The following is a 72,089-nucleotide window of genomic DNA, read 5'->3' as shown; positions in this document are numbered from 1 at the left end:
CAAACGGAGTAGCCTTTACGCTTGTATGATAACTATTGTTGTATGAAAATTCGACAAGGGGTAAACGGATATCCCATGCCTTTCCAAAGTCAATCACACAGGTTCTCAGCATATCTTCCGATGTTTGTATCGTTCTCTCACTTTGCTCGTCTGTTTGTGGGTGGTAGGCTGTACTCATATCTAGCCTAGTTCCCAGGGAACTTTGTAGCGACTACCAGAATCTCGAAGTGAATCTACTATCTCTATCGGAGATAATGGATATCGGAACACCGTGCAGTCGCACTACTTCCCTTATGTAAGTTCTTGTAAGCTTTTCCATTTTGTCAGTCTCTTTGATTGGTAAGAAATGCGCGGATTTGGTCAATCTGTCGACGATGACCCATATGGTATCAAGTCCACCCGTCGTCTTGGGCAACTTGGTTATGAAGTCCATAGTAATCCGTTCCTATTTCCATTCTGGTATCTCCGGTTGTTGTAGTAGTCCTGACGGTTTTTGATACTCGACCTTAACCTTTGCGCAAGTAAGGCATTTACTTACGAAGGTAGCAATTTCTGCTTTCATGTTAGGCCACCAGTACAGTTTCTTAAGATCCAGATACATTTTATCTGAACCTGGGTGAATGGAATATCTTGTGTTGTGTGCTTCGGTCATGACTACGTCTCTGAAACCACCATGTTTCGGTGTCCAGATTCGTTCCATGAGATAATATGCTCCGCCACCCTTGATTTCTAGATTCTTTTCCATTCCTCGCAGGGATTCACCCGCCACATTTTCAGGTTGCAAAGCTTCCATTTGTGCCTCCTTAATTTGTGTGGATAAGTGGGAATGGATAGTCATAGTCAGAGATTTGACCCTCCGACCAGTGTATTCCTTTCGACTGAGGGCGTCAGCCACCACGTTGGCCTTGCCAGGATGATAACGAATTTCACATTCGTAGTCATTGAGTAACTCAACCCATCGTTGTTGTCGCATGTTGAGTTCCTTCTGATTAAAAATGTGTTGAAGGCTCTTGTGATCGGTGAAAATAATACTCTTTGTTCCGTATAAGTAGTGTCTCCAGATCTTCAGAGCAAATACTACTGCTCCTAAGTCAAGATCGTGGGTCGTATAGTTCACTTCGTGTGTCTTAAGCTGTCGGGAGGCATAAGCGATAACCTTCTCTCTCTGCATAAGAACACAACCAAGTCCTTGGTTTGATGCATCGCAATACACTACGAAATCTTCTATCCCTTCGGGGAGGGATAGTATCGGTGCGGTGCACAAGGCCTGTTTCAGCGTTTGGAATGCCTTCTCTTATTTCGCTTCCCAGTCAAAGGACACGCCTTTCTGGGTTAATGTAGTAAGAGGTTTCGCAATGCTAGAGAAGTTCTTTATGAACCTGCGATAGTAGCCGGCGAGACCTAGAAATTGACGAATCTCTGTAGGTGTCTTTGGTGCCGACCAGTTCTCAATGGCCTTAATTTTGGAGGGGTCCATGTGTATCCCTTTCTCGCTAACAACGTGGCCCAAAAATTCGACTCTTCGAATCCAAAATTCGCGTTTAGAGAACTTCGCATAGAGTTTCTCCGATCGCAGTGTTTCTAGGACTTTTCATAGGTGCTGACTATGCTCTTCCTTACTTCAGGAGTAGATAAGTATATCATCGATAAAGACGATGACGAACTGATCCAAGTAAGGATGGCATACCCTATTCATTAGGTCCATAAATACTGCTGGTACGTTGGTTAATCCGAACGGCATCACTACAAATTCCTAGTGTCCATAACGAGTTCGGAAAGCTGTCTTGGGAATATCCCCTGCTAGCTCTCGTAATTGGTGATATCCAGATCGCGGATCTATCTTTGAGAAGTAGTTTTCTCCTTGAAGTTGATCAAATAGGTCGTCAATACGGGTAGAGGATAACGGTTTTTGACAGTAAGTTTGTTCAGTTCTCTGTAGTCAATGCACATACGGAACGATCCGTCTTTCTTCTTTACGAACAAGACCGGTGCTCCCCAAGGTGAGAAACTTGGTTTTATGAATCCTTTTTGAAGGAGTTCATTAAGTTGACTGGAAAGTTCTTGCATCTCTGCTGGTGCTAGACGATAAGGCGATTTTGCTACTGGGGTAGCCCCTGGAACTAAGTCAATTCTGAACTCGACTTGGCGTTGTGGTGGTAATCTCGGTAGTTCTTCTGGAAAGATATCGGGAAAGTCGCGTACTTCTGGAATGTTCTTGATGTCCTTCAGTTCCTGACTTGTATCGACAACGTGCGCTAGGAATGCTCGACAATCCTTCCGCAAACACTTTCGAGCTTGGATGCATGAAATGATGCAAAGGTTTGTACTTGATTTGTCGCCGTAAATCACTAATGTTTCATTGTTAGGGAGATTAAGACGAACTGCTTTCTCAAAGCACATGATGTCGACGCGAAGAAGACTCAACCAATCCATGCCGACTATGACGTCGAAACTTTTAATTTGGACCGGCATGAGATTGATTGGGAAAGAATGACCGTCTAAAGTAAACGTACAGCCCATGTAAATGCAGTTAGTGTTTTCGGTTTTTCCATTGGCCATCTCTACAGTGAATGATTTTTCTAACTTGCTAGGTTTAGGTTTAAGTAAGTGAATAAAGTTTTGACTCACGAAGCTTCTCTCCGCTCCACTATCGAATAATATGCATGCATATGAATTATCTAGAAGGAACGTACCAGCAACCACAGTCGGATCAGCTACGGCTTCATCGTGGCCTATAGCTAAAACTCGTCCCACCCTGCCGGTATTTGCTGCCTTTGGGCAGTTCCTCCTGTAGTGGCCCACCTCGCCACAACCGTAGCAAGTTTGCCTATACCCGCGCTGGGAACTTGAGTGATCGGCTTTGCGGGATCCTTGCAGAAACGGACAGTGTGTCCCTTTCTGTTGCAGTTGGAGCACTGCATTTCCCGACAGGGTCCATGATGGTGGTAAGTGCATTTGGAAGATTACCCCCATAAGTCTTTGTTGGGTAGGGATTCGTAGGGACTATAGTAGGTACAGTGGCAGGATTCACTGAAACCAGTTGTTTCTTTGCTGATTCTTGGGAAGACCCACCCTTCCCTTTATTCCATACCCTCTTCTTGTTATTGTTGTTGTTGTTGTTGTTGTTGTTGTTGGTGTTGGTGTTGTTGTTGTTGTTGTTTCCCTTTTGTGGTTCTGGTGTAGCAAGCGTTGAGTTCTGATGACCTCCATAATCAACAAGAGATTGTGCCAGTTCCTTGGCACTTTCAAAAGTGTTAGGTTTTGAAGCTAACACGCTGGACCTAATTTGGGGCGACAGTCCCCAAATGTATCTCTCTATTTTCTTGCTCTCAGGAGCAGTCATATCTGGGCAAAGGATTGCCAGATCGAAGAACCTATTGGTATAAGTTGTGATGTCGTTACCAACCATTCCAAGAGTCCAGAGTTCGTGCTTGAGTTTTTGAATCTCTCCTTGTGGACAGTATTCTCTCATCAGCATGACCTTTAAGCTCTCCCAGCTTATGGAGTTTGCCACTATCAGGGTAAGTACCTTAACGTGGCCATTCCACCAAGTTAAAGCTCTATCAATAAGGGTGAAAGTTGCAAACTTGACTTTGTTGTGCTCGGGGCAGGAGCATATTTTAAAGACTGATTCCGTCCTTTCAATCCACTGCCTTAGAGCTATCACACCACCAGTTCCATAAAACATCTGGGGTTTGGCATTAGTAAAGTCCTTATAGGTGCATTCTCGGGGTTGCCCATGACTCTCGCCATGGTTGGATAGGTGTGTGCCAATTCCCGAGCCAGTAGTACTCGAGTTATTGATCTGTGACATGGCAGCCGCTACCGCTGCGGTGACTGCTACTTGGAACATGACAACATCAAATTGAGGTGGTGGAGGTGGTGGTTGTGGTATAGGTGCTTCCCCACCGTTGTTTCGCCTTGGGTTCCTACGCGGAGGCATCCTTCAACTATAGGTTGAAAAGATAACGATAAGAATTACTTAGTATAGAAACTGAATGTGTCTTATGAACCAAATTGCTATAGTTCGACAACAGATGATAGTATGAGTCTTAAAATAGAAGCATGAAAGTTATTTATAAGACTGACAATATGAATCAAGCATTTGGTTTCTCGATAACTTTTCAAGGATTTAAAGAAATACTCAACGTAGTAATAATAGTGCCACTTATGTTAATATAATAGTTGATACAATGATCACGAAAATTTGACCCCTATAAGCGTCTCCGGTTACAAAGTTTGAGAAATTTAAAGACTTTTAGCCGAGGTCCTAACTTATAACAAAATTTGAGATTTTTGCAAGCACTACTTGCGATGTAGGTTGCGCTTGGAGCTTAACCCCGCATCCGATTGTTTTGACTCCATTAGACGCCTATCAAAAGTGGCTTGTTGTTCCCTTAATTCGGCGAGGGCTGCAATCATTTGTGCTTGGAATGCCTCGGTTTGGAGTTAAGCATTGTCTTGCATTCTGTCCAGCCTACGGATGTCAGAAGTGTGAACCTGTACTTCCACGTTGACATCCCGAAGTCGGCTAGCTTGAACTCCGGATTGATAGGACTGATTGGCTAGCTTAACCACCATTACTGGGAGTGCCCGATCAGCTAAACCTCCGCCTCGGACATCGTAGAAGTCCTGGCACATGCCGTAGGGAGGGCGTAGGTTTTGTTGTTGGCTCCAATGGTGGAGGTGACTTCCCCAAACGGGAGTTGGTCCTTGAAAGTTCCTTACGAAGACGGGAGGTTGTATGGGTGGTGGGTTGATCACCTCCGACTCTAAGTCGGTACCGGAGTCATCATCCACCTCTATGGGTTCCTCGTCCTCTTCGGGATCATCTTCGACCCATCCTCCATTGCCTTGGTTTGGAAAGTAGGGGTCGCCAGGGTGGTGAAATCCAACCATTTGACTGTACGAGAAATAGGGTTATAAGAATTGAATAAAGTTGAAACATGCAAAACATGTAAGTTAAACTAGTTTATGTAGCAAATACTCCTATAGTATTTAAATTCTTGTGTTTGATTCTTGTGACGGTTTGGTAAGTTTTGACTTGTTGCTTACTACGAGAAATCCTCGATATATATATTGGTCCGATCTCGGGAAAATATAGTTGATCACGCTATATTTGTCCCAAATCTGATTATATATATCGAGTTTTAATCGTAGTGTCAACTTGTCTAAATACTTGTTGTATAGTTAAAATCATGAAAATAATTTGTTGTATGCATATATTTGTACTTAAATGAACTAACAATTTAAGTTAAACGTAACGCTGCTCAAGCGTAAAAACAAAAGAAAATGTTTTGTCAGAGAGTATTAGTCCCTTAAGCATTTATAGTTTGTATATCTTATGTGGTTCGATATACTTAGTTCACTATAAACATTGCTTTGATACCAATGTGTCACACCCCCAAACCTGAACGGTGGAAACGTTCGGGGGCGGATGACTTCATGTGGTAACGTAACAAATGAATACATAGTAAAGAAAGCAATACAACCATCATATATATAATTGAAAGTTTACATTTATCAAAAGTTACATGTTCAAAACCAATTACAATATGATGTCAAAATATGAGATTTAGCTGGCGCCGCAGCATCCCTTCTTCAAAAGCATATTAATACCCGAAATTACTGAATCCCTAGGACATACAAGAAATTTTGAAAGAGTAGATCAGCATTTAAGCTGGTGAGTTTCATAAGTATTAAATGACAATGTTTGTATGAAATGAAATGTTTTGTCCTTGTTTGTTTGTTTCTAGAAAATCCTATATTTTCTACTAGTATAAAAGTAGCCTTCTCTCAAGACCAATGTTTGTTTCTAAAAATGTATGTAAGTGTAAAATAACCAATATGTTTGAAAACCTCGTAAATCAATGCATTTTTAATACCCCATGTGAGTTTTATAACCATACTCTTGACTCAGAATGCCTATACACAACGTTCTTCAGGCGTTGGAATGTTATGACGTTTGTCACCCCAAATGATGGAATGTAGCTAACAGTCAAGGCGCGGGTTGTCAAGCCCGTATAGATCTATACACAAACACCATGCTCCCCCTCCAAGGGATTCTGGTATATAATACAGGACTTGAAATGTGTACTCGAACGTACGTGAAGTTAATGTCTCACAAACCGTGGTATAAAAACAGATTTACATGTTAAAATGTTCGTTTGTTCTTGTATATGAAAGTGACTTCTTGAAAATCGTGTTTCTAGTATGTAAAAGTTAGCAATATCCTCATAAAACTATACCTATTATAGCTTTCTAAAAGTGTGTCTCGTTTGTTTAGAAATATCTAGAAAAGGAATAACTTGTTATGAAAGTATAGATTTTTGTAGAGCCTAAGATAGACAAGTATACATATAATCTAAGAAAATGTTTAGTTTATACATGCATTACAACAATTTATATTTCAAAAGATGGAATGCTATTGTAACATGTTTTATATACGAGAGTACCCTATAAAGTTTATAAATCACATATGATTTGGTTAAATAAAAGCATATAATAATTCTTTATATAACACACGATGATACTCGTGTGTTTTACTTGTATTCCCTCCTCCCCCCCCCCCCCTTGAAAGCATATAAAAGCATTTATAGAACATTTAAAAGGTTAATTAAGGGGTATGAACTCACTTGAATGTTTGAGAAAGCGAGATGGAAACCGGGCAGAGTTTCGTCTCGGGAAACGAATTTTTCTCGGGATTCTCGGGAATCTCGGGAGTAAAAACGACCTTCGGGACTTGAGCAAAATGACCGGGGCTTCGGGTTAGAACGGGCACGGAAAACGAGGCAAGAACGCACAAGAAAGGGGAGAAATGGAGCCCTTTCTTTGGAACCCTCGCATCCCTTTTATAGGGGCTGGAACCGCCTCGGTACGCAGGGCGTACGAGGGTACGCGGGGCGTACTCGTACGTAATGCATGACCGAGTCCTCAACTTCCTCAGACTTCGGATGGGACAAGGCTACTTCGCATAGACCGGGATGTGGATGATCCGAGGCCTAGGCCTTGAGTACGCGGGGCGTACGAGGGTACGCAGGGCGTACCTCGGCCCTATCTGCTGACTCCCTGCGGATAATACCAAACATTTATAATTAAATTTATATTTAATTTAATTAATAAACTTCTAAAATTCATATCTTCTTTATACGAATTCCGTTTTGGATGGTCTTTATGTCCACGCGTAGGTGAGACTACGCTCTACAACTTTCGTCTAGACTCCGTCGGCAAATTTTGAAATTATTTTTATTATTTATTTTTAAAAGGGTCGTGTTTAAGGAATTTCTTTAGAAATTCATAACTTCTTTACCTGACGTCGGTTTTTGCCAGACTTTTTACCGCTGAATTACCATTGTTGAGATCTTCGATTCTCGTTTAGGTCATTCCGGCCAAAAGTCGCTCGATATCCGATTCGAGTTTTTAGCTGTCTGTCGCTATGCCGAACTTGGAAAAGTCATAACTTCAACATACAAAGTCGGATTTGGGCGTTCTTTTTACGTACGATCACGGTTTAATGACATTAAACATAGTAGGAATTTAAATAGAAACTTTTTGGACATTTTATTATCAAATTTAATTTCATTAACTCAAAGGTGGTTACAATACTTGACTTTTAAGGTCATTACAATGAGTTGAAATATTGGGTTGTCACACCATAGACCCCTTTCCTTAAGGCCTTGGACGATTTCCTCATGGGTTTCCCCATAGAATTTGTCCACTCCTTAATATAAGGCAATCCATGGCCCAAATTGCAATTATCTTATAATTACAATTCCAGTCCCTTAAGTTTAATTAATCTCTTTTAGTCACAAAACTAATTACCAATTAATTATTGACTAATATTAATCAAACAATATGATTTGTCCTTTAATATATTATTCTCATAATATATTAATAAATCATATTTAATCCTTTCTCTCCATAATTCATCCTATCAAGTTGCTTTGGTGAAGGCAACCCAAAAGGACCATGCATCATCGGGTCAAGTACATACCAAAATAGTTATGGACTTAGACACTAATCCAACAGTCTCCCACTTGGATAAGTCTAATAACTATTATGCGTATGACTTCAGATCCTGATCTGCAATCATAGTTTTCCAAAGTCGCTGTCAACTCTGATCCAATCAGATACGCATGTCCTTTAGATAAGGGATCATATATTCCTCCATTCTAGATATCATGAGACATGATTTCTAATCATTCTCCTTGTAGTATTTCTCGACTTCCGATTTATGACCACTGACTAATTGAACAAATCAAATTAGCCCTAGCCCGCCGAGCATTTACGTTTGTCATCACTAAATCATTGAGGGGCCCAAAGATATCGCTTTTATCCTACTTTGGATAAAAGGAACTGATAAACTTTGATTCAATGCTCGCTTTCACTCACGCACCGAATTACACACAACAATATGTTTTATAACACCAAGTTACTAGTGCGTTTACATATTATCAATGTGCAACCGATTTGCAAGATACAACTCACACATCTCGGTTTCAAGAATATTAGATGTTATCGTCTCACCAATCACTCATGATACAATTTATGGAGTGATCCAAGTGAGCGTGGGGTTAATCAAATGCTCAAATTCATATTCATAAGCACTCATGAACGTTGCAGTAAGCATTTGCTTATGTCTAATACTCTTTTAGACAATCCACACACCAATTCACGACAATCTTCATTCATACCTACTTCCAACATATGAACAACTGTGGCCCGTTCGAATAATTTTACTGTTCTAAACTAATTAAAATATTCAGGAAGTCAAAACATGCAAAGTGAAACACAAGAATAATACTAATCCCATATGGCCTCAACCCTTTGAGCATAAATAAAACACCTTTTATTTATCACCGTATCGATTACTCATTATTTGTCGTTTCGGGTAATCAACTTCTTACTTGAATTATTACACTTGTCCCATGCTCTTAGCATGCACACAATGTTTACCTATGGTTCTTACTTTGTGAAATAGATCAAATTGAACACACTTCCATTCATTCTCATTTCACAACTCCAAATTCTTTTTCATAAGTGAAAGAATATAAAATTCTTGCTACTTATAGAATATGCTAGATTCTAACATTTTATGCAATGATCCTTTCATAATGTCACTACACCAAAGTCACAAAGACTATTGCCCATGATATTACAAAGTCCTCTATCGGAAAGTGTTACAATACAATTCCTTAGATATGATGTCTCTCACTCAAAGTACATTCCTTTGAACATCCTTTTGCATAAAAGTTTCTAATCTAGACATAGATTTTCAATATTCAATTCCCAGTATGGACACGTTTCCATATTTTCCATATGACAACTCATTCTTAATAGAATCTTGTCTATTCATAATAATGTCGATATGGTCCATCCAATACGTAAACATTTCCATATTTTCCAATACTATACTTCCAACTACTCACAAGCGACCAATCCTCGTCGAACTTTGGATTGTCCTTTGATAGTTGTTTAATTATTTTAGTCAAAACCGATTCTAGTCCTTTTTCCCTCTCAATGCACTAGACATTTGGAAAATTTTAGAATGGTCAAATATTATAGCATTTGCAATCGATCCTATACCCGAAGCGTATGGGACACGATGCATAATGTCTTACATAAAGATTTGATACTATATCAATCTTCTGCCATAATATTTTATTTGCTATGTTCTCAAAATTCGAATTGTGAAGAGGAATGTCGTAATCATAATCGAAATTTTAAGAACACACTATGTTTCTTTGACTAAGTTATTAACATTCCACAACTTAAGCCTTTAGATTTGAAATGAAGCATAATATTCTCTCCCTTAATTATAGCAAAACAACTTTACAACTCTTATGACTTTGCAAGGTGCAACTCTTGTTTTTCTATAATTAATATTGCCAACTTGCAATACGTTCCTTAATAATCATACAATCATAACTTTTATGCTCCCACTATCATGATGATTATTATAAACATAACACTTATGCTCCCACTAGCTTTGACTTGTATTCAGAAACAGCTTAACTTTCATAAAAACAATGCTTATTGAATTTCTTAAGTTCATATTTCTAATACTTAGTGCTTTGATAATCTTTTATCAAGACTTCTTGAACTTATACACCTTTGCCTTAGATAGTTCATATGTATGTCCAAACAATTAAGACTAATTGCCAAACCTCACAATTCAAATTATGGAAAGGGATACCGTAACCATAATCGAATTCGAGAATGCAATTTTATAATCACTATCTTCTTAAAATCTTTCTTAGTGAAAGCGTTTCCTCACAATCATTTTCATGAAGGAGGAAATCTTATGAGACTTAGATTTAAACGGTGTATGTGTTCCTATCCAAGTGAATTTGTCAAAACCAAAGTTTACGACAAACTCATTTAGACCAAACTTTCTTAATCTTGATTTCTTGCCTTATGGTAGCACAGCTGCCCACCATGTCTTCCAAGTAGTTAAGCAACTCACCTTTTCCTATCAATGTACTTTTCATTGACCAAGGTCCTTGCCTTCTATACATTCAAATGAGAACTCATAGGACTCACATGCATAACTAACTCGATTGGATTGGCACAGAAACAAAATAGTGTCAACACGATAGGTTGCAAACCTCAACCCGTGTGCTAGTGATGATCGATAAGGTTTATTTTGATTTGTTCTTGAACCTTTTCAAGACCATTAAGACACCCACTGACTTCTTGACATATAAGATTCTCTTGTCAATAAACATTTCTTGAGAAACAAATATTCAAGAGTTAGTGTAGCTTTTATCAAAACACTTCATAAATTGGTCCTAGTTGGTCTTTGTCTTATCCAAGACATCACAGCTTACCAATTTCAAATGTGCGAGAATAAGAAAACCTTTTTATATTCTACATTTGACGAATGTTATAAACCTTCTTAATTCTTGTCACTTAATATCACAATCTTAACTTTAAGACTTGTTTTGGAACAAAGTATGATTGACCTATTGATTTAACCATTTCTTCACTCCTTGATTCCTCTTCTTAAACATACAATTATACTAAGACTCACTTAGAGGATCAATTGAGATATGGTTCTTAATCATTAAGACCTATCATAAAGCATAAAAGCTACTCTCCCTTCTTCTTAGAATGGAGAAACTTTTATCTTTCTGCCTACTTGATTCTTCTTATTCGTTTTGCTATTGATTTAAACCTTTTTTAATCAATTCGAATTACACTTAATCTTATAAGTATAATCATATTTATTAAACTTTTAGTAATCATGACGAATATCTTGTTACTCTTATGGTGGACTTGATCAACACACAACTTTGTGTACTCGATCTCCTAGTCCTTCACTTGACACTTTGTCAATGAATTAGTCCAGTTTCCAAATATGAAATTTCTCATTCATCATGCAACCAAGTTGCATGATTTCAAGTTTCTGTCCAATTGAACCTTGGGCGATGAGAAACTCTCCCTATTTGGTAAAATCTTGACTTTTTCCATAAACACCATAAATAAGAATCATATCCATTTTGTTGTAGAAATACGCAAACATCAATTTTCATAACGATTTCATTGCAAGGAAATAAAAAAAATAAATAAATAAGTCAAACCAAAATTTATTTTATTTATAAAAGCAGCGGAAAACATTTGTCCTTAAAATGCAAAATCCATTGAAAACTATGTATATAAAAAAGAAAAATTTCTAACAACTCTATCATAACTATCTAAGCTCAAAATCTAATCTTCAAGTCCATGCGATCAAGATCCATTTCTTGTGATTAGATTCATCTTGCTCTTTCATCAAGCTTCCTTTCTTTTCACCGATCCTGCAAAACATTCAAATGCAATCTTATCACATCATGTATTGAGAATCAATGAATAGGAACTTAACGAAGATAAATAGTGGATTTTACCTGAAGCACAGCCATACTCTTTGACTCTCCCATCTTTTGGACTCTTCAGGCTCCTTGGGCTGACTTGTATCCAACGCCCTTTCTTTTGGCAGCAAACGCAAGTCGATTCTCCTAGAACGTCCTCGGAAGCATGGTCGGTTGACTTTCCCAAAAAATACGCTTCACTGCTTCACCAAATCATTTCTGATTCAGCAACAATGAGCATGTAAGTTAGGTCAATGAGGTTGTCGTCATGATCCATCATATAATACTTTCTTTTGAACTCATTATACGATTCAGGAAGTGACTGCAAAACCCAATTCACAGCCAACTCATCTGGGAATGACACACCCAACATTAATAACCTATCAATGTGTGATTTCATTCCTAGAATGTGGGCACACACGGGTTTACCATCTTCATGTTTCATTTCCAATGGGGCTTTAGTGATATTGAACCTTTCAATTCTTCGATCTTGTGGGTTAGGGAGAACAATTGGAGGAGGTGGAGGAAGTGAACCATGATTTCTTGTTCCTCGATCGAATTGTGGAATACCATCTTCATGTGGAATGCTTGTTCCACGGGATTTGGGAAGACCATAGTTGTTGAACTTTGACATCTACAAAATGGGAGAAAACGAATTCAAGTTAGTTGATTGATTGAGTCCTTAGCAAATCACCCAAATGAGATACTAAGGCTAGGACCCAACACAATATTCTACAACTCGGGAGAGGGATGCCGTAACCCAAATTGCAGAACATTTGAAGGTAAGTGAATGACGATTCACTAATTTCCACCATGAAAAACGAAAAAGAAATTTAAGTTTTAAATCGATGAAAACTCCTAGATCCTATGAGATTCATTGAACATTTCAATGGCATGTTAAAATCTCGATATGCCCCTCTTGTTTGTGACTGGGATGCCGAGGATCACAAAGCGGGTGTGAATAACCATGCAAACTACATGGTGCCCTCACATGTTACAGTCACCTATTCTATGTGCAGGTAAACCACACACGATCCACCGAACTATGACAAACATTGAGTCACCCTTTGCTACCTTTGCTTAGAACCATTTAGTGTGCCGGTAAACCACACACGCTCCACTAATGTCCTCGCAAGGGCACAAAGTGTAATTTCATGGAATTGCATCAATTCACTTTGCCTAAGTAACTAAGATTGGGAATTTGTAAAACATTTAGTTACTTTTGTAATTCATTATACTTATAATGGAAGGTTTCGTCCTATCCTACCCGTTCGGCTAACGACCCTCCACTAGTCAAGAGTGCGGTGGGTAAGAGTGGATACCCATTCAATCGGCATTTTATAGGCAATTTCCTTAAACACCCCTTATAGACCAGCTAATGGTAAGACTGACTTTTACTCATACATATATATAATGTTAGACTTTTAATGTTATATATAGTATAGGGTATATTTTACACTTTTAAAATACTAGGTGGTCAAATTTAATAATTATACTTTTAATTCAATTAAATTGTAAACCAAAATTTTATGGATTTATTAAACCTCTTTAAATTATAGACCTTAATTAATTAATAAAACCATAAGGGTGTGATTTGAATCTTTTTCAAAACAATACTAGCGTTTTAGAATTTAACATTCCTAATTAAACTTTTAATCAACTTTTAAATTCCAAAACTTGAGGGCAAGTTTTGAAACATTTCAAAATATTAGGGTTTAGAATTTAAATATACATCAAAATTAAACTATTAATCAAAATTTAAATTCCAAAACTTGAGGGCAAGTTTTGAACCATTTCAAAACATTAGGGTTTCAACTATTTAAATTTCAAAACAACAAAACTTTTGAGGTCAAATTTAAACTATAAAACCTAAAGGGAAAAATGTAAAACTTTTCATAACACAAGGATCAAATAATAAATAATCTTAATTAATCACATAATTATCCATATTTGATTTATTTAATGATTTCTTGCAAAACAATTTACCAATTTAATCAAAATAATTAATCAATTACCACATAAGGAAACAAATATTTTATTAATTGATAAATATCTTCAATTAGATCAAGAATATAGTCATATATATCAAAAAATCGGATTTATATTGATCTAATATGATAAGGCAAGTATCCTCAAGCAAAAACAGCAAGAAATCCCGGTTTTCCCTCATTCTGACCAGCCGACTCGTCGAGTCAGGCATGGACTCGTCGAGTCAGCATGGACTCGGCGAGTTCATATATGGACTCGGCGATTTCATATATGGACTCGGCGAGTTCAACCCCCAGAAGCCCAAAATTTCGATTTTCAGTTACATCAAGCATTAATACAATAGAAACCAATCAAGGCTCTGATACCACTGATGGGTTTTGGTCATAAGAACATCCTATGTGCTCATACAAACCCTAATGCTTGGATCTATGTTTCTCTATTGTACATGCAAGTTATCCAAGACTATAAACCCTAGATCTAGCATATGATAATCAAGGTAACATATAAATAAGGGTTTAGATCATACCTTGATTGTTATATAGCAATAACAATCCCAAATCCTTCTTGTATTGACTTTAGAAAGCTTAGAGTCACAAATGTCACTCCTCTAATGGTTCACAAACACCAAGAGCAAGAGGATGAAGAGGAGAGAGGATGGAAGCTGCCCAAAAACGTGTGAAACCCTAGAAGGATGCTTGTCCACGTTTTTGGGTCATAAGGGATGTATATATAGTTAGGGTATTAGGGTTATCTAACAAGGAAACCGTAATTTGGATGCTTAAGCCCTAAGCAACCCATGGACCCCTTTCCTTAAGGCCTTGGACGATTTCCTCATGGGTTTCCCCATAGAATTTGTCCACTCCTTAATATAAGGCAATCCATGGCCCAAATTGCAATTATCTTATAATTACAATTCCAGTCCCTTAAGTTTAATTAATCTCTTTTAGTCACAAAACTAATTACCAATTAATTATTGACTAATATTAATCAAACAATATGATTTCTCCTTTAATATATTATTCTCATAGTATATTAATAAATCATATTTAATCCTTTCTCTCCATAATTCATCCTATCAAGTTGCTTTGGTGAAGGCAACCCAAAAGGACCATGCACCATCGGGTCAAGTACGTACCAAAATAGTTATGGGCTTAGACACTAATTCAACAAAAAGTTCATTTGACTGAAAAGTGCTATAAGTTGATTGCTTAGCATAAGGATTTAAATCAAAGTCTGATTTTAATAATCAAAATAATAGGTCTTATTCTTTATTAATTCTTTCGTTAATTCTAATAATGCTCCTGTTGGTTCTTCTGATCCTTTTGGAGCTAATAACTCTCATTATCTTACAAGTGAGCAGTATAAAAAATTCCTTCATCTTATTAGTGAAAATGTTGTTGTTGATGAATCGCCTGCTAGTGCAAATATGGAAGGTACTTTCTTGTTTAACTCTTTTAATTCCACTTTAAATTTTCAGAGTGGGTTGTTGATTCAGGAGCTAATCAACACATGATTGCTAATGTATCTCTCCTCCATGATATTATTGATGTCACAAAGCTCAATCTTTCAATGGATCATCCCAATGGTTCCTCTGCTAAGATTGAGAAAATTAGGAATCTTCAATAGTTAAATACATTAACCTTGTTTGATGTCTTTGTTGTTCATGAATTTAATGTTAATCTCTTATCTGTTCATAAACATTGTAAAGACACTAAGTGTGAGGTTGTATTTAATGAACATGCGTGTAAAATTCAAGATTTACAAACAAAGTCGATGGTGGAGAATGGTAGGGAGTTTGGGGGTCTGTACTATCTTAGTTGTTTTCCCTTGTGTAATGACTAAATGTTTTATTTCAAAATTAGCATGGGATAATAGGTTAGGTCATCCTGCTAACCAGGCTTTAAATTCTTTAAATGGTTTGTTAAATTTTGACAGTGAACCATTACCTCCATGTGAAAATTGTCATAAGGCAAAGCAAACACATGACTCTTTTCCTTCTAGAGATCATATTACTAATAATCTTGGCGAATTGATTCATCTTGATCTCTGAGGACCTTATAGAGTGCCTACTATTGATGGGTTTCGATATTTTCTGACTATTGTGGAAGATTTCACTAGGGCTATGTGGTTTTTTTTGTTAAAACTCTAAAGATGAAGTTTTTGGTTGTTTTGTGTCTTTTCATAATATTCTTGTAAATCAATTTGAAAGTAAAATTAAAGTTGTACATTCTGGTAATGGAACTGAGTTTACTAATAATCATATGAATTTTTTTTGATAATATTGGTATTTTTCATCAAACCTCATGTGTTTATACTCCACAACAAAATGGTGTTGTTGAGAGAAAACATACACATATTCTTAATGTTGCCAGGTCTTTACTGTTTCAGTCTGGTGTTTCCTTGAAGTTTTTTTTGGGGGGGGGGGGGGTGCCATTCTTACATCTATATTTTTAATTAATACCATGCCCACATTTGTTCTTAATGATATGTCTCCATATGATTTTTTTTTTAAAAGAGTCTAAATGTTGAAAATCTTAGAGTATTTGGTAGTCTTTGTTTTGCTACTAGTTTTAGTAGTTCTGATAAATTTTCTGAAAGAGCTGAAAAATGTATCTTACTTGGTTATTCTTCTGATAAGAAAGGCTATAAGCTTCTGAGTCTTGATACAAACTCTATTTTTTGTTCTCGGGGACATAAAGTTTTACGAGTCTATTTTTCCTTTCAAGTTAAGATCAACTAACCCAATTGATCCTTCTTCTGTTGATTTCCTATGATGATATTGTCTTAAATGAGTATATTAGTGACTTAATTGATGTAGATGATTTGAGTGTAGTTTCTCAGTCTAATGGTGTTGGTGCAACTTTTCCTTTAGATGAGACCGATACTAGTCACGTCCACAACCATACTGGAGAGGCGCAGGTACCTCGTTCTGATGAGACTGTGTCGAGTTCATATATTTCTCATATGTCTAAGGAAATTAGTCAGTCAACGTCCTTACCTTATTTAGATCACTTATTAGGTTCCTCTAGATCTCGAAGAGAGCCACGTTTGCCAGCTAAATTCAATGACTATATAATTGAAGGTAAACACAAGTATGGAATTAAACATTATGTTAACTATTCTTTACTTAATACTGAAACTAGATGCTTTGTGTCTAATATGAATAAAATTGTTGAGCCTAAAAATTACTTTGAAGCTTCTACTGACCCAAATTGGAGAAAGGCTATGAATGATGAGAAGGAAGCCTTGTATCGTAATAATACTTGGATTATATCTGATCTTCCTAAACAAAGAAAGCCTATAGGTTGTAAGTGGGTGTAACATCCATAACATTTATGAAAATTTTAAACTTTTTAAAACCAATCCACAATCATCATTATTTACAATTTAGTTATCAAACATGTTTAATATCAGAGTTTTCCTAAAATCACAAACCAAAATATGAGGAGGTGCACGATCATCTGAGGTACATGAAACATAACCCAAAACTGTAAGCCCAAAGGTTGGTGATTTTACCCCTAAAATACCAACACACAAACAATCTACAATAACAACATACTATGTGTCCAGTCAACCATCGGGTTAGAATACCCCAGGCCCTCAACCATCGAGTTGGAATGCCAAAATACTATGGGTCTAATCAACAATTGGGTTGGAATACCCCAGGTCCTCAACCATCGAGTTGGAATACCAACATACTATGGGTCCAATCATCTTGGGTATGGAATACCCTCGGGCCCATTCAACCATCGGGTTGGTATGTCGTGGCCTGTTGGCTTACGCATAAAGCAGTGAAGCCTCAACCACCGACCAAACATGTGCACATATAACAGATAAACATATAGCAGTCTACAGCCAGTCAAATAGATCTATAGATTACTAACCATAAAATCATCATATATACCAGGATATGGATCTAACAGATCACTATAGTGCAATAGCATGCATAACAGGATGCCAATCTAATGGGTCGGCATTGGTGCCTTCGACCCGCAAGTACAATGAGGAAAACTTACCTCACAAACTAAAGAGAACTGATGAGGCCCGAATCTGAATCTCATCTCTCTAAATGATACCTATTTCCACCAAATTACCAATTCCATTAAAATCCCATAATACCAAAAATGCCCTCAAGGTCAAACTAGGTCAAAGTCAACTAGTCAAACCCACTAAGTCGACCGAGTCAACCTAATCGATTCAAATCAACATTAGTCAACTCAACAAGGCTTACCCATGTGAGTACATGGGGCGTACTTTGAACGTATTCTTAGCGTACACGATGCCTCCCAGAAGACAACCATCGGGGTGGTTGATTGAGTGCGCGGGGTGTACTCCCACTTACGCGGAGTGTAACCTTGCAAACCCCAAAACTTCATTAAGTGCTTAATAAATTAAGCACTTATGTCCATACTTCATATCTACAATCCAAATTCTCCCTAGAGTCATAAAGTTTCCAGCTTTATGACTTTACAGGTCAACAAAGTGCTTAACATAAGGTCTTAATCCATTAAGACCTTCTACAAGATGCATGGAACATTTCTAGTATATGGGACCTCATTTTTATGGCTTAGGATCCCTTTTAGGGTCTAGAAGGACAAACCAAATGACAATAACCAACCATGCATAACATTGGACCTTTGGGACAAGAAAAACAACATAAAACACCCAAAATTGGGATCTAACAAACAAGACATCAAGGTATAAACTTTATACCATCTGGAGCTTCTCTAGAAGGAAAAGATCCCATATCTACAAGCTTGCTTCCACTTTAAGTCTCCTTGATGCAACTTTTTCTTCTTTAACACACCAAAAACACACTCTTGAGCTTAAAACACACTAAGGGGGCTAGGGTTTGCAAAAACGCCTTAAAGGATGTGGAGGCTGAAAAGGTGGGGAAAAATGAGCCATAATGTTACTTAAATACAGCCCAAACCCAAAAAATTAGGGTTTCCTCCTGAAATTAGTACGCCCCGCGTATATAAATGTACGCCCATCGTACAAACATGTACGCTTGGCGTACTCCTCCTACCCAATTTACGAAATTGCCACTAGGGCTTCAAAGCATAATCCTTGGACTTAGGGACCAATTCGACATGAAATAGATATATAGGGATGAATTTAGAAGTACCTGAACATCAGGATATTATAGTGGGTATATAAGATTAAGTACAAACCTAACAGGGAGGTTGAAAGGTATAAGGCTAGACTGGTTGTTAAATTCTATAATCAGAGGGAATGTATAGATTATCAAGAGACTTTTTCTCCTGTGGCTAAGATCGTTATTGTTTGTATTGTTATTTTCTTGTTTATTAATAGGTCTTGATAATTATTTCAATTGGATCCTAATAATTCTTTACTATATGTGGACTTAACTGAAGATGTGCATATATATTTGCCTCAAGAGTATCATACAAAGGTTGATACTCATGTGTGTAAGCTTAATAAGTCTCTTTACATGTTGAAATAGGCTCCTGGGCTGTGGAATGAAAAGTTATGTTGTGCTCTCTTTTCTTATGGTTTTAGTCAAAGTATGAATAATTATTCTCTATTTGTTAAGTTTGAAAGTAATGTTATTATTGTTTTACTTGTTTACGTGGATGATATAATGTTACCTGGGAACAATAATGATGAACTGGAAAAGGTGAAATTGTTTCTTAAAACTAAATTTTAACTAAGGATTTAGGAAAATTGAAATATTTTCTAGGAATAAAAATGGTTGACATGGATCATGGAGTTTGTCTTAATCAAAGAAAATATTGTCTTGAATTGTTACCTGAGTTTGGAATGCTTGGTTGTAAACCAACTAAAACTCCTCTTGAAATTAATTTTTGTTCCTTCTCGTATCTTTGATAATCATAAAGATGATGTGTTAGAATTACAAAATTTCAAAAGTTAGTAGGTAAGTTGATCTATCTTACTGTTACTCGTCCTGTCTTACTCTGTTCAAATCCTTAGTCAGTTTATGCACAAACCTCGTAAGTCACATTTAGACATTGCTTTTAGAGTTCTATGGTATCTGAAAAGTAATCATGGCAAAGGAATTTCAATAACAAATTCGTCTAATTTTAGTCTTGTTGGGTATGTGGATGCTGGTCGGGCTAAATGCCTAGTCTCTAGAAGCTCTGTTACTGGATATTTTGTGAGTCTGGGTAATTGTTTGGTTTCTTGGAAGAGCAAAAAGCAATCCACTGTGTCTCGGTCCTCGGCCGAGTCTGAATATCGTGCTCTTGTGTCAATAACATGTGAGATTATGTGGATTTTAAAATTTTGTTTGATTTAAAGTTAAAAAAATTTCTTCCAGTTAATGTTTTTTGTGTTAATGATTCTGCAATCAAATTAGCTTAAAATACTATATTTCATGAAAAAACAAAACATTTTGAGGTTGATTTACATTTTGTTAGAGAAAAGGTTTCGAGTGGTATATTGAGAATTGTGAAAATTGACTCTTCAAACCAAAATGCATATATTTTGACTAAATCCTTGGTTAGTTAACCACATGATTTTTTTGGTTAATAAAATTGGCTTAATTGATCCTTTCTCAACTTAATTTTTTAAGTGTTAAGTTTGTGGGGGTAGGGGGTGTGGTGAAATATTCACTTGTTGTCTTCAAACTTAACACTTTTTGGATCTTGTGGGGTTGTTGTGTAAATATATTTGGAGTTGTTTTGTTGTTTTTTTATCTTTGCAAGGTATTTTCTGTAACAATGTTGGTTCTTATGGATTGCAGATTAAATTGGTGTGCTATAGTCGGGTCAACGCGTGGATCTTGCTAGTCGAGTCTACCTGATGTATGTATTCCTTGCATCTGGTTTGTGGAGCGTGTAAGATAGCTCATTTTTCATACACATTAGTTTTGAGAGTTGTTTTCTTTCTCGAGGAATAAGGGTTTTCTCCATTTTTTAGGGTTTCAGATAGATTGTTATGTTCAGAGCTTTTCTTTCTAATTTTCTGTATTGTTCATCCTTATTGTTCTCCATTTTTTAGGGTTTCAGATAGATTGTAGAAATTGTTGGTGTGACCTCAACTCGAAAAACATTCTCTGTAGGTTTTGACTTTATACATAGAGAAAAGGAGGCCAACTATACTTGGGTGTTAAACTGTGTAAAGTCAATACTCGATAAGTGTTTGCACCCACGTGTAATAATCACAAATAGAGAGTTGGCACTCATCAATGCATGTGAAACAGTGTTTCTAGATGCGACACGACAACTTTGTAGATGGCATATCGAGCAAAACATTTTAAAGATTTCCAGCAAAATTATCACGTTGGATGACGACCAAGACTCTTTTAGAATACTATGGAATTTACTAGTTGGGTCTCCGACATTGATGGCATACACGGAAAACTACCAACGACTTCAATCAATGTTGATAAAATATCCACGTAAGCTTGTTTATTAACTATATTTCTAAATCATAACTTTCATATTATTGTTTATGTACTTATTTGTTAATTTATTTTACTTCACAGGTGTTATGAGATACATAGATGATACATGGTTAAACAAGTATATGGAAATGTTTGTATCTGTCTGGGTTGATCAACATCTCAATTTTGGAAACCACACCACCAATAGAGCCGAGAGTCAACATTCAAAGTTAAAAAAAAAAAATTGAACTCTGCAAATTCTAATCTCGATAAGTTCGTGCAACGAATGAATCAAGTCGTTCAATCACAACTAACTTCGATCAAAGAAAGCTTTGAAAATAGCTTGACTGTTCGCTACAATCACCACAACTTGTTGTGTTTCCAATTGTTGCGGGGACATGTTTCAAACGAAGCTTTAGATATAATATTAGGAGAGATCCAAAGGTTGGGTGATTTAATGTTAGACTCCTCAAATTGTGGTTGCAAACTACGTAATAGTTGTGGGTTACCATGTGCTTGCATGATTTCTTTCTATTCGATTTCAGGTTAGTATGCTCAACTAAAACATACATATAGATATTTACATGTTAGATAAATAATTAATTTATATTTCAATGCAGGTGAAAATATACCTTTGAATTCAATATATATCTTTTGGAGGAAGCTTGATATTTCTGATACGACGCCTGTAGCAGACGACGATATTAATTACGATGATGTAGTGAATAAATTTAAAGAAAACTTCAACAAACAATCAAAAGTCGGGAAAATGTTTTATAGGAGAAAGCTAGAAGAGATATATGACCCGCAAAAACTGATGTTGGAGAACCTACGGTTCAAAAAAACATGCGTGGACGACCAAGTGTGAAGAAACAACAAAAAAAGAAAGTTAATCCTCTAAATCATGCTCCCCATAGATGCAGCTTCTCAACCACATCAGAGTTTAATGGGGTGAATTTAAATACAGAACCTGAAAGACATAGCTTTTCGTGTGGGATTAACTTAAATGATGAACCCCAAAGTCATAGCTTTTCGTGTGGGATTAGTTTAAATGATGAACCCCAAAGGCATTATCCATTCCAAATGAATGCTATTCCAGGTATATTTCATGATTACATCGACGATATACGTGATGTAGAAGGTGATGGAAATTGTGGGTTTCGAGCAATAGCTCTTTGTTTGGGGTATAATGAAGACCAGTGGCTTTATATTTGAAAACAATTGCTTGAAGAGTTAGAGAGTCAATATTACGCATACCAAAGAGTTTTTACTGACGGGTTCAATGAGGTATACCAGTCATTGCGTTGGTTTCAGTCACCGACACCTTTCCAGGAACATTGGTTGCATATGCCTTTGAGTGGTTACTTGATTGCCAACAAGTTTGGCGTGATTGTTCATTGTTTAAGCCACGAACAAAATACGACATGCTTCCCTCTTTGGAGAGGTCCTGAAGAGTTCCAACCCCACCGAGCCATTACGTTGGCACTTGTAAACGGTATCCATTATATGTCGGTGTTTTTGAAAGGAAATTACCCAATGCCTCCTACCACAGGGTATTGGAACGCCCATAAAAGTGCGTCTGCATCTACATGGCAAACTATGTATTGGCCACGTTTTGATTTACTCAATCAACTTAGGTCTCGTGCTTCTGAAACACCTTGGATACATATTGAAGATTAAGTGCGAATGTATTTGATTTTTTTATTATTTGTTGCATCAAAATATTGTTTTATTATTCATTCTTAAATTTTATGAAGACATCGAACAATTTAATGCATTAAATTAGACTATTGAAAATATAAAACAAAAAATATATGTTGGTTTTTAACATAATAAATTAATTAAAATTTGTTCAAATGCTATTGAAAATGGACGGTTAACAATCCAATTAATTTTACTAATGAGACTATTCACAATAATTACATTTTACTTTCTCATTTTAAAACAAGAAATACATGTACGTTTTTATGTTATTAATATTTATATTATTTTTTAAGCTAACTATTATTTTGGATGACGGATTGCAATGAGTTTATATGTTAAAAATTTACAAAATTTATTTACAAAATGATTTTAATATATGAAAACCGTAAATGATTATCAATCCAATTAGTTTTCCATAACTACCTATTATAACTTTGTAACTACATTTAATTCATCTTTTAATAACATAAAAAGATGTAAATAGCAATTAATATTAGATTTTAAGAAAGATTAATCATTACACACTTATAATTATAAATGCAATCATAAGCTAATTATTAAAAACAATGATTAAAGGGTATGGTTAACCAAAAAAAGGGTATGGATAAATGAAGCCTTTCCAGATCACAAAATGAATCATTAATTACTTGTCAAGTTGTCATTAAGAAACAATCCACAAGATATGGATTGAATTCTTCAACATAATTAGACCATCCGTTATACCCACCACATACCACATATGTGGTGGGTGCCACATCAGCACCACATTCCCCTACCACTGACATGGGATACTTACCACTAACACACCACTCCACCTCATTTTTTTAATTAAATTTAATTCAAAAATTCATATAATTGTTTTTTTAAATACTAATTTTCATTAATTTAAAATACTAAATTACATTAATTAAAAACTACATTAATTAAAACGAAAAGAAAACACAACGTTAAAACTAAAAATTACATTAAGTAAAATAAAAAAAACAATAAAAATAACATTAATAATTAAAAAGCTAAAAATACCAAACTTCTAATTTGTGTTTTTTTAAGAAAGGTTATTCCATTTTTGGGGAATTCTTCAATTTTTGTCAAGCTTTAACATGTCTAAAACGTTGATGATTTGTGTTTTCATATTGTTCCATGGCCACATTAACCGGATCGATATCGGCTTCATGAACGTTGTTTATAACAAAGTTGTAAATTCCATTGAACTCAGAACATTTGACCTTCATATCGTGCCACTTCAAGCATATTTCATCAACATTTCGAATTGCACAACCCATTAAACCATGGAAAACACTTTCAACATTTCTCCAAAAAGAACCGGAAGTTTGACCAATGTCTTCTTCCGAAACTGTCACCTATGCTTGTGCTAGTTTCTCTTCTTCCTCTTCTGACCATTTCTTATTTTTAGGAGGCATGGTTTTTAAAGGATCAAATAACAAAAATATATCTAAAGGGAGAAGAATTGGATGAAAAATAAGAAGATGAGTGGTAATATTTATAGGTAAATATTGAAGAATTGCAAAATAGCCGTTAGAAGGGGAAGAAAGGTAAAAGGATATTTAATGCAAGAAATGAAGGCTATTGGGCATTTAGGATCGTTGTCCAGAGCACGGAAGGCCACGACCACGAGCCACCACGAACCACCAGGGTGGTGTGCACGGTCGTGGTTCGTGGCCACCTAGACCATCTCGTGCAATGTATACCATTCGGTCTTAATGATAAGCAACCCACAAGATACGGATTGATTTCCTAATAACATAAAACAAACAACCTAATTTAATCCGAACTAGTCTTCTACGCCAATGTTCTTTCGGTATACAATTGTATAATCATAAATCTTCTGTGGATCCGGAAGACTCTTGGAAACACTCTCCCTTTTCATGCATCTTGTAGCCCAAGCAAACAACTTTGGACTGTTGATCTTAAGACTGAAGCCCCCAAGAGTCTCATATGTAAAGAAATGGTTGTAGTAAGACATCAGTGCAATATCAACATAACCAAAGGCATCACCCATAAAATATGGTTTCTCCCCAAGCTCCCCTTCTAACACATTGAGGTACCCCAAGCATTCATGCCTTGCTTTTTGCATCTCTTCGCCTTTTGGGCCCGAATTGAATTTCATCGCAACGGTATATATAACCTATCAAATATTAATGTTCACAAAGTATGTATAAGCTTTATGCTTTAGAAAATCTCAACCTATAACATATTTTTCACATCAAAAACAATAAAATAGATAATGCAAAGAAATGATTAATTCATCTATGATCTGTTACATCGTTTGTACACCAAAAATATATTTCAACTATATTCTCTTTTCTTAACTTATATAGTTCTTTCAAAACGATCCTTCTATTACCTTTTTAGAAATGTGTTATATTTATTTTTTAGTTACTATAAGTCTATGACTTTATAAATTAATATTGCATCATTATAACAAAACAAATTATTTGTGTATAATTAATTTGGGGAATGTATATACTTTTTGCTGTAAAAAAATAATAATCATTAAAAAAAAAACTGTCTAATGGTCGGAGATAACATGCTCATGGAATATATGTACTTTTTAGAGTAAAAATGATCTTGACAAATAGTCGGTTAGTGTAAAAATGGTGTAAGGTATACTGAATATAGTGCACAAACATAGCCATATATCCATAATGAGTTGGACATACCATGTTCACTCAGAAAATGGTTTTATGGTCGGAGATTATCTTAGTAAGATTTTCTATACAATCACATATAATGATAATGGTGTGGAATACCAATTTACTAATGTTTTACAAGAGTTAACGAGCATATATATGTTTTTTCTTTCTTTGTTTGTGGCAACTGGCAAGATATTGAAGAAGGCAAATATACATACATACCTTATCAATATAATCAGCCCAAAACTTGGCTTGAGATCTTAGATAAGGATCTGAAGGCAACAATGGTGATTTACCCTTTCACGACTCATCAATGTACTCGACAATGATTTTTGATTCGCATACAGGTCTTCCCTTGTGAATCAAAACTGGAACTTTTTTATGAATCGGGTTGAACTTGAGAAGAAGAGGGCTTTTCTGGTGTAGGAAGACTTCTTCTTTGTACTCGTACTTGACACCCTTTTCACACTACAAGAATAAGCATCTATAGGGACGATAGCTGTAGGGACGACAGAAGGCGTTTCTATACATCATCTATAGAGACGACACGTCGTCTCTATAGAGTTGACCAACATTTTTTGACTCGCTAATTTGTAGAGACGACCTGTTGTTGCAATAGGTTATAGATAGTTGGCGGGTCTACAAGTTAGGTGGGATTTTTCGCGGGACGTCGTTTTATCTAAGGGTTTGGAGACGATAGGTCGTCCCATAGGATTCTACTCCCTAAATCGAGAATACATCATCCCCCTCTCTCATTCAATCGCAACTGTTTTCACATTTTCTTCTCTCTCGATCGGCGATTGGTATATGTCAAACACCACATGGCACATGGGACGATCACCTTCACTTCCGGCCTCCTTAGCAGCACCAACTGTCATTGCCAGCATTGGTACCAGCGATCTCCTTCAGTAATTCGTGATCGCAGTCCCCTCTTCAATCTTCTCTCTTCTTTGATCGAAGATGTGTTGCTTTCCGGATACGAAATCGACGTCCATTTTACCAGCCCGACTCCTCAGCACAACCACCTTCACTATCAGTGATGCTTTAATTCCCCTGTGACAACAACTGCTTCTCCACTCTCCAACAACATCCAATTTCGAAAATCATAAAGGTATGTCACTGATCTGTTTATTTTACTGATCGATGTTTGGGAATCTTCCTCAAATTTGTACCGTTTTAAAGCATGTAATAAAATCATTTAGCACATAATCCACTCAATTTTGTAAATACATTGTATAGATTATGGTATCAGGTACAGATGAAGCTCTCGGGCATGCTGGTTCAGTTCTTTCAGGTAATGTAATCATATAAGTTATGTTGAATCTTTATTTATCAATCTTATTACAACTATTATGACTAATCAGAGTAACTTATTTCCTTTTTTTATTTCAATAGCATTGAGTGAGAATTAGTAACATCAATTGATCAAAATGGATTTCCAATTTGTGACATTTTAAAGCCAAATAAACTAAAAACATTAATTTATGTAACTTGTTTAATCTAAAAACTTCACTTAGCCAACAAGAACGTTCTACATTATATTAATGAAGGGATAAATGCACAGAGCTATTTTGTTGTGCTAGATAACATCCCACTTTAATTTCTTTGTATTACAACTTTACAACATTGTACTTCCATTTTTTTGAACTTTGAAATCTATACTCAGTTACAGCAATGTGCTTTCAACTTCTTACTGAGATATTATACTCTCTACTAATCATAGAGTGAATATTGATATGTATTTGAATGGCTTTGCTATAATTTGGTATCGAATGTGATGTTTTTGCTTCATAAAAAGGGCTCCACGTGTATAGTTAATTCAGCTGGTGACAGAGACATGGCTGTATTTGCAGCTGGTAAGGGTCAGGTACATAAAAACTCATTATGTTTCTTTTTTTGTTGGAAAAAATATGTATTTTAGTTGATTTGTGCTTTCACTATCAGGCAGAATTGAAGGGAAAATGATCTTGGAATCAGTGAAGGAAAAAGTGGTGGACTCATTGTTGTGGGCTCATATGTCCCAAAGACCACAAAACAGGTCCAGTAGTTTTTACACGAATTAATGTTCATTCTCCATGTAAAGTTTTAGTTTTCTTTTTTCACATTAAATAAATTATCAGTACTGATTTTCCTAAAATAAAAGGTTAAAGAACTCAAGTTGCAATGTGATCATAATATGAGAAGCATTGAGGTGATTGAGAGGATACATACACGAATACACACGCACACACAATGGTTTCTGTTGATAAACTTGCAATGAAGTCAGCAGAAGAGAGAGTACCTTAAGAATTTTTAGTAGGGCTAAATGCAAGAAAGCATTTGTTAAACAATCTAATACATGTAATGGAATTATGGAAGGAGTGATTGAGGATGAAAAGGATAATAAGTAATATTAACAAAGTTCTTTTTTTTTGTAGGGTGGAATAGTTGGGCCCTGAAAGCAGGCATCCAGGTGTTCCCTACATTGTTTTTCCAGGTATGTTTGGTTTATGGAATTGGAATTGGTGATTCCATTCCACTCTGTGTTTTGTTTACAAATGGACACAATTCAATTCCTTCGAATTTCCTATTTGATTGATTTCACCATTCCCAGGGGAGCGTCGAAGGAATTTAATTTTGCTCGTCCTTTTTTTTATTAAAATACCAAAGCACCCTCATTACATATATCATGAAACAAAAACACTAAAAAACATATATATTTACGATAAACAAATTTGGAATATTTTCTTGGTTTTAGGAAATGTGGGTGACACTAAGGCTTTGGCTGAAGTAGTCAAATCTTGGCTTGACCAGTCAGAATTTCATCAACCAAAGATCTGCTTGCTGTAAAACCAAGGTTCTGTTCTTTTTTTTTTTTTTTTCATGTTATATCCCTCATTTTGGTTTGTGTTTTTTTATATTATTATGTGTAGGATGCAGAAAAAAGGTATAATATTGAAATTTGTATTGATCTTTAGGTGCTTATCACCATTCATTTTGATCATGGTAATTCCAAACAAGAAATTATGTAATTGTTGCAATATTTTCCAAATGTTCACTTGCAGGAAGCTGATCAGAAATTAGGAGTGCTGATAAGTGAAGAATTTGATACAAAGTTTGGTAGATCTAAATTAGTACAGTTATAAAACATGTAATGTTTGGGAATCTTCCTTTAATTTGTATTGCTTTAAAACATGTAATAAAATCATTTAGCATTATTTGTTGCAATTGAATTTATTGATTTAGCTGTTTTGTAAATACACTGCTTTAGCTATTTTTGAGATTGTTAAAACTGATAAAATACACAGAAAAAAGAGCAGGGTGTAGCTGAAAACATGTGGGCATACCTTTAGAGACGACATGTCGTCTCTACAGGTGAATGTATAGGGACGACAAATCGTCTCTATAGGAGATATATGTCATGTGTATAGTTTTATCTATAGAGAAGACATGTCGTCTCTATAGGTTTATCTATGGTGATGGGGAAAAGTATAGCGACGAACCCTTTAGAGACGATATGTCGTCTCTATAGGTGTGCTATTGCGACGAGTTTTTTAGTGACGACATTAAAGATCTATTGCGATGGGGCTATGGAGACGAGAGCTATAGGGACGACATATCGCCCCAGACACCTATAGGGACGACTTTTTGAACCTGTAAGGCGACAATTGTCGTCCCTATAGGTCCGGTTTGTTGTAGTGTCAGCCAAAGCAACTTTAACCCTTGCACTAAACATGCTTAGTGGCCACCCCAACAACACTACCTCAGATTCTCCCATAGATCTCATTGATTTCTTCACATTCAAATTAGAAAAGAGACCTGTATAACCAAAATCAAGATATGGAAAAAGGATATATAGGCATTAGTTAAGTGTCATTGCTGCACAAATGCCAAAAGCCCCCTCTAATTAAAAACAACCTGATTTTGTCCACTTTATAAAGTTTTATATTTATTAAAAAAGCTATAGATTTTGGAAGGACTTGGGTATGATGCAAGTTCACCTTAAACTAAATTTTAGGATGACCTGGACATGATAAGTTCACAATTTAATAAATTATTTGATAAAAACGATTATATCTATATCTCTATTATAAAATAAGAAAGTTAAACAAACCCACGTGAATCTCGTTGTTGGGGAGTTATTTAATTCTACAAGAGCCATCAAAGTGAATTCATCAAACATCTAGAGAGAGAATTGATCTTTGGGAAGAAGAAGATATGGGCTATTCACTACTATAAAACCGTGATTTAACGACAGAAGAACCCATGCCTTTCCCGACAGATTTCCGACAGAATTCAAGCCGTACCTTTTTTTACTCGTGGGTAATTTTCACCGACTGATTTCTAACGACACTTTTAGTGACGACATACCAACATAATTGCTACAGATTAACGATGGAAGTATGTTTGACTTTTTTTGTCCAAAATATTGAAAAAACACATTACATTAAACTAGACCTGACAATTTCAGACACGAATCTGTGAGAGACACGACACGACACGAATACATCTTAAAAATTGAGATAAAACTTATTTCTCATCGAGTAATCGTATTGTGTCAAATTCGTGGCTGACACGTTTTCATGACACGAATACACGAATTGGCAGGTCTACATTAAACCTATAATAATATTGAATTCAACCACAAAACTAATAGCATTACAATAAAACTGTCTCTCATACGATTAAAAAAGTATCATATACAGTACTAATGAACATTGTCTAATAATACATTAAAAGAGTCTAATAATATACATTAAAAATGTCAACTACAAATGTTTAATCAAGTGCTTAAAAACATAAAACAAAAAATTATTTGGTGGATTACTCGGCAATAGGGATGTCCACGGGGGCAAATGGGACAGAGAGTGCATTCCCCGCCCCCGCCTCCGAAATTTCCCCGTTCCCCCGTTCACGCCTCCGCCTCTAAAATGTTCAGTCTTCCTACCCGTGCTTCCGCCCCCGAATCCCCTTTATTACCCCGCCCCTGCCCCCGTTCCCCGCCCCCGATTGATTTTGGGTTGTCTTTTTTGGACTAAAATAAGTTATTATTTAGGCTAAAAGAAACTATTTTTTAGATAACAAATAATTATTTATAGTAGATTTTTACATTTTAAAAATAAAAAAATTATGACATCTTAAAAACATTATACTAACAACTTAAAAACATGTTTTTTGATGAATTTTGGAAGCTCAAAATCATGTAATTGTTTATTATATTTATGTAATTAATATATGTAAATATATGTGTAATTTTTAACGAGGTCCCCATGGGGGTTTCAAGACGGGATTGCCTACCCCCGCCCCTGAAATTAAAACAGGGGTTAACCTTGCCTCTACACCCGTCTCCGCCCCTCGATTTTTTCAAAAAAATTCCCCCAAACATGAAGGGGCCCCTACGGGAATGGGGTCCCACGAGACTTTTTGACATCCCTACTTGGGAAATTACTAGGTAAGTTGAATCAATAAATGCCAACAAATGTTCTTCAATTTGAGTTCTGACTTAAAGGCCACCAATTGTTCTTGTCAAGACACCACAATATCACAAAAAAAAAAATACAAATATAACAATGTACTTTCATTTATTTGTTTATTATAGCCTGAGAACATTTTTTAAAGAACAACACTATAAGTAAAGATGAAATGAATATAGGATGTTATGATATACATGTATATGAAAAACTTATTGTATATTGCATTTAACCCAAAAAAGTATGTAGCGAAATAACAAATGAGAATCCAAGTTGAACTATATACTTTCCCATTATCGGTTAACATGGTGTTTGATGTGTGTTTTCAAAATGATTATAGAAGCACAATTAATCACAACCAAATAAGTGAATAACAAATGAGAATCCAAAGTATTTATGATCAAGAAGTTAAACCCATGATTCTAAACATCGGGTCTACACTTAGGTGTCGTTTGTTTTTTTGAAGCGAAAATGCTTGAAGTATGTGGACCACCTCTATGACCCTCTGTAACAGAAGAGATAGACTAAACAGCTGCAGCATATATATATATATATATATATATATATATATATATATATATATATATATATATATATATATATATATATATATATATATATATATATATATATAATTATGATGTACATAATTTTTAAGACCAAAGTCTTAAAAACAAGAAGAACTTAACCATTTAATTATGTTTGGATGGTATAAATTAAAAACTTGATGATCCATGTGAATAGGTATTCACCAATCAAATATTATGGTTGAAGAAACCCTAAAATATTACATACACATACACGAGTATAAAATATCGTTCTCATGTTTTTGCCGCATTTAAAATATCTTTCTCAGCCTCTTTTCTCCGTTCTCTCTAAACAATGAAAACCCTATATTTACTACTATATGTTATTACCGTTGTCACCTCCCTGCACTGCCACATCTCCGACGACAAACTCCACAAACATCATCTTCCTTCTCCCCCATCCTATTTCCACCACCAATGCACCACCATTTAGTAGTTACAACTTACCTCCAAATTCCTGACCAAGCGTCAACATATTTCATCACTAATCATCGTTTCCACCACAATGAACTTCCTAAGATAAACAAACGCACCCACAAAAATGTCTTTGGTAATATTATTTATCCTCATCCCACTCACTCTGGTTTTAGATGACAGATCTGTATCTACCATCATCTCTTTGGTAATATCAGTCTGCCACAAATGTCTTTGCAGCTTCATCTTCACCGTCACATATCAGATTTGACACCATATATTTCTTATAATTTTCTAGGAAACTACCCACTCCCCACTAAAGCACTAATCTCTTAGTAAGTACGAAAGTTAATGACATCTTTCAGTTTTTTTCTATAGATATATCAGCTAGATAAGAGATTGTATTTTTTGTTTGGTAGAAAAAATAAGGACCAAGAATCATATTATTTGTTTTGGGTTGAATTGTTCATACATGAGATCTTATAGTTTTAGATTTTTTTCTAGATCTTGAAATGGAAAGATGGAGACAGATTTTATATTGTTACTATACGTTTGCTATAAAATTCAAAGCTTATTACTTTAATGTTTTTGTTAGTGTTTAGATATTGAAATGCACATTGTGACTTCTAAAAGTTTATTTACTCTATTTTTATGTATGAGTTATCAGATCTAGAAATGTTATTTGGGAGTTAATATTATTGCACGCTTTTTTTTGAAGATAATAGTGTCGTGATGAATAATGTATCATTTTGTGTGTGATATGTACAGATGTTTGTCATTGTTGTTGTTTTGGCTTATAAATGGTTGAATGGTGTTGTTATGAAAATATGGGACTGAATATCCATCTATTTACACCATTGAATAAATGTGGTTGGCTGTTAACTAAAAGATAGTGAAAAAATATGGTTCATATATATTTAAAAAATGATAGAAAGAAAGAATGAACATGAGTTGATTATATTTTATTAACTTAAACAACAACAATAACAACAACAATAATAATAATAATAATAATAATAATAATAATAATAATAATAATAATAATAATATAAGGCTTGAATATGTAGATAGATGAAAAGAAAATGACTTATATGGGTAACTATGTTTCAAAATCATTCAAAAAATATCATTCAAGTTTGGTGTGTCCAAGAAACACCATCCAAGTAAAGCATTTGTATAAAAAACACCAACAAAGTATATTCTTTGTTCAAATTTGACATTGTGATAACCGACAATTACCAGTAAAAAATAAGTAAAAGAAAAAAACAAGAGGAAATAACTCAATGTGGTAACTATGTTTCAAACTCATTCAAAAAACACCATCCAAGTTTGGTGTGTTCAAAAAATACCATCTATGTTTGGTATGTTCAAAAAACACCAACAAACTATATGTTTTGTTCAAATATTACCCACCGACTACTAGAAAAACAGCCTTTTACGACGCTTATTGCGCGTCGTAAAAGGCTCAGACGACACGCAAATGCGCGTCAAAGAAGGCCCTGTTATAAAGAGAGACGACGCGCATTTACGACGCTCATTTACGACACGCAATTACGATACGCGTTTACGACACGCAATGCGTATCAAGGAAGGCCCTGTCATAAAGGAAGACGACACGCATTCGTGTGTCGTAACCTTACGACACGCGTGTTAATGACACGCAATGCGTTTCATGAAAGCCCCTGTCAAGAAAGGCCATGTCATAAATGAAGACGACACACATTTTTACGTATCATAATTTAAAATGTTTAAAAAAAATATTATTTATAGATTTACTAATTTTCAAATTAAATAGTACATTACAAATCTCATAATACAAAATAAAATACCATAAATAACAAAGATAATTAATTTCACTAATATGTCAAATACAAATAATTATTCCAAAAGTGAGTAAATGTTATAAAAAAATGAACTCATTTATATACAATTGCATCATCTAGCTTACTATGTGCCAACAACTCTCTATACTTTTGCTTGAGTCTCGTTTCCTCCAAAGTTTATATCCATGCCAAAATATGATATCTTGAGTCTCGTTTCAAGAACCAAAATCACCTTTAATCACCCAATTAAACTCTAATGTTGGTAGACTGAGAGTTCTAGAATCAAGTTTACACCCATCACCTTCAATCACCCAATTAAACTCTAGATGTTCTATTGTTTGAAAGAAATTGGTGTTTGTAATCTATGAACAAAAAACGCAAAGACCAAGGTTAACATTTGGTATATAGAAAGCACAACTGGAAACATTTTTGTTGGAAATAACTAAACAAAAACCTAAATACTAAGCAAAAAAATTATAGTAATCACCATTTAGAGCAGGATGAGGAATCCGATCAGGCCATATAAGACCATTTAAGCAGAAATTTAAGTCATTTGGTGTAACTCCAAAGTCACCTCCATATGCCCAGTATTTGCTACCATTTGCATTTTCCTTGAGTACGTAACCCCTGAAACCAGATGCAAATATTTAGAACTACCCTTGCACCACATTTACAATTTTATAAAACTTAAGAGATGAGTTTCAACCTGGTCAACCCAATCCCAAATAAACCCTCCTTGCAGACCAAATGTGCTATCGATTGCTTCCCAATATTCATAGTGTACAACTCTTGATGGATCCTTTCCACGAATCCACCCTGCATTCAGATTTTAAAAATATAAGCGAAATTTTAAATACCTTTACTTGAAAATAATACAAACCTAAACTTAATCATGTCTTATCCCCCTTATCGCCACTCTGCTACCCCTTATGGTCAACAACTTGTCGATTGACGGCACTGGAATGGGTGATTGCCAATGAAAAATCATGTCTTCTTTATTGCTTATTCATCCAACATAAAATGAAGATTCTTAAACCTAGTAAAGAAAGGAGATGAAATCAATTTTTAGGTTTCAAGCCCGAAACGGAAGTCTGAAGATGAAGCCAAAAAATGAGGTTTTAACCTGGAAAAAGGCGATGAAATCAATTTTCTTATCATCCAAACCAATTGTTAAAGTTTTGAAGATGGATTGAGGCTTCAACCAAGAACTCAAAAAAGGAAGATCAAATCGAATGGCAAATCAAATAACAAAATCCATCTTATCCTTTTCTCCGTTAACATATGACCTGCATCCACTCTAGAACGACTCTGTGCACGCTAAAAACTAATGAGAAACCAGCATATAAACCCAATGCAAAATTTAAAAATAATTTTAGACTTCAATGTAAACCTAAAAATAAAACACAAACTATTCATTTCCTTAACATAAACAAAATAATTCCCCAGCTTCCAAAACCATCCTGTTTATGCACCCTTCAAAAAACCTGCATCTTATTTATTTTTTTCCATATTTTGGCAGAAACCAAAACCCGTTGTGTGGTTTCATCATCAAAAACATAGAATTATATAAAATAATATGCTCTACAACAATATACTTCCCTCTGTTAACCAGGAAAAAGAATGATCTATTGGCCCACTCAACAAGAAAACCCAGTGGTTGCTGCTCGAGCTTCTGCAGTCTCCATAAGAGCTTGAGCTTCTTGTCGTTTAATAATGGCTGCCATTTCTGAGCTCCTTACATCTTCTTGCGTTTCATGCACTTTCATATACGCCTTTGCAGCCTCTTCCATTGTTTTTTGTTCATTCATCATCAACATCGCTGTTCAGATATCAAAATCAAGCATCTAACAATTTGTACAAAGGCATCTATTGGATTATAAATGAATGCTTCTTTTTTACTTAAAGGATGTCTGAAGAAGATACTCACCTTTCAAGAAACCAACATGTTTTCCTGCATGAAGTTTGCTCTTCCGTCTTCTAAGTGACCGTTTTTTGCGAAGAACAATATTTGTAGCATGTTTTCTAACTCTTTTACACGGGTAACACTGCCATCAAAGTCCTCATGTTAAAAAAAATCCTAAAATTTATATTTTATACATACACATGTTTTTTCAAAATGGTTAATTGCATAAAAGACACATTTTTTTACCATTTTTCGGATAAGTCCTAAGAGAAGTTTTACAATCTATAAACCAAAAGACTAACCTAACTTTTCGTTTTTGCCTTTTTACCCAATTTACAAGTTTACATCCAGTAAAAAGAAAGATATTAGGTTTTTCTTCCGAAAAAAATGGTCAAATATTGTCTTTTATGCAAACAACCATAAAAACACAACATTTTGATCACTTTTTAGGGGATGGAAATTAGTAAACCAGGTAAAAAGGCAAAACCAAAGAGTTACGGACACTTTGATTCATCCAAACATAACAATAGAAACACAAAAAACAGAATTACAGATAAATTTACTAAAATAAATGAGTGTATAGAGAATTATTACATCAAGAAAGCATAGCAAGGAGCCAGCTAATGAGCCTACAACAGCCAAAAGTGCACAAAACCGGAAGTCAAATATCACCTGTTTAGTAGCAGACATGGAAACAAATGGATGTATTACAAGACTGCAAGAGAATCCATGGTCATTCATGTTCGAAATCTTGTTACATTTAATATCAATAATCATAAATCTTCTAATCATAAAAACAATCAAAACAAATACTATCAAGAATATTAAATAAACATGTATCTCTCTCACCATTGGATCATTCCCACAAACATCGCTAGTGAAAACTCCTCCTGTGTACTGATGAAACCCATTAATCACCTGAAACGCCACACTCACTGAACGAACAACACCCACTGCATGCTTTAATTCATCCTCAGCTCCTTATATACAAACAATCATTTAGTAATCTACACATTCATAAATTCATAACTAATTGTTGTTATCATTATTGGTATTAATATTACCATGGTGATGTTGACTGAATCAAGAGCTCCAGTAGTACTGCATACATCATCAAATCATGAACCAAGAACCCATTTCTGTTTTTTTTTTATCTTATGGAGATTTTTTGATGATGATGATGATAATTACCTGAATGTCCAACAAGATCCACAGGATCCTTGGTTCTTGACTGGGCTTACAATTCCTGTTTTCCTCCAATCTTGCTGCAATATATATATATATATATATATATATATATATATATATATATATATATATATATATATATATATATATATATATGATAATGAAAATGAATCTTGTTTGTGAAATGAAACATGAAAGATTAGGTAAGATCATACTATGAGAGGAAGGACAACATCAGTGAGTTTGTGGTTGCCCTTTTGGGTAGCAGAACTGTTTTGTGTAGCTCCGGGTTTCTGTTTGCTGAATTCTTCAAATGTTATATCAGAAAACTCTGTTTCAAACAACACAAAGTATCAGCTGATATGATCACCATTGACACTGGGGCTTTTATAAATTACCTGGAGAGGAAGTGCAGGCCGGGTCAACCCAAGTTTTAGAAAATTGACAAAAGGCACTTAAAGTTAACAAATCAAAGTATATAAATTACCTAGAGAGGAAGTGCAGGCATACGAGTAAGGAGTAGCAGGAGATGCACATTCTGAATAACCATTGACACTGGGGCTTTTATCAGTCAAACTAGAAGGACTAGTAAGCAAAGGTTCAGAGCCAGTAACACCATCAACCATACCATTTCTAGCTGCAGCCTCTTTATCAAGAATATCTTCAGGGTCAACCTTCTTTTTCTCATACTTGGCAAGGCCTTCCCCCCATCCAAGGCGCTGCTTCTTGGGTGGAAGAAATAAGCTGTAATGGATAAAAGAAACAAAAAAAAATGAACTGCTAACAGCTTACAAAATCTCATGATAAAATTTCAACGTTGGAGCACATACAGAATAGAAACGGACACACATAGCAACATCAACGAGATATACCTAGTTCTGGATTCCTCTTCATTTACAATTGCTAAAAGAACATACAGCCCCTCTAAATTTACAACATTTAACAGAATCCATAGTTTGTAAAACTTGACTGTTGCTCCTAATATCACCACCACTCTATAAATCTCTCCAATGGCATTCACAAACTGTTTACCTGAAACAAAAAGATTAAATTTGAGATTGTGTTATAACTTATAACTTACAACAATTAACACAATCATAAATTTCATCATAACAAAAAGCAAAAAGCAAAAAGTACCTTGTTATTGAGTGAGTACTTGATGATTGATGTTCTTTTGTAATGATTGATTCCAAATCCATGTGGCATGTTTGAGTTCTTGAGAGCATACTTGAATCACCTTAAACCACTGAGTGACATAATTACATGGATTGACCTTTGGAGCTAGTTTTATAATTTTTAGCACTGTTTTAATGTGGTTGATGAGGTTAATGGCTGTTTGCAAATCTGATTCTGCCTAATCACAAGATAGAAGTTAGACGTTATGCTAATAATCCCTCAATCACAAATAATAATAATAATAACAACAACAACAACAACAACAACAACAACAACAACAACAATAATAATAATAATAATAATAATAATAATAATAATAATAATAAGTTTGTTTCAAAAGATAGTTATAAATAAGTTCCAGTAGCACTAAGCCACTAACATATTCCAATTAGCAAAACCATCAAAATAAAGAGGATTGCAATTACAGAAATATAAACATGGAATAAAATATACTTGATTAGAATCACCACCTCGACGAAAAGCAAAAAAAGCCTGTAGACGAGTCCAAATATATTTCCCACCAAATGTAGAGAGTCCATGTCCCTCCAAATGAGAAACTCAAGGAAAGCATCAAGCTTAGCTCCGTATTGAAATAGCAATCCTGGCTAATCCCAAAATGATAAGTTTTGATAAGAAATTAAAGATGGAAACAAAAAGAAACAACTAGATTATTTCATAATATACCTTCGTTACAGAAAAATCTTCAGTTTGTGGAAGAAGGCAAATGGGTTAAAGAGACAGAAATCATCAAGTTGAAGGTATCTAACTTCTATAATTTCATTAATTCATTCTTTCCTGATTCCAATTTTGTTTTGGAAATTTTAACTGTTGGAATTTGTGATTGCAGAGTCAATTTGGTGAAGCACAAGCCAGAGAGTTCATTTTCCTTTCTAAGTTGTTCTTTAAACTTTTCATTATATTATACAAAGCTTCCAACCAGTTGAAGATCCAAGGTACTCAGTAAGCCTCTCAACCCACCTAAACCCAACACATCTGCTTCTGGTTTAGAATTCATCTGTACAGGTCCCCCATCCCCTTCATAATGCACCACATGCTGACTGTAATCAAAATTATAAAAAAATAAATAAAATCAGAGTTTTATAAATTTGTTACACAGATAAGATAGTATATAAAGTTACTCATTTGACTATCTGATTAAATAAGTGTATTCTTACAGGAAGTCTATAAGATCAGTTATATATGATGGTTCAACAGGAATTAATGGTTGCTGACTATTCTTCCCAAACACATCCACCATCATTAGCAAAAGCAGTTCCAAAATCTGGAAATTTAATTAAAAAACAAGGATATGTGTTTTCTCCAGCCATTCGTGTGGAAGAAGACTGAAGAATGCATGAAGCAATGCCACGATACTTCCTATCATTTTTACACAGAAAAAAGACTAAATCACCCCATGAAGGATTCAAAAGAAACCAAAATTTTGTAAAACCTACCAAGGGCAATTGAGGTATTTTCTTGACCGACCATAGTTCACTTTCTACTAGCACGAGTGCTTATGGCTTCCAATATTCAAGAAAATCATTCACAGCAGCAGGTGTGTCATCTGGAGCAAACTGAATTAGGGTTTAATAATCATGAATGGAACTGAATTCATCCAGAAAGTTAGCAAATGTAACCTGTATCATGAGATATAAACATATATATATATATATATATATATATATATATATATATATATATACATGATTTATGACATCACAAGGAAGCAAAGTCTTTAGTACTTCACTGTAACAACGATAGAAAGGAATCAAAAGATTTTTATATAAAACAAGTATTAGGATGTTGCTTGAGGGATATGAAAAGGAGATAGAATACGAATGATACTTACAATGCAAATGATTTCTAGAGAGATATGTAAAACTTAGGGAAACGGAGTGGAACCAAATAAGGGAGCCAGAGGTGAAGGGAGAGACTGTCGACTGAGGCGTTCCGGCCACCGGAGAGGATGCTTGAGGCCTCGGAACTTGCGCCACCGGAGATGAAGATTTATGGAAAAAGTTTTTATTTACCAGTCATCAGGTTGGAGGTTGATAACCAACTTATTTGTCACTTATATTCATGGTGGAAATTCATCGATTAGGCAATAAGGAATGAGAACGAAGTCGCAAGAATAAAAAGAGACGCTAGTGTTTGAAATTAGGGTTCAATCGTAATAGAGATATGTATAGGATAAAACAAACCCTAAATCACTTTGCAGTCTTTTAGGAGACTTCAAGAGCTTTCATGAACCCTAAGTTGAGAGAAATTGAAGAAGGGGATGGTGGAGTTTGCTTTGGAGCCATTTATGGATGACCTTGCGTCACTTGTTCCAGTGGTGTGGCACTAAGGCGAAGAAGAAGAAGGGGTTGCAGAAAATTGGTGATTCTAATACTTTTAAAGAAATTTGAGAGAATTGGAGGGTGGAAGTTGCTATAATATTTCTCTATTTTTCCGATTAGACAAATCGTAGTTGGGAGATGAAGAGTGGAGACAGAAGCAGCCGTAACATAGAGAAGGATGGAATGAACCCTAAATCGCCGGGGCAAGGTTTTCTAATTTTTTTGCGTTTGATTTCCCCCTTAGCTATTAAAAATGGAGAATGCGCGCCTTTGATGAAAATTTTATAAAACGACATGTTTAGACGACACGCCTTTTATGCTGAGTGCCCTCCGTGTTTTTTTTTTTTTTGACACTAATTTTAGGGGCACCCAAAAAAGCGTATCCTAAATCCTTTAAATTTTAGAAGAGATGACGTTATTTTAAGGATACACGCTTTTGCGTATCGTAAATCACTGCGTGTCATGGTTCGCGCGTCATTAAAGGCCTATATTGATCATGGAGTTTGTCTTAATCAAAGCAAATATTGTCTTGAATTGTTACATGAGTTTGGAATGCTTGGGTGTAAACCAACTAAAACTCCACTTGAAGTTAATTTTGTTCCTTTTCGTATCTTTGATAATCATAAAGATGATTTGTTAGAATTACAAAATTTCAAAAGTTAATAGGTAAGTTGATTTGTCTTACTGTTACTCGTCATGTCTTACTCTGTTCAGATCCTTAGTCAGTTTATGCACAAACCTCGTAAGTCACATTTAGACATTGCTTTCAGAGTTATATGGTATCTGAAAAGTAATCCTGGTAAAGGAATTTCAATAACAAAGTCGTCTAATTTTAGTCTTGTTGGGTATGTGGATGCTAACCGGGCTAAATGCCTAGTCTCTAGAAGGTCTGTTATTGGATATTTTGTGAGTCTGGCTATTTGTTTAGTTTCTTGGAAGAGCAAAAAGCAATCCACTATGTCTCAGTCCTCGATCGAGTCTGAATATTGTGCTCTTGTGTCAATAACATGTGAGATTATGTCGATTTTAAAAATTTTGTTTGATTGAAAGTTAAAAAAATTTCTTCTAGTTAATGTTTTTTGTATTAATGATTATGCAATCAAATTAGCCTAAAATCCTATATTTCATGAAAAAAACAAAACATTTTGAGGTTGTTTTACATTTTGTTAAAGAAAATGATTGGAGTGGTATATTAAGAATTGTGAAAATTGACTCTTCAAACCAAAATGCATATATTTTGACTAAATCCTTGGTTAGTTCACCACATGATTTTTTTGGTTAATAAAATTGGCTTAATTGATCCTTTCTCAACTTAATTTTTTAAGTGTTAACTTTGTTGGGGGGGGGGGGGGGGGGGGGGGGGGGAGGTTGAAATATTCACTTGTCGTCTTCAAACTTAACACTTTTTGGATCTTGTGAGGGTTGTGTAGATATATTTGGAGTTGTTTTGATGTTTTTTTTATCTTTGCAGGGTATTTTCTGTAACAATGTTGGTTCTTGTGGACTGCGGATTAAATTGGTGTGCTATAGTCGGGTCAACGCGCAGATCTTGCTAGTCGGGTGTACCTGATGTATATATTCCTTACATCTGGTTTGTGGAGCATGGAAGATAGCTCATTTTTCACACACATTAGTTTTGAGAGTTGTTTTCTCTCTCGAGGAATAAGGGTTTTCTCCATTTTTCAGGGTTTCAGATAGATTGTTATGTTTAGAACTTTTCTTTCTAATTTTCTGTACTGTTCATCCTTCTTGAGTATAGTTTAGGTTGATAGTAGTATAGGAATTATGTAGTTAGGTTTTTTTGTAAGTTCATGAAAACAATCTGGTTCTTATCATTCAGATTATGTTGGGACGTTTTTGTATACTTTCTAAGAGTAAGATTTACACCTCGTTTTTTCATTGGTTTTTCGACAAAACAATTTTTTAATGCTAAAAAGGAGACAAATTCTACTAGTGTCTTTAAAATAAACCAATATATGACTCTAAAACTATATCCATTGGATGATTAGTTCTAGTATATATCACAACAAAATTCTAATCTCAAAATTTGTAGTTGTATCCGCCCCTGCCATTCTTCCAATATGCATGTATTTTCCAATGAGAAAGATGTCATCATACTTAATTTCACAAGCAAGTATAAACTATTAAGTAAGATAAATCACATTACAAACAAAAATCATTCAAGTAAACCACCACAATACTGATGCAGATCAAATAGCCTTAAATTACATGAAGAAAGTTGAACATCCAAAGAATTTTCACATCTTTTAAGTTTTTGTGTTGCTGCCTATGTTGAGATAAAGTCTCAATTTATTGTTTTGGTATTTTTTTAGTAGTTGTCTCAAACTTGAGGGACCTTGGTTGTTATTTCTTTAATTTGGTGTTTGAGTTTTGCTTTTAAAACTCTCATTGACGTCTTTTGTACACAGATACTTGATTTTCTTTTGGTGAATAAAATTAGGGGTTGGTTTTTTCCCTAATATTTGTGAGTTATCGGCATTCAATTGAATCAACGATAGTTTGTTCTTACTTATTCTTTCAATTAGTCACGTACGCTGCATCAGAGTGGTATCAGTTTCCAGACCGATCTTGTGTTATGCCGCCTCGCAGACCAAGGAACGGTAACGCTGCGACAACCATGGATGATGCTGATTTACGTAGGGTTAATGCAGATCTCCGACGACAGGTCGAACTTCTGACTCAACGACTTGATGCACTAAACCAGGAGCAAGATGACGACACTGTTATAGCAAAAAATCCTTGGTTTCATCGAAACCCTTCCCCTGAACGACGTGATCGTCACTGGGAACGTGGCTTCCGGGTGGATATTCCTGATTTCGATGGTGGTCTCAAAGGTGATGAGTTCGTTGACTGGTTATCGTAGGTTGAAGAAATTATGGACTTTAAAGAAGTCCCGGATGACCGTCGTGTCCCGTTAGTCACGACCCGTCTACGTGGCCATGCGCAAGCTTGGTGGCAACAATTGAAACAAACTCGCATGCGTTCTGGTAAGGACAAGATTTCAAGTTGGGAGAAATTCAAGAAACATATCCGTGCTGCGTTTTTACCTTATAATTTTGAGCGAGAATTGTATCAACGATTTCAAAACCTCCGTCAGGGCCCTCGCTCAGTTGATGATTACACCACCGACTTTTACCAATTGCTCGCTCGTACTGACCTTAACGAATCACCAGTTCAATTGGTTTCTCGTTATATTGGCGGCTTACGTCTACAATTACAAGATACTTTGAACATGTTTGACCCATTAACCGTTGCAGAAGCACATCAACGTGCTTCACAAGCAGAAAAACAGTTAGCAAGACGTGCAAATGTGAACTTTCGTCAACCCTCTAGTTCAACAGGTGCTACTACTGGTTCTTCCACTCCTGGTCGAAAATATATTGAACAAGCCCCACCCCCACCAGTTCAACGTCCTTCACAAGGACATCCAGGAAGTGGTATGCGTTGCTTTAGTTGTGGTGAGTCTGGTCACCGACAAGCCGACTACCGCAAAGCACCCGTTGCTACACATGGACTCTTTACCAATGACACTGTTGCGGTTGATCCGGATCATCTTGATGATAAACCCATATATGATGATTACCCAGGTGATGAGGATGTCCATGAGGAATATGTTGCAGGCGATATCGGTCCGCTCTTGATGTTACGACGTATTTTCCTCACCCCACGTACACCCGATCAAACAGAGTGGTTACGCTACAATTTATTCCAGTCAACTTGTACTATTGGTGGGAAAGTCTGCACCTTTATAATTGATGCAGGTAGTTGTGAGAATGTGATTTCGGAGCTTGCGGTTTCAAAATTGGGGCTTACTTTGGAAACTCACCCCAAGCCGTATAAGCTTGCTTGTCTCAGTAAAGGTATTGATGTTACCGTTTCCAAACATGTCATGGTGAGTTTTTCTATTGGTTCGACTTATAGTGATAATATCTATTGTGATGTCGTTTCGATGGATGCTTGTCATCTCCTACTGGGGCGCCCTTGGCAATATGACCAGTCTGTTATACATGACGGTCGTTCCAATACTTACTCATTCATGTGTCGTGGCAAGAAAATTGTGTTAGTTCCGACTAAACCTCGTGTGGGTTCTTCGGTAAGTGTTGCTCCACCAACTACTCTGTTGTCTAGAGTTCCTTTTCAAGCAGCCATGGAAGCATCTGGTATAGTCTTTGTTTTATTTTGTGCCCCAGTGACTACGGCTAGTTCTGTTGTCCCAGCTCCAGAGATTCAGTCATTACTACATGAATTTTCTGATGTATTTCCTAAATTATTACCCTCGGTTTTACCACCATTGCGTGATATTCAACATCAAATTGATTTGGTGACGGGTGCTCCACTACCAAACCGTCCCCATTATCGTATGAGCCCAATAGAACATGAAGAATTGCGTAGACAGGTAGAGGACTTGCTTGCTAAGGGTCATATTTGTGAAAGTCTTAGTCCTTGCGTTGTACCAACCCTACTTACTCCAAAGAAAGATGGCACTTGGCGTATGTGTGTGGATAGTCGTGCTATTAACAAGATCACAATTCGTTATCGGTTTCCTATTCCTCGACTGGATGACTTGTTAGATCAATTAAGTGGTGCTTGTGTGTTTAGTAAACTGGATTTGAAGAGCGGATACCATCAGATTCGTATCCGCATGGGAGATGAATGGAAAACTGAATTTAAAACTGGTGAAGGCTTATACGAGTGGATGGTAATGCCATTTGGTCTCTCTAATGCTCCTAGCACATTTATGCGCATCATGAATCAGGCGTTACGCCCTTTCATTGGAAAATTTGTTGTAGTTTATTTCGATGATATTTTGATTTATAGTATCAATCCTACTATACACCTTGAACACTTGAGAGATGTTTTGTTGGTCCTTCGTAAGGACAAATTCTATGCTGCTGCTGCAAAATGTGTTTTTCTAACTGATTCGATTCAATTTTTAGGCTACGTGGTCTCCAGAGATGGACTTCGAGTTGACCCTAGTAAAGTTGTTGCCGTCAAAAACTGGCCACGCCCTAATTCTATCACGGAAGTGCACAGTTTCCATGGTTTAGCATCTTTTTATCGACGTTTTATTCCACACTTTAGTGGCATTATGGCCCCAATTACTGATTGCATGAAGGGAACTTTATTTCGCTGGTCTGATGAAGCTGAAGACGCTTTTAATGAAATTAAACATCGTTTGACCTCCGCCCCTATTCTCGTGCTTCCGGATTTTTCGCAACCATTTGAGCTTCATTGTGATGCCTCAAAAACTGGTATTGGTGCAGTTCTTAGCCAGTCGGGACGACCTGTTGCTTTTTTTTAGTGAGAAGCTTTCGGGTGCTAAGCTTCATTTTAGCACATATGATATGGAATTTTACGCGGTTGTTCAAGCCGTGAAACATTGGCGTCATTACCTTTTTCAACGCAAGTTTGTTCTTTATACTGATCATGACTCACTCAAACACCTTGGAAGCCAAGATAAATTCTCTCATCGACATGCTTCCTGGCTTTCTTATTTGCAACAATTCACTTTTGTTATCAAGCATAAGGCGGTCGTTTCTAATCGTATCGCCGATGCTCTGAGTCGTCGTCACAGTTTACTCATAGAGATGTGTGTTCATGTGCCTGGATTTGATTCATTTGTGGACCTGTATGCGGATGATCCCTTTTTCTCTCATGTTATTATCAAACTTCAGCAAGGTAATACTACCGACTTCTTACTGGAGAATGGTTTTCTTTTTCGCGGGGTTCAACTATGCATTCCAGATTGTAGTCTACGTGCGAAAATTATACAGGAGCTACATAATGAAGGTCATGTTGGGCAGGATCGTACGTTTCAGTTGATTGCACGATCATATTATTGGCCTTCCATGCGTAACGAAATTGGCAAAATTGTTGCCCGATGTCGTACTTGCCAGCTAGCAAAGGGTGTCGCGAGTAATGTTGGGATGTATATGCCTCTTCCTATTCCTACACAACCCTGGTCTGATGTTAGTATGGATTTTGTTCTTGGTCTTCCTCGAACCCAGCGTGGGAACGACTCTATTTATGTGGTGGTGGATCGTTTTTCCAAGATTGCTCACTTCATTCCATGTAAGCGTACGACTGATGTTGTTCTTGTCGCCCAACTTTATTTTCGTGATGTATATCGTCTTCATGGTCTTCCTGCCTCTATAGTTTCCGACCGTGATACTCACTTTGTGAGTCACTTTTGGAGGAGTTTATGGCGCATGGTCAACACCCAATTAAAATATTAGTAGTGCTTATCACCCCCAAACGGACGGCCAAACTAAAGTTGTGAATCGCTCTCTAGGCAATCTGTTACGTAGTCTAGTGGGGGATCAACCTAAATCATGGGATTTGAAGTTGCCACAGGCTGAGTTTGCCCATAATCATGCTGTTAATCACAGCACAGGTTTTAGCCCTTTTCATGTGGTGTACGGCTTAACACCACGGGGTCCTCTCGACTTGCTCGCTTTTCCAAGTAAAGTGCGACCACATACTACTGTCGTGGATTTTGTCGATCAACTGAACCAAATTCACCAACAAACGCACGCTAACCTTACTGCTAGCACTGTGAAATATAAGGCGCATGCTGACCAGAAACGTCGCGCTGTCGAATTCGAGGTTGGTGATTTTGTTTGGGCGATTCTAACTAAGGATTGTTTTCCTGCTCATGAGTATAGTAAGCTTGCTGCTAAGAAGATCGGCCTTGTCGAAATTGTGGAAAAGATCAATCCTAATGCATATCGCCTTCAACTGCTGAGCCATGTTCATACTTCTGATGTGTTTAATGTGAAGCACCTCGTTCCTTTTGTCGGTAATTCCTCATCTGAAGATGATGTGGCTTCAGATTCGGGGTCGAATCTTCCCTACCCTGGCGAGAATGATGCAGATCAAATAGCCTTAAATTACATGAAGAAAGTTGAACATTCAAAGAATTTTCACATCTTTTAAGTTGTTGCGTTGCTGCCTTTGTTGAGATAAAGTCTCAATTTATTGTTTTGGTATTTTTTTAGTAGTTGTCTCAAACTTGAGGGACCTTGGTTGTTATTTCTTTAATTTGGTGTTTGAGTTTTGTTTTTAAAACTCTAGTTGACGTCTTTTGTACACAGATACTTGATTTTCTTTTTGTGAATAAAATTAGGGGTTGGTTTTTTCCCTGCTATTTGTGAGTTATCGGCATTCAATTGAATCAACGATAGTTTGTTCTTACTTATTCTTTCAATTAGTCACGTACGCTGCATCAAATACTTTGGTAAAAAAAAAATAACACATCGTTCATGAAAATAGTTCTTGGAAAAATAACACACAAATATTAAAAAATTACACTTTCCAGATCACAAAATAAATCATTAATTACTTATCAAGTTGTCATTAAGAAACATTCCACGAGAAATGGATTGAATTCTTCAACGTAATTAATGAGAAGCATCCCACAAGATACGGATTGATTTCCTAATAACATAAAACAAACAACCTAATTTAATCCAAACTAGTCTTCTACGCCAATGTTCTTTCGGTATACAATTGTATAATCATAAATCTTCTGTGGATCTGGAAGACTCTTGGAAACACTCTCCCTTTTCATGCATCTTGTAGCCCAAGCTAACAACTTTGGATTGTCGATCTTAAGACTGAAGCCCCCAAGAGTCTCATATGTAAAGAAATGGTTGTAGTAAGACATCAGTGCAATATCAACATAACCAAAGGCATTACCCAAAAAATAAGGCTTATCCCCAAGCTCCCCTTCTAACACATTGAGGTACCCCAAGCATTCATGCCTTGCTTTTTGCATCTCTTCGCCTTTTGGGCCCAATCGCAACGGTATATATAACCTATCAAATATCAATGTTCACAAAGTATGTATAAGCGTTATGCTTTAGATAATCTCAACTTATGACGCATTTTTTACATTAAAAACAATAAAATAGATAATGCAAAGAAATGATTATTTCATCTATGATGTGTTGAATCGTTTTTACATCAAAAATATATTTCAACTATATTCTCTTTTCGTAACTTATATAGTTTTTTCAAAACGATCCTTCTATTACCTTTTTAGATTAGAAATGTGTTATTTTTCTTTTTTAATTACTATACCTTTATAAATTAATATTACATCATTATAACAAAACAAATTATTTGTGGCAAGATATTAAAGAAGACAAATATACATATCATACCTTATCAATATAGTCAGCCCAAAACCTGGCTTGAGATCTGAGATAAGGATCTGAAGGCAACAATGGTGATTCACCCTTCCACAACTCATCAATGTACTCGACTATGATTTTGGATTCACATACAGATCTTCCCTTGTGAATCAAAACTGGGATTTTTTTATGAATCGGGTTGCACTTGAGAAGAAGAGGGCTTTTGTTGTGTAGGAAGACTTCTTCTTTGTACTCGTACTTGACACCCTTTTCAGCCAAAGCAATTTTAACCCTTGCACCAAACATGCTTAGTGGCCACCCCAACAACACTACCTCAGATTCTCCCATCGATCTCATTGATTTCTTCACATTCAAATTAGAAAAGAGAACCACTGTATAACAAAAATAAAGAATTGGAAAAAGGATATATAGGAAATTATTGAATTGTAATTGCACAAAGGCCAAAGCACAGTTTGTAGCCCCCTCTAAATAAAAACAACCTGATTTTGTCCCCTTTATAAAGTTTTATATCTATTAAAAAAACGAGATTTTGGAGGGACTTGGGTATGATGCAAGTTCACCTTAAACTAAATTTTAGGATGACCTGGATATGATAAGTTCACAATTTAATAAATTACTTAATAAATAAAATTATACCTATATCTCTATATTATATATAAGAAAGTTCAACAAACCCACATGAATCTCGCTGTTGGGAGTTATTTGATTCTTTAAGAGCCATCGAAGTGAATTCATGAAACATCTAGAGAGAGAATTAAGTGATCTTTGGGAAGAAGAAGATATGGGCCATTAGGTACTCAAAAATCTTGATTTACCGACAGAAGAATCCGTAGGTAATGGCCTTTCCCGACGGAATTCAGGCCGTACCTTTTTTTACTCGTGGGAAATTTGTACCGATGTATTTCTAACGACACTTTTAGTGACTGCATACAGACAGAATTGCTACATATTAACAATGGAAGTATGTTTGACTTTTTTTGTCCAAAATATTGAAAAAACCCATTACATTAAACATATAATAATATTGAAATTCAACCACAAAACTAATAACATTACAATAAAATTGTCTCGTAAAAAAACAAGGTCTGATACGTTAAAAAGGTATCATATACATTACTAATGAACAATGTCTAATAATACATTAAAAGAGTCTATTAATACACATTAAAAATGTCAACTACAAATGTTTAACTAAATGCTTAAAAATATAAAACTAAGAATTATTTAGTGGATAACTTGGCAAATTACGAGGTAAGAAGAATCAATAAAAGCCAACAACTGTTCTTTAATTTGAGTTTTTGATTCAAAGGCCGTCAATTGTTCTTATCAAGACACCATAATCAGTGATCACAAAAAATGCAAATATAGCAATGTACTTTCATTTATTTGTTTATTATAGCCATAATTGGGAACATTTTTAGATTGCTCGGAGTGGGCAATGACACAACGTGTTATTCCAACGTGACATACCAAAAACGACATTATAACGCCTGAAACACCCCCCCCCCCCCTGCGTTTTTACGTGTTATGTTACAACGCGTTACTGTGGTAACGCTTGACAACGGCCATTTTTCGACTCAAATCCACTTCCAACGTATACATTTTGATTTTTGAACCATTGTAAAACGGTCAAAAATGTATATTATATATATATATATATATATATATATATATATATATATATATATATATATATATATATTCAATCTTTTTACCTCTTACACCTATCTATATACATATATATCAACCTTTATTTTTTATCTACAATCCTATATCAAACCTTTTTAATTTCAAATCTTCAAAAAGGAATTCTCTTTTCCTTACTATATCAAAACCCCAACACTCATCCTCCAAACAAATATACACATCCGCCTCTTGGTTTTGCACAATACGAAATGTAGGCGAACATTCTCAACACTCAAGACAACTTTTTCAATCCGGCCTCACCCCCACCAGAATTCACTACAACCCTTCCACAAAACCTTTTCAGCGCATTTGCTACAATGCAACAAAATATCACACAACCACAACCCACCCAACAAACTATACCCGAGAAGCAAGCGGGGGTAGTGGAAAAAACGGCCCAAAAAAGGAAAGCACGAAGGAAAAGGGAAAGTGGTTGCGGTGGAGCAATCGGAATAAGAATATCCAACATGGTGGACCACGGAGGAGGAATACGCGTTGGCGGTGGCTTGGTGCGAGACATCAAAAAATCCAACTCAAGGAAACGATATGTGAAGAGTTGCTTTTTGGGAAGCCGTGCTCGGGAAATTTCGTACCATTTTGAATAAAGATGAAAAGTACTGCAATCACGACATGTTGAGTAGCAAATGGAATCAAATAAGCAAGAAAGGAACCAAGTTCAATTCCGTATACAACAATCTTTCCTCGTACAAGCAAAGTGGTGCGACCGATTTTAACGTTTATAGAGCGGCGAGGGAGCAATATAATGTCGAGATTGGTCACGGTTTTTAGTACGAAAAAATTTGGGATATTTTCAAGGAAGACCCAAAGTTGAATAAAACGGACACATTTACGGAACAACAATTGAAGAGGTCGCACAGCTCGGGTTCGGTCGATGTTTCGGACGCACACACGAACATTGACCTCAATGCGGGCACGGATGAGATACCGGACGACTTGAACGACCTTGAAGAGATCTCCCCACCTCAACGAACGATAGGTCGTGACAAAGCGAGGCGTGCTCAACGACACGCGGATGAAGCCGAAAGTAAACATCGAGAGCAAGCCGAAAGGAAACAAAATTTGACAAGGACAACGAAATCACGCGTAAAAGATATGAGTTGCAACAGGATCATTTTCAGTTTCTGTGTCGTGAAGCCGATGACGATCGTATTGCGAAAGATTTGACAATTCTTCAAACTAGCGAGGAGAATTTGTCACTGAGACGGTTGGAGACACTCTAAAAAATGAATGTGAAGATTGAGCATAAATATTTAGACGAAGATTAGTATTTTTTTTCGTTGTAATGTTTTTTATTTGTCAGTGTTTTTTTTTCGGTCTACATTTTTTTTTCGTTGTAATGTCGTTTTATGTTTTTTTTCGTTGTGATGTAGTTTTTAATTAGTATTTATTTTAATTATGTGTTATTTAATTTATATGTTTTTAAAAAAATATTATGACATAAATTAAAAAATAAAACAAAATAGAAAAATGGAAATTACAAACATAAAAAAAATAAAAAAAAAATTTAATAGAAAATGATAGGTGTTATTACATGTTATTTGGTGTTGTCATTTCCACCTGTGTGTTATAACATCAAAAGTATGAGTAGAATGATGATGTGGACACTTTGGCTGTGATAACATGTAATAACATGTTGCCCATATTTAGGAGTCTTAAGAAACAACACTATAAGCAAAGACGAAATGAATATATGATGTTATAATAAGCATGTATATGAAAACCTTGTTGTATCTTGCATTTAACCCAAAAAATTATGCAGCAAAATAACAAATGAGAATCCAAATATTTATGATCAAACAAGATTGGGTCTACACTTACATCCTCAAAGCTATTCTCTAGTCCTTTCAAAAAAATCCTCCCCAAGGGCATTTTTAGATTCGGGTCTATCCATGTTTGTTTTCAACAATTCCATTCAAAGAAACAGAAACAACAACAAGTATTTTCATTTGTCTACAAAGTTTCATATAAGAGTTAGGATTGCTAGGTTAATTTCAACCATTCCGGCCCTGTTTCACTCCCATAATAACTGGATTTAATTCCTAGTTTGATACAAAAAAATTTGGGTTTACCTTCTTCAAAGAAGGCAGAAAAATCGGAGTGGAGGGAGGCGACGGTCGAAGCGGATATGGTGGAGAATGGCATTAGGAGCAGGGCGATGACGATACAAATGCTAGTTCCGATGAAAATCGCCTTCTTCAGTTGGTGGTGGTCGTTGCGACGAGGATTTCCACCAAGGCAGAGTTTTTGTGGAGCGGTGGCTGTGAGATGGACCAGTGGTAGATGCTAAATCGATGACGGTGATGGCAATGGTGATGGTGATGGTTATGGTGATGGTGATGGCGATGGCGATGGCAGATGAGAATGAAGACCAAAGTGGGAGGTACGAAGACGAGAAGGTTGGAGGCGGCAGGCGGGGCACTTTTCATTAATGGAGGGAAATAGCATCAACTAAATATTTAGGGGAATTTTTTATATTAGTGTTCACGGTGAGTTACCTGGGTAACTGCCTAAGAGATTTTGGCCTTTAAAATTCTTGCAACTTTTAATCCTCACCGTAAAAACTCTTATTTACGATTAATCGCATTAGGTCTTCCCCCAATTCCTCTTTCTTCTTCCCCACGTCCACGGAGGTTGTCTTCCAGGAGTTTTATGGCAGTTTAAGATCCCCTATTATGTCATGTTCTCATCTCTTGTCGATGGTTCTTCTCACGTTGGAGCAATCGGTTTTCAGTTTTCATCAAGATACGTAGCCTTTTTTCCCCACGTTTTACAACAGGCGATTAACCTGCAATTTCCCCCTTCTTCTCCCCACGTTCTCTTCCATGGTTCTTTCGTATCCCCTTATCTCTCTAAACTCTGCATATAAATAGAGAGGATATTAAGGTGTAACGTTGTTTTTTGCTCAAGCGAATGATACTTTGGCGAGGATTATGAGGCTCTCTGATAGCAACTCCTCTTGCCATTTGATCCTTCGATCAAGTATGAGTCGATTTGGACGCCGATTCACCACCAACTACTCTGTGTGTGTGTGGGGGGGGGCATTCATGTAATTTTGTTGTTGTTGTTGATGTTGATTTGTACTTCAGATGGACGAGGCGATGATGATGAGATGTAGTCTGAGCAAAATTGGAGTTTGGAGACTTAATTTGTATCTTGCCGGGGCAATCCAGAAGGCATTTTTTTTGTCTTTGGAGTTTTCTCTCTCTAAATTGACATGCATTGCAACTGCGATTGCAACCATGATGGATTTAGGCAAAACAAACTTCATTAAATGCAAGATAAGGACAAAACTGTAATTTTATTGTATAAAGTTACCGGTAATTAATGTTTCCTTAATCTGTGAGTTTTTTGTCTGTGGACAATAATTTTGATATATATATATATATATATATATATATATATATATATATATATATATATATATATATAGAGAGAGAGAGAGAGGTGGGCCCCAAGTTTTGTCTGTGTGTCCCCAAAACTGGCTAAAACAAGTAAAGGGTCCTAAAAGGACAGGTTGTCCACAACTTGGTTTCCTCGTAAAGCCACGAAAAAACTTAAGCAACTAAAAGTGTCAACCCTAAAAAATCCGTGGGCTATATGTCTTATTTTTTTTTTCGGGCATGTGGTAGGCTTTTGTTTTTCACTTTTTTGCTTTCATCTTTTGGAAGCTTTAATGTTAGCTTTAATATTGTTCATGCAGGAAATGAGATCATGATGTTTATAGGCTTTTACTGAAGGGTTATGAGCAAAACATCATTCATATGGTGTACATGCAAACCCTAATAGCTTTTGGATCTAGTTTGTCTAATGAACATGCAGTTGAATATCCAAAGCTATAAACCCTAGATCTAGCATACAATTAATCATATTAACATAAGATTGGGGTTTAGATCTTACCTTGATTGTTATGCAGCAATAACAATCTCAAATCCTCCTTTGTAATGGCTTTAGAAAGCTTAGAGTCACAAGTGTCACTCCTCTAACGGCTCACAAACACCAAGAGCAAGAGGATGAAGAATGATAAGAGAGGAGGCACCCAAAAACATGTAGAAACCCTAAGGAAACTCTTCACCACGTTTTTGGTGCTCTAGGGATCCTTAAATAGTGAGGCTATTAGGGTTATCTAACAAGGAAACCCTAATTTGATTGCTTAGGCCCTAAGCAGCCCATGGACTCCCTCCTTAGAGGCCTTGGACGATTTCTAATGGGTTTCCCCATAGAATTCGCCCACTCCATCCTTTATGGAGTCCATTAGCTCAATATTCAACTATCACACAATTGACAGTTCTAGTCCCCTTTATTTAATTAATATCTTTTAGCCACAAAATTAATTCTTATTAATTCTTGACTAATATTAATTAAATAATATGATTTCTCCTTTAATATATTATTCTCATAATATATTAATAAATCATAATTAATCCTCTCTCTCTATAGTTCATCCTATCAAGTTGCTTTGGTGAAGGCAACCCAAAAGGACCATGCACCATCAGGTCAAGTACATACCAAAATAGTTATGAACTTAGACACTAATCCAACAGTCTCCCACTTGGATATGTCTAATAACTATTCTGCGTAAGACTTCAGATCCTGATCTGCAATCGTAGCTTTCAAAAAAACCGTTGTCAACTCTGATCCTATCAGAAGCATGTCCTTTAGATAAGGGATCATATATTCCTCCATTATTCCTCCATTCTAGATATCGAATAGACTAAGACATGGATTTAAATCATTCTCTCTATATTGTTTCCCGATTTCCGATTTATGACAACTGACAACAGACTACAATTGAACACACCAAATTAGTCCCGGCTTAGCCAAGCGCTTATGTGTCATCACTAAATCATCGAGTCGCTTTCATCCCACTTTGGATAAAAGGAATGGATAAACTTTGATTCAATGCTTGCTTGCACTCACTCACCGAATTACACACAACAATATGTTTTATGACACCAAGTTACAGGTGTGTTTACATATTATCAATGTGTAACCGACTCGCAAGATACAACTCACACATCTCGGTTTCAAGAATATAAGATATTATCGTCTCACCAATCATTCTTGATAAAATCCATGAAGTGATCCAAGTGAGCGTGGGTTTAATCCAATGCTCAAATCATATTCATAAGCACTCATGAACGTTGCAGCAAACATTTGCTTATGTCTAATACACTTTAGAAAATCCACACACCAATTCACAACAGTCTTCATTCATACCTACTTCCAACATATGAACGACTGTGGTTCGTTCAAATAATTTGATTGTTCTGGACCAATTTAATTATTCAGGAAGTCAAAACATGCAAAGTGAAACACAAGAATAATACTAATCGCATATGGCCCCAAACTCTGGGTATAAATAAAACATTTTATTTAATCACCATATTGATTACTCATTATTTGTTGTTTCGGGTAATCAACTTCTTACTTGAACTATTACTACAGTTGTCCCATGCTCTCAGCATGCACACAATGTTTACCTACGGTCCTTACTTTGTGAAATAGATCAAATGAACACATTTCCAATCATACTCATTTCACATCTCCCAATCCTTATCATAAGTATAAGAATATCAAATTCTTGTTACTTATGCTAGATTCTAACATTTTATGCAATGATTCTTTTGTAAACTCATAGCTCAAAATCATCAAGACTTGGCCAATCTCTATCAGAAACAATTCTATAGATATGATGTCTCTCACTCAAAGTACATTCCTTTGAACATCCTTTTTGCATAAACGTTTCTAATCTAGACATAGATTCTCAATATCCAACTCCCAATATGGAAACATTTCCATACTTGACATATGACAACTCATTCTTAATAGAATCTTATCTATTCATAATAATGTCAATATGATCCATCCAATATCATACTTCCAACTACTCACAAGCGACCAATCCTCAGCGAACTTTGGATCGTCCTTTGACAGTTGTTTAATTATCTTAGTCAAAACCGATTCTTGTCCTTTTTCCCTCTTAATGCGCTAGACATTTGGAAAATTTTAGAATGGTCAAATATTATAGCACTAGCAACCAATACTATACTCGAAGCGTATGGGACACGATGCATAATGTCTTACATAAAGATATGATACTTTATCAATCTTCTGCCATAATATTTTATGTGTCTCGTTTTTACAATTCGAACTATGAAGAGGGATACCGTAATCATAATCGAAATTTAAGAACACACTATGTATCCTTTGACTAAATTTATTAAAATTTCTCAATCTAAGTTTTAGATTTTGAAACGAAGTACAATATTCTCTCCCTTAATTATAGCAAAACAATTTTTCAACCCTTACGACTTTGCAAAGTATAACTCTTGTTTTCTATAATTAATATTGCTAACTTGCAATACTTGCCTTAATAATCATACAAGCACAACATTTATGCTCCCACTATTATGATGATTATAATCATTTAGGCATAACACTTATGCTCCCACTAGCTTTGACATGTTTTAGAAAACAATTGAACTTCCAGAAAACAATTCCTATTAAATTTCTTAAGTTCATATTTCTAATACCTAATGCTTTGATAATCCTTTATCTAAGCTTCTTAAACTTGTACACCTTTGCCTTAGATAGCTCATATGTGTGTCTAAACAATTCAGACTAATTGTCAAATCTCACAATTCGAATTACGGAAAGGGATACCGTAACCATAATCGAATTCGAGAATACAATTTTCACAATCACTATCTTCTTAAAATCTCTCTTAGTGAAAGCATTTCCTCACAGTCATTTTCATGAAGGAGGGAATCTTATGACACTTAGATTTTAATGGTGTGTGTGTTCCTATCCATGTAAATTTGTCAAAACCAACGTTTGCGACAAATCCAAACTCATATGGACTGAACTTTCTCAATCTTTATTTCTTGCCTTATGGTAACACGAGTACCCACCATGTCTTCCAAGTAGTTAAGCAGCTCACCCTTTCATATCAATGTACTTTTCATTGATCAAGGCGCTTGCCTTTTATGCGTTCAAAAGAGAACTCATAGAACTCACATGCATAATTAACTCAATTGGAATGGCACAGAAACAAAATAATGTCAACACGATATGTCATAAACCTCAAGTCGTGTGCTAGTGATGATTGATAAGGTTTATTCTTGATTTGTTCTTGAAACCTTTCAAGACAATTGAGACTCCCACTGACTCCTTGACATATAAGATTCTCTTGTCAATAAACATTTCTTGACAAACAAATATTCAAGAGTTAGTGTAGCTTTTATCAAGACAAAACACTTCACAAAATTGGTCCTAGTTGGTCTTTGTCTTATCTAGGACATCATAACTTTCCAATTTCAAATGTGAAAGAATAAGAAAACCTTTTCCAAATTCCACATTTAATGAATGTTATAAACCTTCTTGACACTTGTCACTCAATTCACAATCTTAACTCTAAGACTTGTTTTTGGAACGAAGTATGATTGACTTCTTGATTTAACCATTTCTTCAATTCTTGATTCCTCTTCTCAGACATACAATTGCACTAAGACTCACTTAGAGGATCAATTGAGATATGGTTCTTAATCATTAAGACCTATCATAAAACATAATAAAAAGTACTCTCCCTTCTTCTTAGAATAGAGAAACTTTTATCTTTCTGCCTACATGATTCTTCTTATTCGTTCTGCTATTGATTGAAACTCTTTCAATCAACTCAGAATTACACATAATCTTATAAGTATAACCATATTTACTAAACATTTAGTAAATCATGACGAATATCTTTGTCACTCTTGTGGTGGACTTGATCAACACACAACTTTGTGTACTCCTAGTCCTTCACTTGACACTTTGTCAACGAATTAGTCTAATTTCCAAATATGAAATTTCTCATTCCTCATGCAACCAAGTTGTATGATTCCAAGTTTCTGTCCAATTGAAACTTGGGCGATGAGAAACTTTCCCTATTTGGTAAATTCTTGACATTTCCACAAATAACATAATTAAGAAGCAAATCCATTATTTCTAATAATAGAAACATTCAAACATCAATTTTTCATACACGTCATTGCAAGGATAAATAAATAATATAAATCAAAATTTATTTTATTGCGGAAAAATTTGTCCTTACAATGCAATTCAACTGAAAAACTATGTTGTTACATATTTCTTAGCAATCTATTCTAACTCCAAGTAGTAGCTCAAAAATCTAATCTTCAAGCAATGCGATCGAAATCCATTTCTTCACGATTAGATTCCGCTCACTCCTTCCCTTAAGCTTCCTTTCTTTTCTTCGATTCTTTCAAAACATCAAAATGCAATCTTATCACATCATGCTTTAAGAATCTAGAATAGGAACTTAAAAGAGTTAGTTAATGGATTTTACCTAAAGTAGAGCCATACATTTTGACTCTCCCATCTCTTAGATCTCTTAGGTTAATAGGGAAGCTTCGTCTCTAATGCCCCTTCTCTTGGCAATAGAAGCAAGTGGACTCTTTTGGAATCGCACAAGGAACTATCTTAGAATTTACCTTTTCTGGATCTCCAATGTCACCACTTTCAATATCCATTGAAGTTTGGGAGTTTGATTTACCAGAAAAATTTGCTCGACCAGCTCGCCAAATCATTGCTGATTCAGCAGCTATAAGCAAAAAGGTCAAATCAATGAGGGTCACGTCATGATCCATCATATATTACTCTCTAACGAACTCACTATATAATTCAGGAAGCGACTGAAGAACCCAGTGAATAGCCAACTTACCTGAAATCTCGACACCCAACATTCTTAACCTATCAATGTGTGACTTCATCTCTAAGACGTGTACACACATAGGTTTCCCATGTTTACTTTCCAAAAGGGCTTGAGTGAGATTGAACTTTTCAAGCCTTCGAACTTGTGGGTTAGGGAGAATAATTGGAGGAGGTGGAGGAAGTGAAGCATGATCTCTTGTTCCTCAATCGAATCGTGGAATATCATCTTCATGTGGAAAGCTTATTCCACAAGATTTGGGAAGACCATAGTTGTCATACTTTGACATCTACAAAACGGGAGAAAATTCAATTTAAGTTGATTAGAATCCTCGATGTGACACCCAAATGAAACATCGAGGCTAGGATCCAACACAATACTCTAAAACTTAGAAGAGGGATGTCGTAATCTAGTTGCAGAATATTTGAAGGTAGGTAAATGACGATTTACCAATTTCCACCATGAAAAACGAAAAAAAAATTTAAGATTTAAATCTATTGAAAATTCCTAGATCTTTTGAGATTCATTGAACTTTTCAATGGCATGTTTAAATCTCGATATGCCCCTCGATTTGTGACTGGGATGCCGAGGATCACAAAACAGGGTGTGAATAACCATGCAAACTTACATGGTGCCCTCAATGTTACAATCACATATTCGATGTGCTGGTTAACCACACACGCTCCACCGAACTATGAAAAACAATGATTCACCCTTTGCTACCTTTGCTTAGAACCATTTAGTGTGCCGGTTAACCACACACGCTCCACTAACGTCTTCGCAAGGGCACAAAGTGTAATTTCATGGAATTGCATCAATTCACTTTTGCCTAAAGTAACTAAGATTGGGAATTTTGTAAAATCATTTAGTTACTTTTGTACTTCATTATACTTATAATGGAAGTTTTCTATACGATCCTACCCGTTCGGCTAACAACCCTCCACTAGTCAAGAGTGCGGTGGGTAAGAGTGGATACCCATTCAATCGCCATTTTATAGGCAATTTCCTTAAACACCCATTATAGACTAGCTTCGTGAATGAGGCCTACTAACGGTAAGACTGACTGTTTACTCATACATATATAATACTAGACTTTTAATGTTATATATAGTATAGGGTGTATTTTACACTTTTAAAATACTAGGTGTTCTAATTTAATAAATTATACTTTTAATTTAATTAAATGTAAACCAAAACTTTATGGGTTTATTAAATCTATTTTAACTATACACCTTAATTAATTAATAAAACCATAAGGGTGTAATTTGTACTTTTCAAAATACTAGGGTTTTAGAATTTAACATTTCTAAATTAAACTTTTAATCAACTTTTAAATTCCAAAAACTTGAGGTCAAGTTTTGAAACATTTCAAAACATTAGGGTTTAAGTTATTTAAATTTCAAAAACAAAACTTTTAAGTTCAAATTTAAACTATAAAACCTAAAGGGATTAATTTGAAACTTTTCCAAACTTTGTCAAGAATATTCTAGATCACAAAATTCAAATAAAGCAATTAACAATTAATTGGTGGTTATCTAATTTGACCTAGTCCAAATTCTTGCAAGATAATTCACCAAATAATTAAATCTAATCATATAAGGAAATAATTATCTAACTAATATGAATTTATCTTTAATTTGGCAAAGATAATCACCCAATATCATAAAAATCTTATTTATATCAATAAAAAACGTTTTGGTAACTATCCCACAGCCAAAAGAGCACAAAATCCCAATTTTTCCTCTTTCTGACCAGCTGACTCGTCGAGTCAGGCATGGACTCGGCGAGTTCATCTATGAACTCGGCGAGTACAGCCCCCAGAAACCCTAAATTTCGATATTTAAGCAAGGATAATTCACAATAGCATCAAATACATCAAACAAACAACAATGACTCTAATACCACTGAAGGGTTATGGGCAAAACGTTATTCCTATGGTGTACATGCAAACCCTAATAGCTTTTGGATCTAGTTTGTCTAATGAACATGCAATTGAATATCCAAAGCTATAAACCCTAGATCTAGCATACAATTAATCATATTAACATAAGATTGGGGTTTAGATCTTACCTTGATTGTTATGTAGCAATAACAATCTCAAATCCTCCTTTGTAATGGCTTTAGAAAGCTTAGAGTCACAAGTGTCACTCCTCTAATGGCTCACAAACACCAAGAGCAAGAGGATGAAGAATGATAAGAGAGGAGGCACCCAAAAACATGTAGAAACCCTAAGAAAACTCTTCACCGCGTTTTTGGTGCTCTAGGGATCCTTAAATAGTGAGGCTATTAGGGTTATCTAACAAGGAAACCCTAATTTGATTGCTTAGGCCCTAAGCAACCCATGGACTCCCTCCTTAGAAGCATTGGACGATTTCTAATGGGTTTCCCCATAGAATTCGCCCACTCCATCCTTTATGGAGTCCATTAGCCCAATATTCAACTATCACACAATTGACAGTTCTAGTCCCCTTTATTTAATTAATATCTTTTAGCCAAAAATTAATTCTTATTAATTCATGGTCCTGCTTTCTGTTGAGGTTATTATACTAAGCATAAGAATTGAATTTTGCTATTTCTACATTCATTTATGAAATTAAGGCTGTTTGGTTAGGCTTTTTTTTAATGAATTTTGCTAAAATAATTTTGATCATTATTGTTCTCTGATTATTTAATAAACAATTTGTATTTCTTAGCCTAATTTGTGTAGCATTACATGTCAATGTATTTTATCAATGAATTTATAAGCAAATATATTTTTGTTAATTGGCAGGTAAATTGATCAACTTATCATGGTATTGGCAATATTCATAAGTCTCTTAAACAACAGAGTCCATGGTTACTATATCATCAGATTATCTGAGTTGGATGGATACCTTCTTGATAAAGTTATATATTTCATTCTTTACCTTTATAATTAGTTTCTAATTTTATTATTTCTATTTTACAATGGATGAACAACTATTTTTAACTGCATGATCAGATCATCTAAGTTGGATGAATAACTTCTATATTTTATGTTGTAATCTTAAAAAAATATCATTTTACTTTCAATTTCTTTGTAAAAGGGTAGAGATTTCAAAGTACAATGATTTAATAGGATCAAAATGGTAATATATATATATATATATATATATATATATATATATATATATATATATATATATATATATATATATATATATATATATATATATATACTTTCATTTTTTTTCATATTAATGTCTTCGTAAATTTGGAATTGAAGACTTGAGAGCCAAGATTGCAGACTTGAACATTTCAAATTAAGCATTATATATGGCTTTTATCTTAAAACAAAAGAATAAAAAGAACTTGATACTTGAGGTAAGCATTGGAACTGGGTGAAGTGTTCAATTTTAGTTAAGCTATAATTATTTAGAGTTTACATACATTTTGAGCCATGCAATACCATCACATGCACGATGTGCAAAATTGTGATGATGTTTTGGATTTTTTTTATTTGCTAAAAGTAGAACTTGTGCTATGTATAAGGTTTTTAAGCCATTTGTATACTAATAGTTTAATAGATAATATCTAAAACAAATTGTATTATCTTTTGGCAAAGACCTTCAAGTTGAGACTACTTATTGGAATTTGGAAGCTGACATGTTTTACCACAAATATTACTTGTGGGTCAAGTTATTCATACATGTCGTAACATGAGAAAACCAACTTATGATTTTTGTTTCTTTATGAATTAGGTAAATAATGTTTTTTTGGAATATTTGTAAATCAGGTCATTTGAATAGGATGCTAGAATGCTTTCAGGGAAAAAAAAAAAAAAAAACAAAAAACAAAAACAGCTTGCACTTGACGCCAAAATAAAAAATAAGATGGTGAATTTGAGATGACTAATCGACTTGCTTCTGGATCATGTGAACTATGTGAGATGTTACTATATATGAACTTGAAGTTTCTTGCTTTTCGTTTTTGTTTGCATTTAACAATTTTGTTTAATTTAATCGTTGCAGATTTGGAAGCAAATTTTCAGAAGCGTATTATTTGTCTTTATACATATATAAGAGGTTGTTCGGCTAATTCCTTGATGACTAGAAACTCTAATTGTCACATAGAACTGTGTGGTTACTCATGACACCACTTAGGTCACTAAAATTACAACTATTAATGAAGAACGGATTGAACGACAAAATCGATGGAATGACTTTTTTGCCCTTTGACGATTTGGGGTTATTAATAATAGACATGATTTGCATACCTCCATGGGATACACAAAAGTGGTGACTTATCCGATAGTTCTCGTATATTGTTGGAATGTCAAAATTTTGTCAATGACCATTATACCCCTAGTCATTTTTGGCTATTTAAAGAATGTTAGTTAAAACCCATCGACATGGGTGACTTTTGTGGACAAATAAAACAAAACTTGGTTGGTATTTATGATGAAGTCCTTAGAGAACATTGCTATTATGCGGTTGTTGAAGATTTTATACCTTCTGCATTGGTGCCCTCTCAAGATGATTTTCTTACTTTCATGTCTTTGAATGTTTTAGGTCATGTTGTTTTTTTCCATATAATTTGAACTCTATGTAACTTTGTCCAGCTTCCCGCTAACTTTTTTTTTCTTTTAATATATTTGCTTGCCTTTCTAAAAAAATTGTATAAAAGTGGTTATTGGTACATTTAATATATTCAATACATTTATATAGTCGACCTTTCTACAAGTGGAATTACCTGATTGACTCAGGCCCTGTTTGTTACCGTCTGACTGGGACCGAGTCAGCGATTTGGGCTGACTCGGTCAGACAAGATGTGTTTGATAGTAGCTTTCTCAATTAGAAGGTCTAGCCCATATCACTTTCTCGCTCAGACTTTGTAATATAGCTGACTGGAAAAATTTCGCTCATATCCTCTGTTTGCTTTCTTCCCATCGTAACCTAAAAGAGATACCAACAAGGAAAATTGGCGGCCAACATCGACAACTCTCCATCGCCTATCCATCGCCGACGTCCCTTCCTCAGTCCGACTATTGACCAGAAAGATCATCCCTTCGTTCGAGCTCCAGCGAGCAAGCATCGATTTCTGCACCAATAGTTCCCATTTTGATCAGGTAAGCATCGATTTTTCTTTCCTCTTCTCATGAATACTTCCGATTTCTGCCATCATGGACTAGCTAGCATCGATTTCTGCATCAATAGTTCCGATTTCCGCCATTGTTTCTCAAAAACTTTCGATTTTTACTTCTTGATTTTTGCTATTTCGATTGTTGTTGTTTCGTTTTTTGCATCTATTTTGCTATTCAAAGTTATTTTGCTGTTGAGAATAGTTAAAAGGTTTGAATTTTCAATTGATTTGTTCCAAGTGATTTGTTGTTCACTTCACAGTATGATATTGAATGTGCCTTTGTTGATTTTATTCATACCTAGACACATACATATGTTTGTTCAAGTGATTAACAATGATTAACAAAGATACCTTTGTTGATGCCAATATCAGGGTATCATCTATGGTCCTCAAATCAATAATTTGAGCGTAAAAATGGCATTCTACTTACTGATGAACATATTGTATTTCATTGATTGCAGGATTTGAAAATCACAAAAGAGCAGTGATTTTGAGATGAGTGACACAATATTCATTCAAGAAATCAATTTGGCAGAATTTATTGTATTTTTAGTATGTTTTATAGACTCAAGATGACGGTATTGCTTTGTGAGATGTAAACTTGTGATGTTTGGTTATATTATTTTTTTGTGGATTTATTATTATTATTATATTGCATAAAAATGAATAGCACATGGTAAAATGGTCATTTTGTATCAATCAGCACGTTTAGTTAGATGTACAATCAAACAACATGATTTCTTACTCAGACAGATCTTTCTGAATCAACACTTTCTCATTCAGTAACTATCAAACGGGGCCTCAATTATACAACTTTGGCAAATTGATTACTTCTATAGTTGTGCTCTAATATTTGAATCTCATTTACTTTTTGCAGTTTAGCCAATTGAATATTTTGTTTAAATTCTAAATTATAATTTTTTTTTGTTTACATTAAATATATGGATCTGTATGAATGTTTCTTAATTGATAGATAATTTGAAAAAAAAACACATCAGAACATTTTAATATTGTTTACATGATAAACAATCATAGTTTTGATTTATCATCTTAAAAAAAGTTAAATCATATAGTCAAGATGTGTTTACTTCATTTTCATCACTATAAAATTCATGGCAAACTCCTAGACTAAATATAATTGCATTCCACTATTTGTTTTAAAGAATAACTTAATGTATATACATGACACAAAATAAGATTATGTGAAGCAAGTCAAGCAACTCTTAAAAGGAATTGACAAACATCTTCAAGACGTGATACTTACATTTTATTTGATATGTATTTCGTATAATGAAAAAGTTTACTTTCTATAGCTTAGATTAGATTAAAAAAAAATTAATTGTGTTGTATGGTACTCAAAATTTATATAGGAATGGAAGCAAACTGACACCATCAAATCTATTCAGTGTTAGCTTACTCGGCTCCATTGGAACAAATAAACAATATAAGTACAAAAATAAATGATTTTGTTAGTATGATGTTATACAAAAAATTATTATTATTATAATGACTTATTACGGTAAGCTTCTCCTATTACAAGAAGAGATATTCCAAGTTGTCTTTAACTTAGTTTTAATATGTTTTAAGACATTCTTTTAGACTTTGTATGTTTTTTAGTATTGTGTTTTTTTTTCTATGAATTCATCTTAAAGCTGTTACACATTTAATATTCTATTTGATTGAATTTGATTATCTTTTTTTTTTATTATTTCAAATTTTCTTTTTCTCATCGTCCTTAACTATTGTAAATCGAAAGTACAATGTTTAATAAGAAAAAAGTATTATCAAATTGTGTACTTTGGTGGGAATATTTGGATGTACACTTGCTTTTACGTTTGTTGACAAAAAAAAAATGAACCTTAGCAATGTTCTTTTTTTGATATCACACCTTACTTATTAGTTTTTTACCTTCATTAAATGCTTTGATATAGGCAATACATAATTGGTCCATATGCAAAATAAATAAATAAATAAATAAATAATACAAAATTGGTCCCTATAGAGAAAAGCATTAGATAATTGGTCCTTGAGGAAGAAAAAAGATACATAATTCATGTTAAAGCTGTTATTGGTTCTTTGTGACCATCGGTTAAAATAGTGATGATTTTTTTCTTGTAAGCAATCAATTAATATGAAAATAATTTAAAACTTTCTTATAACGCATTTATAAAATTAGAAATACTTGACAAAAAATGGAAGATGATAACTAAGGGTTAATTCTTCATTCATGTCATGTGTTTGAATAACATTCTAACCTTTTTTAAGCTTATAGTAATGTGTGCTAAATGTGATTCTGATTATGCAAAAGTATATTGCTATTTACTTTCAAAATATTGAAAGATAATTGGATTAGATTTTCCATGTACATAACTAATATTAAAAAGAATGAAACTAATATGCTATAAATATAAGATAAATCAATATTATTGTTTATACATTTGTCAACCTGTCCACCGGACGGATATTAGACTAGTTGAAGTCGGCTAATAAAAATTGAAGGGGGCTAATTTATTTTATTTAATTCTTTTATATATATATATATATATATATATATATATATATATATATATATATATATATATATATATATATATATATATATATATATTATGATAGTAAAACAAATAATTTAGCGTAACAAACCCCAGTGGGATTGATTGAATATATATATATATATATATATATATATATATATATATATATATATATATATATATATATATATATATATATATATATATATATATATATATATATGAGTAGGATGAAATAAGAATACCTAAAAGGTTGAGAACGCGAGAACAGATCTGAACCATTTAAAATATTAAATCTAAGGTTATTATCGAATGGGCCATTTATGTAAATTCATAAAACTAAAGGAATTAAAATGTAACTTTAAAATTGTCATAAGGGTACAACGGTAATTAAAACTTTAGCTAACTCCTAAAATTTCTCAATTCTCGTCTATTTCCTTTCATATTCCCGTGTTTTTCATTCTCTCTTGGATACCTAGGGCTTCATGGTTAGTTCTGCCTCCTCATCGGCTCATCCATACACCACCCGAATCTTTTCACTATCGCATCTTACGTTGCAGCCATCATCTCTATCTTCAATCCTCGTTCGTTTCTTAACCGTTCTTCTCATCAACTTCAGTCGACATCCACTTCAGTCGACACTTTTAATCGCTGCTACCTTGTCTTTAATCATCATCGCCAATCGCCGCCTCCTGATCTTCTTTCACCACCGCCAATTACCGCCTTCTGATCTTCAATCGATACTGGAGCCAGCATCAACCTACAGGTTTACTAGTAATTTCAATTTTTTGAGCCGCCTTCTGATCTTCAATCGATATCGAAGCCTCCTATCCCACCGCCTCTCTCCCTGTTTTCTTCTTCTGCCTCCATCATGGATTGGATTATAATCTTCAGTGATTTTTTGATGCTCTTATTAGATCTCAATTTGAGTGGTTCGATTAATGCGGAAAAGAGTTCCCATTTTCATCTTATGGTGCTCCTTTATGTCTATGAATATAATTTCCAGACAACTGACTTGCCGCTTGTCGGGCCCTAGGTAATTTTTTATATTGCACTATCTACAAAAACCTAATCGGTTTTTTAACTTAGAACCAGGTTCTGGCCATGCTTTGAAATAATATCAGGTGATATGGAAATGATTGTTGTACATAGTAATTGTTTGATGAAATGCCTAAATATGATTTTCTTTGAATTTGCATGATTTTGAAGTATTCTATTTTATGATTAATCATTTTCTTGTTTTAAGTGCTTATGGTTTTGTTTAACTGTTCTAAGGATTGCTTCTGCAGGTGAGTTATTTTTTGTTTTCCTTTCACTTCTTCTCAGTTGTTTCTCGATTGATATAAAGATTTAGGGGGATCAAACAATTTTAGAACCAAAAGTAATTTATACTATTATATTAATTTATGATTAGAAGTGTATTCATTTTTTGTTAATGATATATATATATATATATATATATATATATATATTCATGTATGAATATAATTACAAGTATAGGAATTCATATGTACTTTATTTTTTTGTTCATGTCTCATATTAATTTATGATTAGAAGTGTATTCATATGTGATATATTCATGTATGCATATAATTACAATTATAGGAATTCATATGTATTTCTTATTTTGTTCATGTCTCTTCATTAATAACTTGACGTCATATGTGTTTCTCTAAATCCTTTTCATTTAACTGATTGTTAATTATATTTATTTCTTTATTTGACAGTGTGTAGAGAAAATCGAGATGCATATACAAACGGGATGTTGGAGTGCTAATATACAACCAAACAATATAAAGTGGAAAGGATATCGCCTTAGTCAATTATGATTATATAATAATAGTTAATTACTTTTATTCGAATTTTTGTTTATGTTGCATTCATATGTGATTATAAAAAAATAGATATGTATTACATTGTAACTTTTTGTGTTACTATTATTTATGAATAGATGTATAATCTAGATATATATCCAATATGTTTTTATTTATTTATGATTATAGTTGTATTGTAAATTTTCTCTATAAATTGTGTTATATTCGTTTATTATTACAACTTAATTCATCTATTCATTCACGATTACAGTGGATTTATATATGATTACAAGTATGTTTTATTTTTGTATGATTACAGATATTCGGTTGAAATGATAAATTCATCAATTTTTTTGATATAATGGTAAAAAAAAAATTAAAAACCGTTTTTTAATCATGGTAAAAAAGTTTTTTTTTAAATAATCTATTTGATTAAAAATATATTAAATTCATTAATTATATTTAGGTAAAAATCAATTAAATAGACAACATCCCATGATTGATGGAAATCATTAATGATCCATATTTAATTACATTGTAAAATTCCTTTTACGCCCTTATGGAATGATTGGTCTACACTTGTTCTTACGTTCTCAACCTTTTATGTGTTCTCATTTGATCATCTCCCTATATATATATATATATATATATATATATATATATATATATATATATATATATATATATATATATATATATATATATATATATATATACGAATATAGTTACAAGATAACAATTATCCCTTATAATTAGGATCTATTTATACAACATATACAACAGGATATATCGTATATTCAAAACCTTTTATCTAATCTGTTTACATTCCCCCTCAATCTTAACCATGACTAGGTTCAGATTGTGCCTGAGACGATCCAACATATTGCGTGTTGCTGGCTTTGGAAATCCATCTACAATTTGATCTTTTGAGGATATGAAACGAACATCGAGAGCACCGATTGCCACCTTTTCTCTAACAAAGTGAAAATCAACTTCAATGTGTTTGGTTCGTGCATGAAAAACTTGATTAGCAGTTAAGTACGTAGCCCCCAAGTTATCACACCACAACACAGGTGGTCGCATTTGACGAATACTAAGCACCTTAAGTAAGGATTGTATCCATATAGCTTCTGTTGTACCATTAGCGAAAGCCTTCTACTCAAATTCTGTTCTGGACCGAGACACCGTGGGCTGTTTCCTTGAAATCCATGAATTAAATTTCGACCGAAAAATACTGCAAAACCTCCGGTAGACCTTCGATAGTCTAAGCAGCCTGCCCAATCCTCATTTGTGAATATACTCATAAGTGTAGAGTTGGATTTATGGATGCGAAGACATGTATTTGTCATGCCTTTATCATATCTCGATATTCATTTTACTGCCTCCCAATTTACATTTGAAGGTTTCAAGAGGTATTGGCACACCTTATGTACAACAAAAGAAATATCTGGTCATGTTAGGGTAAGATACTGCAGACCTCCATCCATGCTTCTGTATTTGAAAATTTCATCATCGCTTAGTGGTGTTCCATAGTTAAGGGAAAGCATTTCAGTCACTGACATCGGAGTTGAAACGCTTTTACAATTCACCATGTTTGGACGTTTTAAAAGATCAGATGCATATTTGTGTTGCATCAAGATAATTCCCCCTGAATTGTGAGCAACTTCAATTCCCAAGAAATAGCAAAGTCGACTAAGGTCTTTGATAGGAAAAGAGGAAGATAAGGCATGGAGTAGGCGATTGACTACTTGTTGAGAGGAACCAGCAATGACAATATCATCAAGATAAATGAGCATATAGATAGTAATGTCACCCTGATGAAACAGAAAAAGTGAAGTATCGGCTTTGGACAAGCAAAAACCAAGTTAGTGCAGTTTGTCACTAAGTCGAGAGAACCAAACTCTTAGTGATTGTTTAAGACCATAAAGTGCTTTTTTTTAGTTCGCACACATGTCAGGGTTGCTTGGAATCCTCAAAACTAGGAGGTTGCTACATATAGACTTCCTCATTTAGAAACCCATGAAGAAAAGCATTACTGACATCAACCTAGCGAAGATGCCACCCACGAGAAACTGCTATAGAAAGAATCAACCTAACTATTGCAGGTTTCACAACAGGGCTGAAAGTATCTTGATAATCCACACCATATTTTTGAGTAAAACCGCATGAAACCAAACGGGATTTCTATTTGTCAATAGACCCATCGGGGTGTTGTTTAAGTTTAAAGACCCACTTGCAGCCAAACACATTAATACCAGCAGGTCTGGGAACCAAAGTCCATGTGTTGTTCTTCTAAAGAGCATCAAATTCAACCTTCATAGCGGTATGCCAAGTTATTTGAGACAAAGCCATTTGATAGGAGGTTGTTCAGCAAAAAATGCATGAATCTGAGGATCATAACGAATGGTTCCATCAGTAAAAGTCTTAGGGAAAGTTTTACCAGCCTGTCCTTGAGTAGTAACACCAGGTAAGGACGAGTCAGGAGCTATGGATGAAATATCAGTGGTAACTGGTGGTGTGGAAGAGAAATGTTGTGTAGCATGTGGTGGTGTGGGCGTTTGTGTGCTGATAGTGGGTGATAACAGATCTGGTGTAACATGCACGGTTAGAGAAGATGCCAAATCATGATCATTTACTCGTATACTTGGAAGAGGTTGGTCTTGATTAGTGACAGACTGTGAATTCTGTGATGGGAAGGCATGCTATTTCGGTGTTGTAGCTGAATGTAAATTGTTAGACAATAAAAGTGACAGGTCATAATTTCGCATATGATCATTCACAATGGCTAGTTCAGTTTTAGGGAACGAATCAGCTTTTGACATGGGGGAGGTGTAGTGAAACATGATGAGTTAGCAAAGGGAAAGTGATACTCATCAAAAATGACATCTTGGGATATATATATATATATCCTACCATTACTTCTATCAAGACACTTGTACCCTTTCTTCATGGAACTAAACCCAAGAAAAACACATAACTTCGATCGAAACTCAAGCTTGTGAGTATTGTATTTTCGAAGAGATGGCCAACAGGCACAACCAAAAGTATGCAAAAAAGAATAATCGGGATTAATGTTTAGTAGACATGTTATGGGTGTAGTATTATTTAAGAGACGACTAGGCATCCGGTTTATAAGATAAGAGACAATCAAGAAAGCCTCATCCTAAAAACGAAGAGGAAGAGATGAATGAGCTAAGAGAGCTAAACCAGTTTCAACAATATGACGGTGTTTACGCTCTGCTATGCCATTTTGCTCAGAAGTGTGAGGGCACGACACTCGGTGAGTGATTCCTGATTTTTGAATGTATTTATGAACTCTATGGTATTCACCTCCCCAAGCAGATTGAACAACACGAATTTTAGTATTTAACAATCACTCAACATGATTTTGAAAATTGTAAAAAATTTGCTCAACATCTGACTTATTCTTAATAAGGTAGATCCAAGTATAACGACTAAAATTATCTAAAAAACTAACATCATATTTAAAACCTCCAGTAGATGTTTGAGCAGGCCCCCAAACATCGGTATGAACAGGTTCAAGTGGAGAAGTGGTTACACGAAAAAAACGACTATAAGGGACTTTATGACTCTTAGCACAC

The 72,089-nt window shown here is 34.9% G+C and overlaps 1 protein-coding gene across 1 annotated transcript; it reads right to left on the bottom strand.

Moving 5' to 3' along the window:
• Positions 1–24,460: 24,460 nt before the first annotated feature.
• On the bottom strand, positions 24,461–49,094 carry LOC111890337 (probable glutathione S-transferase). Its single transcript, XM_023886467.3, has 2 exons — positions 48,632–49,094; positions 24,461–25,057 (listed from the first exon to the last, which is right to left on the bottom strand). Exons 1-2 carry the CDS (start codon positions 48,956–48,958, stop codon positions 24,704–24,706), a joined length of 681 nt encoding a protein of 226 aa, XP_023742235.1. The 5' UTR covers positions 48,959–49,094; the 3' UTR covers positions 24,461–24,703.
• Between the last annotated feature and the right edge of the window lie 22,995 nt (positions 49,095–72,089).

This window comes from Lactuca sativa, chromosome 1 (genome assembly GCF_002870075.4).
Source record: "Lactuca sativa cultivar Salinas chromosome 1, Lsat_Salinas_v11, whole genome shotgun sequence".
Lineage (NCBI taxonomy): Eukaryota > Viridiplantae > Streptophyta > Magnoliopsida > Asterales > Asteraceae > Lactuca > Lactuca sativa.
This window is presented reverse-complemented; position numbering and strand designations above follow the sequence as displayed.

What these genes read in the sequence shown, in the direction of transcription:
- LOC111890337 (XM_023886467.3), bottom strand. Translation starts at nt 48,958, where the DNA reads ATGAGATCGATGGGAGAATCTGAGGTAGTGTTGTTGGGGTGGCCACTA. An exon ending in GGGCTGACTATATTGATAAG is followed by an intron (nt 25,058 to 48,631) that starts GTATGATATGTA and finishes AATATTTGATAG; the next exon opens with GTTATATATACCGTTGCGAT.